This window comes from Ictalurus punctatus, chromosome 17, assembly GCF_001660625.3.
Source record: "Ictalurus punctatus breed USDA103 chromosome 17, Coco_2.0, whole genome shotgun sequence".
NCBI classification, from domain to species: Eukaryota; Metazoa; Chordata; class Actinopteri; order Siluriformes; family Ictaluridae; genus Ictalurus; species Ictalurus punctatus.
Window position 1 is genome coordinate 4,725,335 of NC_030432.2, and position 60,948 is coordinate 4,786,282.

Below are 60,948 nucleotides of genomic sequence, written 5' to 3' on the forward strand. Positions count from 1 at the left end.
AAATGAGAGACAGGGAAGATATTGAGGACTGAACAAGAGTAAGCACTTTGCTCTTGAGATTTAACTATTTCTGTTAGATAGAAACAGAAAGAAGAAAGAGAAAGAAATCTGTGTGTTTGTGTACATGCTTAATGAGATGTGTCACATTTTTTTCTTCTCTTTCTTTGATGGCTTTGGTGCTTTTGAAAGTCTGTGTGTGTGGGTGTGGGTGGATGGGTGGGTGGGTGGGTAGGTGTGTGTGTTGCATCATTTTATAACTAAACATTCATCGTTTATCAAATGTTTATATTTCTTACATTTTTGTACATTTTAGCCTGCATGCTAGATTCTTCTAGAAAGAAGTCTCATCCGACTACAAATAAGACATATTTTATAACATGGTTAATTAATGTTGTTTTTTTTAGTATAATTTTTAATTTTATAAATTAATTGGCCTGTCATTGAATATATATTTTTTTTTTACCTGACTGAAAATGAATCAAGGATGGAGAGCACAAAGTACACAGTGGGAAATGGAGCTGATAATCCTTGGTTGCACTACAAAGGCATGTTCATGCTGCCACATCTGCCTCCAACTTTAATGTTGTGAAATGCGGTACGGTGGAACAGTACAGCGGCTGTTCTTTGTAAGACAGACTAAAGGCGCTCAGGAATAAAATTCTGCCAGTCTAAACCTCAAAATTATTATTATTGAATACTCAAAAAAATATTGATCATTTCTTAAAGCCTCCTAAACCTACATACCCCCAAAACATGCCCAAAAACACACACTTATATAAATACTCATACATCACTATGGTGTCCTTTTGTTTGTCAAGGGAGTTCATAGGTACACTATGTAAAGGTAGACTCTATGTTTAAGCCTGCCTATTAGCACTGCACAATATGCACAACCTTACTGGGATTATATTGCTGTGCATTTTAATTATCATAATATGTTTTGCAATATATCAAAGCAATCAACTTGAATTAGTTAGGGCACCTATAGCGGACTTTTCCATTAGCTTTGAGATTGGTCAGAATGCACACAGAACCAATATATTTTTATTGGTCAAACTGGTCATTTGTATGTGGTGCTGTTCTGTGGTATCAGTATTGTGGTAAGAATTAACCTACAGTGTATTGAGCAGTCCTGAGAGGGCAGTGATGGCTCAATGGTTCAGGATCTGGGTTACTGCTCACAAGGTTGGGGGTTTGAGCCACAGCACCACCCAGCTGCCATTGTTGGGCCCTTGAGCAAGGCCCTTAACCCTGTCTGCTCCAGGTGTGCCATATCATGGCTGACTCTGTGTTCTGACTCCAAGATGGGAATTATTTATGCAAATAAATAATTTCACTCTGCTGTAATGTATATGTGACAAATAAAGATTTCTTTTGCTTCCACATGTATACACAAATGAAGCTGACAGAGAAGGATGGTTTACTACTATGCACAGTGCATGCTAAACCGAACATATGTTACCCTTCTAACATCTGTCAATCCGTCTTTCTCTCTGTCTCTTTTGCTCTCTTTTTTGTCTTTACTGACTCATTTGAGCCTCTTAACATTAAAGGCTAAGTCCAGCAAAGCTACAAACAGTTCTGCTCACTTTATACTTGAACGGCAAACAGACGTACAGTCTTAAAAAAAAAAAAAAAGAGCTTAAATCTATAAACCCTAAAGGTTTCTTTTTCTTGACCTTATGGGAATGAAGAACCGTGCAACAGAATGTTTCCCTTTCAGTGAGGGTAAATAGGACACTAGAATGTCTAAAACGATCCCAAGAGCAATCGATGAACCCGTCAAAAAGTCATATAATGCTTATGGGATGCTTATTTTTGCAAAAATAAATAAATAAATAAATAAAACAAAAAAACAAAAAACATTTTCTTGCTCTCTTAGACCCTGGACCTCCAGCAGGCATCAAAGCTGTCCCCTCCTCTGCCAGCAGTGTTGTGGTATCCTGGCTCCCTCCGAACAAACCAAATGGCATCATCAGGAAATACACCATTTACTGCTCCAGCCCCGGATCAGCCCAACCAGTAAGAAACAAAGGGTGTGAAGATGTGACAGCTGGATCGTTTATTTTGACAGATAAAAATCAGATGTGTATATATTCATGCATTGTTTTTTATTTTATGTGTGTGTGTGTGTGTGTGTGTGTGTGTGTGTGTGTTGTGGTGTATTGAGATGTTTAAAGTACCTTTTTCTTTCAGTATTATCTGTATCAATCTGTATTCTTAATGTGTCTGCGTTGATCTCTGTGTGTGTGTGTGTGTGTGTGTGTGTGTGTGTGTGTGTGTGTGTGTGTGTGTGTGTGTGTGTGTGTAAGAGACAGTGGTGCAATATCAGCAGGATATGTGTGCCTCATACTGCAGTGTGTGCATGCCAGCTCACTCTCCCCTTCTCATTTGCATATCTGTGTCTCATCACGTTGCCTAGACAACCTCATCTGTTCATCAGTGAGAGCAGGAAACAAGCTAACACACACAAACACAACACATGCACCCACACATACACACACACACACACACACACACACACTCCCCTGAGGCTCTATCACATTTATAACCACCTCATCTGCACACTATCATACCCACAGACACACACACATGCACAAGCATTATTTGTGTATTCTTACAACAAATTAATACCTGTGCAGGCTTACTGACACACTTTTTCTTCATTCACAAATCTCTCTCTCTCTCTCTCTCTCTCTCTCTCTCTCTATCTTTGTCTTTCTGTCTCTCCCTACATCTCTTTCTCTCTCTCTCTCTCTCTCTCTCTCTCTCTCTCTCTCTCTCTCTCTCTCTCTCTCTCTCACTCTCTCTATCTCTCCCTCCTTCCCTCCCTCCCTCCCTGGTTTCTTGCAGAGCATGGGGTGATTACTATGTAAATGAGTGTGAGAGGAGAAAGGGAGGGAGGGAGGGTCAGACACACCGTGCAGGGAGTACTTTTGTTCCTCTTTTCATTATCTCCCACTATCGCTCCCTGGATCACCCCTATCTACATGCCAGAGGAATATTTCAATATCCGTTACACCACTCCGCCTCCCTCACTCCGAACCTCCCTTTACTTGCTTTTTTTTTTTTTTTGCTATGGTGGCAGAAAAAATAGAAAGAGAAAGACATGAACTTGTCCAAAGAGCTGATCAAGAGAGACGAGAGAAATGTATTCACCCCAAAATAATTAAGCCTTCATAAGAATATGTAAAGTATACTCAGAAGAAAATAGAGCATAATGTAATATGACGAGTAAAGTGATGCATGAGTGTGTCAGTGTGTCAGTGGTATGGCTAGGGGTTGTTGTGAGTGTGGATGGAAGGGTACGCTTAAGCAGAAAGTATGCTTCGCTTTTTACACGTACGCTAGGAATAGCGTACAGTTTGTGTATGCTATTAGTACTGTACGCGCTCCGCCCGATTTTCATAACCCTAACCCTTAGGGGTAGACTCTAGGGAAAAGCAACTCTAGGTGTGTGTGTGTTTGCACGAAAGAAAATGTGCGAGATATCAAATGTCATCCTAAGAATCGCATGGATTGTGTGGAAAGTAAAGAATCTAAAAAAAAAAAAAAGTCTTCCTCTCTTTTATATGGTTCTGAAATCACAAACGCTTAATCACACAAAATCTTATTAATGTACGATGATGTCATCTGAGATATTTTGATCAGCATACATGGTTTTTCACACTCTTGGCATCATCAAGAATAAGCACAAGGTTCTTTGAATCATTGCAGGGTTTTTTTTTTTTTTTGATTTTTTTATTTTATTTTGTTGTGTTGCTCTCAGGCTCCCAGTGAATATGAGGCAAACCCAGAAGTGCTATTTTACCGCATCACCCACCTGAATCAAGGACAGCAGTACCTTATCTGGGCAGCAGCTGTTACCACTGCGGGTCGGGGGAACATCAGCGAAAAGGTCACTGTAGAACCTGCTTTAAAAGGTACATAATGAGAAATTTAAGTTGTGTAAGAACTAATATTAGGAGTAATTGACAAATTAAGTGATTTACTTTCATTCATCCAATGTTTGTGGGTTCACTCTGCCATCATTATCTCCTTATATCTCTCTTAGCCCTGTTCTCTGTCTGCTCTCTGTGGCCTGATAAAGGGATAATGTATTGTTAGTTCTGTGATGAAAATGAGCCTCAACAAAGGAAGACTCGATGGATAGAGAAATAGAAGCTGATGGTAGTGCAGTAATGAGGAAGAGGACAGGCAGTGTAATCAATATTTTTCATGAGCAAATAAAAGAGTGCGTCTACACTCACTGAACACTTTATTAGGAACACCTGTACACCTACTCAATCATGCAATTATTGAATCAGCCAATAGGCCAGTTTCACACTTCCGGGTTTGTTGCTTCTGGGAATGACCGCCGCCGTGTAATCTGACTTCCGGTAATAGCGATTGGCTGAGTCCAGAAACAAGTCTTTCTGTTGTGTGCTTCAGTGAAGTAATTCAAAACAAAAACAACCAGATTTAAGCTTTCACGATTTTCCATCAAATGAAAATCAAAGGAAGAAGTGTGTCTGTGCAATGAGGAGAGAAGAAGTGTCGGGATGTTCGGGATTCGCAGAGGCAGCACGTTTGTTTGTTTCAAGGAAGTTCTCATCTGAAAGTTGGTGCTGTTCCAAGTTATTTTCAATGGAACAATTTTTATCTACCGCCTCAAAAGCAGTCTGCGTTTGACAGATCTAGTACTTGACTAGGAATAGATGTGTGCTCCCTGAAGACCATGGGCTTAAAGGATGTCTCAACTAGTTTGGAAACTAGCATCAAGGACCATGACAATGCGGCACACGCCCCTGCAAGTAAGCGTTTATGTTTATGTGTGTGTCTTTACTCCTTACCATAAAGTGTAGATAAGCTGTGATGTGATATGCGATATTCAGAAGTAACATAGCTAATAGTTTTTTCATTAAAGCTGTGCAAAGCAATTAACAACTTAGCCGCTAGCATGTTACCACTATGTCTCCCTTATTTGACCCTCCCAGGTCAATGTATTTAACTAGAGAAAAAACTGCAATGACATTAACTAAAATGGAATTCTTATGGACTGTAACATCAGACGACCACATCGGGTTCCACTTCTGAGGCTGCAGTGGGTACAGGCTAACCAACACTGCACAGCTGAAGACTGGAAAAATGTCACCTGGTCTGATGTATCTCGATTTCTGCTGAGGCACACAGATGGTCAGGTCAGAATTTGGCTCCAACGGCATGAATCCATGGACCCAACCTGCCTTGTGTCCCCAGTCCAGGCTGGTGGAGGTAGTGTGATGGTGTGGGGAATGTGTTCTCGGCACACTATGGACTGTTAATACCAATCAATCATGGCTTGAATGCAGCAGCGTATTTGAGTATTGTTGCTGACCAGGTGCATCCCTTCATGGCCACGATTTAACATCTTCTAATGGCTTCTTCCAGGATGATAATGCACCATGTCACACAGCAAAAGTCGTCTCAAACTGGTTTCATGAACATGACGATGGGTTCGGTGTTCTTCAGCGGTCTTCCCAGTCACTACTGGGAATCTGCGTTACTGGATCTGAATCCAGTAGCGCAGATTTGGGATGTGGTAGAACAGGAGATTCACAGCACGAAACTGCACCTGAAACATCTGCTGGACATGCAGGATGCAATCATGTCAACATGGACCAGAATCTCAAAGGAATCTCAACATCTTGTGGAATCAGTGCCATGTAGAATTGAGGCTGTTTTATGAGCAAATCAAGGCCCTACCCAGTATTAGTATAGTGTTCCTAATAAAGTCTTCAGTGAGTGTATGTGTACAGTATATGTTTGTACATTGTATTCAGATTCTCTTGTTCTCTTTACCGATCATTGGCTTAAAAAAAGAAAGATTTGTCTAGAGTGAATACTGTGTGTGTTTGTGCATTTGTGTGTCACATATCATTTCTACGTTTTGTTTTTTTTTGTTTTTTTTAATAAAATGCATCTTGGTGAATATCTAACTGACATTTTTTTAAAAAAAAAATTTATAATGCATTCAAGTGTTCTCAAGGACCTTAAATTTTTGTCAACCAATTAAATTTTTTTTTTTTGAAAGGTACAAGACAGGTACAGTACAGTCCTTTTAAAATGAGTCGTCAGGTTATATGGTACAATCTGAGAAGAAAAAATGTCTTTCAAAGGTTTTTCAAAGGAAAACTGTCTTTGGATAATTAGCTTCCTGCATTAGTTCAAATTCTCTCCTATCTAAAGTTCTCTCTTAAAGAAACTCTCTGTTGTGGGGTCCTACATATAACCTTTATGGGTTACCACAGAGGGACAAACTGAAGAATCCGTGACGGTTAAAGATTTTTTCCTCTCTGGTTCTCCCTTTAGCTCCTGCTAAGATATTATCTTTCGGAGGTACAGTTACTACTCCGTGGATGAAGGAGGTACGGCTGCCATGTAGTTCAGTCGGGGAGCCAACTCCCACAATTAAATGGACCAAAGACAGGTGAGTTACCGTTTTAGGTCTAGTTTTCCATTAGCCATCCCGAATCTCTGCATTCATTTCAAAAGCTCTGTCCATATTACAGTATAAAATAAATTGTAGAATAAATATCACTCTGGATATTGTATATTTTGATTTTTTAAATAAAATACCAGCAATATCTCACACATTTCCCTATACCACTGTTTTGAATTGTTTTATAATTTTGAACAGTAATGATGTGCAAACTACAAGACCTCTTAAAATGGACAATGTTAACAGTGATATATATAAATATGTATATATAAAATATAATTTCGACTTTGACCTCCGCAGCGAGAACACTGCTATTCCCGTCTCTCAGGATGGCCAGCGGAACATTCTGGCAAACGGGACGCTGTTGTTGCGCTCTGTAAAAGCAGAGGATTCTGGGTACTATACGTGCACAGCCACCAACACACTAGGATTCGATACCATAATTGTGAACCTACTAGTGCAAGGTAAGGTGCAAAATATATATGTATACAGAAGGTGGACGATTATTAAAGACTATAATATTTGACTATATTTATGTGCGGGTGTGTCAGTTCCTCCAGATCAGCCGCGTTTAACAGTGTCCACCACTTCAACCTCCTCTATTACGCTAGCCTGGATCCCTGGAGACAACGGTGGGAGCTCCATCAGAGGTACAACTCCTTTTTTCTGTCGTTTACTCAATCAAATAATTTTTTTCTTATTCATTTTTACTCTTCTTTCTTAATCGCTACTCTCACACAAGCTCTCCCTTCCCTCTTTCAGTCTCAGCCTCTCAGTGTGCCATATTTGGTCCACTTGGTCCGACCGTCACTGTTCACCTAGTCTATTTACATGTTTATATGCTGCCTTCCCCACTTTCTTTTGTCTAAGCAACTGAGCATGTGTGTATATGCCCCACCTTTTCTATTCATCCTGTCAGGTTTCTGTAGCTTATGATGCTTATGTGTGCTTTTATGTGCTTGTGTACACTTAATAAGGACCTTTCTTTTGGCTCAGCCATGCTTTACACCTCTTTACAATTCCTTTGTATATTCATTTCTCTGAAGAATTGGATTTATCTCAGTTCTGGTTACAGTCTAGTCACTAATACAAATACATCTCTTGATGTCTAATTAAAAAAAAAAGTGTTCATTTAGATCATTTGTACAAAATTGTCATATCACATGTAAACACCAAATACAAACGAATGACTGTTGTGTCCCTGTTGGTGTAAGTGTCCCGACAGCAGCTTTTTTTCTCTCTCTCTCTCTTCCTGGAGATTTTCAGATTGAAACTCGTGATTTTTTAAATATTTGCACCCTCTAGTGGTGAGAAGGCAACTCTCCCACAACTTCTAAGCTTCATACACAGCTAAGAGTGAGGAAAACTCATTCCAGGGTGCAGGGTGCTAGTTAACATTACCTGGCCCATTGTCCTTGATTTTAGCATTACATGATCACCATATATTTTAAACATATAAAAGTTGTGTAAGTAAGTGGACTAGTCATAGTCATGAGTCATAAACTCACTCAGACTTTTACATTAGATTTGTGTGTGTTTGCAGGCTTTGTGCTGCAGTATTCTGTGGATAATACAGAAGAGTGGAGAGATGTGTTCATTAGCTCCACTGAGCGCTCTTTCAAGCTGGATAACCTCCGCTGTGGCACCTGGTATAAGGTCAAGCTAGCTGCCAAGAACAGCGTGGGAGCTGGTAGGATAAGTGAAATCATTGAGGCGAAGACTCATGGCAGAGGTAAGAAAGATTTTGATATATTGATTAATATAATCAAGAAACTCATGTAATGTCTAGAATGTGTAGGCTGTCTAGACAGAAGCATCTATGTAAGTTTCCTTCTCATGTAGATAGTTCCGCACAGTAGGGAGGACTTATTAAGCAATACAAAACCTTGAGGTCCAAATCCTTCCCTGTCGTCCCTACAGAGCCGCAGTTCAACAAGGACCAGCCCCTGTTCACCCACATCAACTCCACCCATGCTCGGCTCAATCTGCAGGGTTGGAGCAGCGGAGGTTGCCCCATCAATGCTGTGCTGCTTGACTTCCGGCCCAAAGGCACCTATGCATGGCAAAACGTACGCACCAATGGCACAACCGATGTCTTCCTGGCTGAGCTGCGTGAAGCCACTTGGTACGAGCTGAAGATGAAGGCCTGCAACAGTGCTGGTTGTGGCAACCAGACCTCCCAGTTTGCCACACTAGACTACGATGGCAGTGAGTTCGCCAATCAGAATCCATTTACAATTATGTGATCAATTCTGAGTACATTACTGCTTTTTAGGTGAGAATAAGTGTGTGTGTGTGTGTGTGTGTGTGTGTGTGTGTGTGCCCATGGACTCCTGTGATGGATTGGCATCTCATCCAGGGTGTATTCCCAGCCCCATTCCCAACAGCATTGAAATAAGGCTCGATTGATCAGAAAATAACACTAACAATATGTTAATAAGAGCTGCAATATCAAATCTCCTCGTGTTCTTTTATGAATTAGCAGATCTTCAAGATCATTTCATTTTTGTGCTGTTTCTGCCAAGGTACCATTCCTCCAATTAAGTCTGCACGTGGGGAAGGCGATGATGTAAAGAAGTTGTTCTCCATCGGCTGTCCTGTCATTCTAGTTACATTGGGCATGGCCCTCCTCTTCATCATTCGAAAGAAGCGCAAAGAGAAGAGGCTAAAGAGACTTCGAGGTGAGGAAGAGGGTGATGAAGGGAGTGAAGTATAGATATATGGAAGTATATGGAGAACAGCAGATAGAGAAACGTTTAAATAGGATTAAATTGGAAAGGTATTGGATACCCAGAATAAATATATTCACATTTTTTCTACTCTGCTTCTACAGATGCTAAGAGTTTGGCTGAAATGTTGATCAGGTAAGAATATACTGCTCCAGCATAATCATAATCTGGCCAAGAGCAGGATTAATACTTATTTGTCTTTGTGTGTATTTATTTATTTGTGTTTGTGTGCGTGTGTGTGCATGTGTGTGTGTGTGTGTGTGTGTGTGTGTGTGTACGTTTAACACCTGGAGCAGTAAGAACAATCGCAGTTTTGACACCCCAGTGAAGGGCCCACCCCAGGGCCCACGTCTGCACATAGATATACCACGTGTACAACTGCTTATTGAAGATAAGGAGGGCATCAAACAGATTGGTCTGTCATTTCACTGTTTAATCTGTGTGTGTATATTCTAGCAAGCCTTGTATGATTTTGGTTGAATTATCTCTGACTTTCTTCTATCATGTGTATTTAGGTGAAGACAAAGCCACCATTCCGGTGACAGACACAGAGTTCAGCCAATCAGTAAACCCCCAGAGTTTCTGTACAGGCGTGTCTGTGCACCATCCTGCCCTTATTCAGAACACTGGACCCTTAATTGACATGTCTGATATTAGACCAGGAACCAGTAAGTTCCTTGCTTTACCCAATATATTCTTGAAGCAATTTCCTAGTTATTTATTTCATGTATAAACATTTTCCCCATATACTCATTCTATTCCCAGATCCAGTGTCAAGGAAGAGTGTTAAGTCAGCTCACAGTACAAGGAACCGTTACTCAAGCCAGTGGACCCTGACAAAGTGCCAGGCATCCACACCTGCCCGCACCCTGACTTCTGACTGGCGTACCGTCGGCTCCCAGCACGGTATCACTGTAACAGAGAGTGACAGTTATAGTGCCAGTCTGTCCCAGGACACAGGTAAACAAACATTTACATCATCTAAATACAGCCACAGTATAAAAGAATGGCCCTTACCTTAAACTCTACCTTAAACTTAAAATCTTCACATGCTGTAATTGTCTCGAAGCTTTGATAAGTAGTGCAATTTTAAACCTACAGTAAATAGCTGAACAGGCTGGTGAATTGTTAAACCATATTAAACAGTTTAAAATGTCAGCAGTTTTTGTGTAAAAATAAATAAATAAATAAATAAATAGAATAAATAAATAAAAAAAACCTGTTCTTCATGCTCAGAAAACAGTATTTAAATGATGGAAGATTATTCAAAATTATTTAACAACTCTGTGTTTGGGGAAAAGGTGTGTGCTAAAATGGAATAACTATCAAAAGTATACTTAAATCCTACAAAAATACCATTAAATATACTTCAGTATACATATATAACACTGTAGTGTATATACAAATCTATTTTATATACAAGTACAGAACGTACAAACAACACCTTTACATGCATGAAAGTAACCGTGTATATATATATATATATATATATATATATATATATATATATATATATATATATATATATCTTTTTAAAAAGCGTATTAAACCACTTCCCATGGCACGTTACTATTAAGGCCATGTGCTTGGACCCAGAATAAGGCACATACTAGAAAGATAAACAAGAAAATGGCAGCGGTGGAGATTATTAATACTATAATATTCCACTAAGAAGAAAAATGACTTTTCCTTTAAAGAAAAGGACGTTAGGTCAGTGATAAATGTATGAAAATTCATTATTTCATCCCGAGGGTCATGGTGAATCCAGAGTCTGTCCTGGAAACACTGGGAGGATGGGGGTTGTTGGGCGGAGGGGAAGCACCGTGGAATCCCAGAGCACCATGCACACACACTTATTTACACCTAGGGGCAGTTTAGTGTTTTCACTTCACCTGCCAGTGTGTTTTTTGGAGGTGAGAGAAAAGCAGAGAGGCCAGAGGAACCCCATGAGAGCTTGCGGAGAATGTGGTCAATTCTGCACAGGAAGAAAATGTATGGAAGAATCAAATCTAAATAAAAGAAAAAGTTTTAATTTGAACTGTAATGAAATGAAATATTTTATAATATAGTACCTATAAGCATATTTTATAACTCGTATGTAATATTGTACATTTTAAAAGAACTCAACCATGCCACATGGATCTGTGGCCAGGAACCTAGGGAGCAAAACAGGTCATGCTCGCGGCATGGGAGGGATAGCATATAGCATACGCTTCCCTGTCAATCACTATCTGGTGTCTGTCTGTGAGCTCATGTACGTGGAAGATAGCTCTTTCGTCATGTTTTACACTGACCTGTAATGCAGCGTAAGCAGTAATGAAAAGATGTGCTTGACTGCCTTTACTTGTGTCAGAGGAAGCATGTGTTAGCCTTCACTCTGGTTGGTGGTTGTCGTATGATAGGGCAGAGCTGGCTAGTGGCTGGTAATTGACAAGTGAACAAACTGGGGAGAAAATGGTGGGAAAGTATTGTTAGATACTTAAATGCAAGTACCTAATGTATATAATGTATAAAAATTAAACTACATTTGAACTAAAAATATATTTTATAGGAAAGAATGAGTGGATTTATTCTTTCTAGGGTTTTTAGGCTTGTGTCTAATGACTTTAGTATACAGTTTTTTTTTTTATGCTAACTGGTAGTTATATGCTTCCATTACATTAATATGTGTATATTTGAATTTTTTGGATTCTGTTTATTCACCTCCAGCATCATTAAACCAGCTGTTAATCATTTTGTGTCTTCCCCCCGCAACCCTGCCTTATGTCTCAGACAAGGGCCGTAACAGCATGGTTTCGACCGAGAGTGCTTCTTCTACATATGAGGAACTGGCTCGAGCTTACGAGCACGCCAAGCTGGAAGAGCACCTGCAGCATGCTAAGTTTGAGATCACAGAGTGCTTCATTTCAGACAGTTCTTCGGACCAGATGACCACAGGTACTAATGAAAATGCTGACAGCATGACATCAATGAGCACGCCATCCGAGCCAGGCATCTGCCGCTTTACAGCATCTCCACCAAAACCACAAGACTATGACCGTGGCAAGAATGTAGCGGTGCCGATTCCACACCGTGCCAACAAGAGTGAGTTCCTATCAGAGTTGTGCTACTACATATTTCTTTGCATGTTCTATGTAAACATAACTAGTACCCAGATGAGCATGGGTTCCCTTCTGAGTCTGGTTCCTCTCAAGGTTTCTTCCTCATATCATCTTAGGGAGTTTTTCCTTACCACCGTCGCCACCGTCTCGCTCAATAGAGATCAATTCACACACTTAAAATCTGTAAGCTGTGTTTATATATTTCTGTAAAGTTGCTTTCAGACAATGTCCATTGTTAAAAGCGCTATACAAATAAAATCGAATTGAATTGAATTGAATAGTAGTGAAGGAAAACTAGAAATTAAGGACATAAGTATAGGATTGTTCAGGTAGTGTCCATGGGACCCTGGATCTTTAAACAATTGTGTTTTAGGTGAAGTATTCATTCAAGAGGTTTTGTGCATACATGTACATTTGGATTTACAGAACAAGAGCAAGGTTTCCACTGCAATGAGATGGGTTTTTGTTTTTTTAAAGGTATGCTATTCAGCTAATGATTTTTACTTCTGACTTCTTTTACCCTCTCTTCCCAGGTGAGTACTGTAATCTCCCACTTTATATGAAGACAGAGCCATTCTTCCGCAAACAAGCTGAGCTGCATGACCCATGCCCAGTGGTGCCGCCACGTGAAGCTTCTATTCGAAGTTTGGCAGCTCGTGCCTACCACACACAGGGCCGCCACATGACATTAGACCCATCCAAACAACAGGCCCTGACGCTCAGCCACGGTGGCTTAAGTAGCCTAACCAGCTCAGGAGCATCAGGCCCAGCCTCCAGCACCACCACAGGTGGCTCTAGCATCAGCTCGGGCACATCTACATTGCCCCAGAGGACTCTTACCATGCCCAGCTCCTCCTCCACCTCCTCAGCCGGCCAAAGCACTGGAGCTGCTGGAGCTGCAGCTGGCGCTGTGGCCAGTTCTGGCTCCACAGGGGGAGGTGGCGTGAGCAGCAGCTCCAAGGTCGGTGGTTCAAGAGACTCTCTGCTGGAGAGCAGCTCATCTGGATTGGGCAGACTGCAGAAGCAGAGTGCTGGGGCATATTCAAAATCCTACACACTGGTGTAGGTGCTGTTCTCCCTCCTCCACACACACAAAAACATATATAATTGCATACATTGAGATACATTTAGTGTCTGCCTGGCACAAGGTGATGAATGAACTGTGCACTGACTGGACTTATCCACCACAGGGGTCTCTTTCGTACTGTCCCTCTTGTTCTTTCTTTCTCTCCCTTGCTCCCATGTCCACCCTAACCTATTTTTCTCTATGTGTTCTTCCCACCCCCTCCTCCCCTCTTTTTCACATAATATATTCCTCCTTTGGCCATCTGTCTTCAATTTTACTATGCCAAACCTATATATTTTTTTCTCTTTTTCTTCTTTTTGTTCACGTTGATTTCTTTTTCCACTGAAGACACCTTGGACCTTATGCACAATTTACATTTGATGTGCACTTGTTAATTTGACTACCTGAGAGTAGGAAAATTCAACAGTTTTCAAATATATATTGTTTCACACTAATATGTCTAGATGTTTTTAAGGAGATAAATATGATTCTTTTTTTTTAATGTCTCTTGCAAAAGAATAAGCATATTGCGATGCGTTGCCTCGGAAAGTGCTTATGCATAAAAGAAAAGCAGGCTTGGTGTCTTTTTCCCTTCCTAGTCAGGCTGGTCTGGACGAGTCCGTGATCGTGGCGTATGCTGATAAAGTTAAGTATTTGGATTTTTTTTGTTGTTTTTCATACAGCTGATAAACACAGTACAAACTGTTAATGACTATTTTAAAAAACAAAACTGAAAAAGAAAAACTGGAGCCATTTCACGGAAGATGGATTCCACCCCCCACCCCACCGCCATTATTTATTTATTTATTTATTTATTTTTACATTTCTAGACTTTTCTCAGGCCTTTCGCATGTGGGTCTGTCTGAGTGTGCATGTGTGTTTATATATGTAAGTATATATGTACACATGTTATAGGCACACATCGTCAGAAGGCCCAAACATTTGGGTTGGATCTTTGGGGACAGAAGAAAAAACAAACAGGGGTGTAAAGCTTTTCCCCGTATTCTGCTCTGATTCAATATTGAGTTATAGCTCTTACTGTCAAGCGATAGAGAAAATGGAAAACCAATAAACTAAAAACAGTGAGTTGAAGAGGTGGACAGACCATACAGAAAATTAATTATAATATGTGTCCAGAGTTAATACTATATATATATATATATATATATATATATATATATATATATATATATGTTTTTTTCTCTGCCACCTGTCCCCCAACGCTCTAAAACCCTTAACTATGACTATGTAAGGATGGTTTCTGTACTGATGTCTGTTTTCTGTGCTTGATTCAACCCCCCACCCCACTGTAAACATCTCACAGCTTTTTATGGATGGACAGAGCATAAGTGTGTGGGGAATTGAAAGATGAGGGGTCAGAAACACAGAGAATGGCAAGTGTATGTAATGGCAAGATATCCGTTGATGCCATTTAGCATTTCCGTAGTTAGTACTGGTTTGTCCCTCCACCAGAGAGCTGTATTCACCCACGTCTGCAGACATGGACAGGGATGAATGCAGTGAAGGGTGGAGGCAAACTGCATGGGAAGAACTGATAATGCTTCTCTCTCTCTCTCTCGTGTCCTTTAAACGCCAACCAAACCTTGTACAAGGCACATTTCACACTGCACAAAATGAATTGAACCAAAAAGTAAAAAAAAAAAAGAAAGCAAAAAACAAAACAAAACAAAAAGCATTGGCTGATGGGCCTGTAGAGCTGAACATGTACTGGTCAATATTCTTTCATTCACTGGTCTGAAATACAGCAGTGGAATTGCCAAGTGCATGTAAAAACACATGGTGCAAGTGCTAAATAAATGATTAGATAATTATATAAAATAATTAGTTTTAAAACATTTTGTGTATCACATCCAGATCACATTTTTCTCTTTTTATTTATTTATTTTTTAAAATGTTTACATTGGATCAAACATCCAGAACTCATTATATTATTGCAGCTCTACAGCTCTGTCCTTTGGCTCAATTTGCACCTCACAGCTCAGTTTAGCAGCTCACATCTACAAAAAAAAACGTTGCCCCCAACCCAAAATACACGGCATGTCCAGTTCACTTCCTGCAGTTGGGTCGGTTCAGGGTCAAATCGCTCTCCCGCTGTAGTGGAACTGCATTTGTAAACGGCATCTCACAGACACGCGCTGACTTTTTGTTTTGGTACAATTGCGACTGCTGTGTTCTCAACTGCCTAAACGAACCACGCTGCGGGGGGGAAGGAACGTACCAGGGTTTATTTCACATGGACTAACACTCCATATGTGAAAGTACCCTTAATTATCTCTTTAATTAGATCATTACCTAATTATCTAATTAGGTAATTGTCTAATTAGATCATTAGATAATTACCTAATTAATTATCCCTCTCCTTTATCTACCTGAGTCCCAAAGCCACGCCCAACTTAACGTTCACAAATTCTATTCTAAAAAAAAAAAACTATTCACTGACTTCAATGGACAAAACACTACATCAGGGCTCCTGCAATACAGAAAAGAAAAAAGAAAATATATTACAATGTTTCTTCACAAAATATCTATCTATATATATATATAGACATATATATAGATATAGATATACATATAGATATATATTTCTATTTAAAGATAAAGTGAATATATAATTGATTAGAACAGAAATATGTCATATCTAATTGAATAAAGAAATGAATAAATATATATATGTATATATATAAAAAAAAGATTTGAAGACAATCGCTCAGTGGGAGGAGCAGCAGAACAAAAGGAGAGATAAACGGGTAACAAATGTTACACCAAACAGAAATACACGTGTGTTAAGGATAGCGAGGGGTCGACTTTGGAGTCACTTGTGATTAGAAGCTCCAGTGCTGCTCGGAAAGTTTGCTATTCAGGAATCGAAATGAAAGGGATCGGTGATTATCTAGAATGATTTAGAATCAAAATCAAATCTGCAGTCCAATATGTAGTCAGATGTTTAGGTGCATTAGTATATCCACATGTCATTTATTATCACAGAGGTGTCTTAAAGGCCAGTGGTAGTATCAATAACAGACATGATTGCACACAATTTAATATACTTAGAGCATGGATCAAAACTATGCCACTGAAACTAATCTGGTGAGGACTTTCACATCGTAGCCCCAGGATGAAAACATCTTCAGAGCTCTATTTACAAAATAAATCATTATTGCTGCCTTTCAACACTTGTTCAGTGTGTAGACTATTAGAAAAATTAACGGATATGTTAACTTATGTATTGACCAAATTCACCATGTTTCTGTCGTGGCACGCAGCCTTTTCCCTACACACCAAATTGTTTTAAAATTGTTATCATTATTGAAAAGTGGAATTCAGATAAGGGGAAATAATGTAATGTTTTAATTATGGCCAAGATTTACACTTCGATTAAGTCCTCGTTCATTTTATTAAGTCGTCAACAATAGTAAACTGATACCAAGGCTCAAGAGATAATGCTTGCAGTAAAAACAAACAAAACACACACACACACACACACACACACACACACACACACACACACATTATGTGGTCCACTCTGCAGCTGCTTTAAGGGATGTTAAGTAGGATTAGAGTATAAAATATACTTTGAAAGTATAAGATGAGGAAAATAGTAAGCTGTTGGAAGTGATGTAATCAGAACGTAATTTGATAACTCGCATAAGGATAACTCGTGAAGAAGTGATCACTTAAATTACAATCCAGACATTGTTGTTTGAGTGAAGCTGAACCTCGGGTTTGCTTAAAGGTGTGTACACTGTTTGTCTACTCCAATCCCACCACAGAATATATGTGTGGTGGCTGGGAAAACCCAACAACAAACAATTATGGAAAAAAAAAAATCTTGTTTTTCTCCCAATAACATGCTTTGACTTAAGAGAATATAGTTTACCAAAAATGACATGGAGGTCTTTTAATTTAGCATAATTTTGCCCTGGCTGTCTGTCTGCCTGTAAAGATCAGGCTGGTTGGATCTTGTTGGTTGGGGAGCCGGTTAAACAAACACAGTCAGTCTGTCTAAAACCTCGCTATAGTTAAGTGTGGTTCTCGCACAAAATGAATGTCAGACTTTGATCAGATTGGATAGTTATGTTCCAGAGCAAAACGGTCATTAGCTTAATCAGTTCTATTTATAATAAGATACTGGCTGTCAAACTGTCGTGCACTTGTGCCTTCATGTCATCATTAAAACAAAGAAGTGTGCTTACACACTATGTACAGATGACAAAAGACGAAGATTGCTCTAAAATGTTTAAATAAACTAATAAAAAGGTATTAATTAAAAAAAAAACATTTAAACCAACATAATAGAAGTGGTTGAATTTGCTCACTAATGTTAGTGTGAACAGAGATCAGTTGTGTGAAGTGAAGACAATGAGGCTTGTGTTAAAATGCTGAGTGACGTTTACCCCGGGTAAAGAGACAGAGACAGATGTGAATGATGCTGAGACAGATGTGAATTTCATATTGCAAACTAATGGGTTCTTTAAAATTCGGCTGTAGATAAGGTTATAAATGTAGACATGTTGGGCGTCATGCACTGGAATTTGGAATTATATGTTTAAATACAAAATGTTTCACTCGTGGGGGTAACCAAACTTATTTGTGGTCAAGATATGTGCAATACCATACCAATTTCAGTTCAGGTAATATTTTCACAACTTATTTTTCAAAAATGTCCCAATTTGACAATGCGAAGGGTTTTCCCAGGCTGCCACACAATTAATTCAATTCAGCTTAAAGTGTTCCTCTCATTGTTGCACAGAAAACCACAAAGGTATGTATATGAAGGTCTCATTAAGACTGTGCCAATCTCTCTGTGGACATACAGTATTCATACTTGTTCAGACATTTCATGCACTTTTTTTTTTTAATAATAACTGTCTAACCACTTTGGAAATACTCAAAATGGACTGATATGACTTCCAGCTTTTCATTTTAATATTTATGGTCTCCTGTTTGGTTTGTCTTATTTTCCTATATGTGATTGCTTCTGTTGAGAAATGCAGTTGTTATGCAGTGGGGCAGGCCTGTTTAGCCAGTTGAAATCAGGGATCCTGTAGTTCCCAGTAATCACAAAAAAAGCTGTGTTGATATTGGGTGGAGTCAGGAATCAATCCCCATCCACCCTGTTTGGCCAATTTCCTCAACCAATCAGATTTCCTGCTTTACCCAGGCCCCTCCTGTCAGTACAATTTCTGCAAATAATGACTCTTGTATATAAGAAAGTGTTTTGTATAAATAACGACTATTTTCGACATCTCCAGAAAAAAAAACAGGGCACAATTGAGAAAAAAAAAAAACAACTCTGTTTAAAGATCTAACTTTAAGTGTTAGGGGATTAAAAATAATAAAATATATAAAATGTAATAAAAAAAAATAGCTTACAATTATTTTATGTTTTAAGGGGTGTGTGTATATATATATATATATATATATATATATATATATATATATATATATATATATATATATATATAGACACACTGTCTTTTAACAAGGCTTTAATGGCTTTATTAATGGTTTAACTGTTAATTTAAGTAGGTTTTGTTTTGGGGGTTTTTTTGTTTTGTTTTTTTAAACGTTTGGCTATCTTGAAGAAAAATGGTATTGCATGCACTGAACAGTTTGCTGAATATAAAAAGATAAGGGAAAAGGAAGTGAAAATAATTAAAAGAAAATGTTTGGATTTTTTGTTTGTTTGTTTGTTTTTTAACTGCAGATAGAATTCCTAAAACTTTATGGGGAAAATGCTTCAATTTCCAATTGCTTGTGTTTAACTGTACAGTTTTTTTTTCTATAAATCAAAACAAAACAGAAAAGTACTCCAACACCTGGGCAATAAAACTATCTTTCTATGACTTGGTTTGTGGTTTGACCTTCTATTAATGTACACTGCAAGATGATGCTGGTTATGAATATATAAGGAATTGCTCAAACTTGGATAATGAATTGAGTAAAGATACCATATGCCCTCAGTCATTCTCAGTTTGTACGTTTACATGGACAACAATATTTCGATATTAACCCGATTAAGATGATACTCTGATTAAGAAACTAGCATATAAACAGCGATTACTGATGACCTTAATCCGGCTAAAGTCATACTCAAAGTAATCACAAATGGAATTAAGACATGTGGAGTACTCCTGTTTTAGTCACATTATCGATGTGCATTATAGACATGTACACACCTTAAATCACACTATTAACTACACACGTAACTATTTCTTCCATTAGCCATACCACAACAGCCATGGTCTCATATTGGGGTCTCAGAGACCCCAATTTAAATCTTGGGTACGGGGCAGTTTTATGGAGAAGCTGGGTGGTATCTGTCAGCCTCACATCTGGGTACCACTTCCAAGCCAACAATTAAGTCAAGAGGGCAAATCCTGCCATGAAACTGGGCCCGGTTCCTGCCATGAGCAGAATACACCCAGAATTCCTTATGTCATTCAGCCATGCAGCTAACCCCATTCCAGTGCAAACTAGGTCAACAACCTCCCCTGTTCCTTTAGAATGCCAGTCCCTCTGACTCCCCTGCCATCGACGACTGGTACAAGATTAGTGAACAAGACTACTGTGGGAGGTCGCACACCGGCACCTAAAACAAGCAACCCATATTAACACAGAATCCACGGACAGATGTTGAAATGCCATGCCTTAGTATGAACCCGGAGATAGAGTATGGCTGTCCACAAAAGATATCAAGGTCATTCATGGATGCAGGAAACTCACCTACTGCTACATTACATTGTCCATTCAAAATTCTACAACACACCAACAAAGTCACATACAAACTCAACCCACCCTAACTCCATCAACCCTAGCCAATAACATGCTCCCAGCTCCCAATGAGAATTTATTTTGCCTGAAAATACTGCATTATTGCGAGAAAATATCGTGTTTATGAGAAAATATCGTGTTATTACGGGAAACATATCTCGTTTTAAGGGGAAAATAACGAGTGGTTAAGTGGAAATATCGCGTTATTACGAGAAAAACATTACGTTAGTGAGAAATGAGAAGGTCCTGTAGTTACGATCTCGCGCCTGTAGATGGCGCTTGAATACAAACTGGTGAATAAAATTTCGTACACTTAACTCTTACTGTCTCCTACACCTTTATCTCCTCATTCTCAGAACTTCTAAGACATCTGAAATATGAAACGTACTATAATATACTATCAAAAAACTCTATGTTTTGAATAATGTGAGACGAATAGGCAAATTGCACCTGATGTTTCCTAACTATCTAATAAAAAATGATAGCTGAACACGAAATGACGTCTAACACTTTATCAAATTACTCAATATGGAGAAAAATGATTTTAAAGGTTAAATAATGGCTCTGTGAATTGACCTGAGAGAACTAGGCTATTATGTCTAGGAAAATTGCACTCTCATTATTTCCTATTATTTCCTTATTCTCAATAAAGGTATACAAATCTGGCAATTGCATACGAAACTATGTGTAATATCCCATCAAAACACTTTAAAAGAAGAAATTTGACATTAATGGACCTGTGAATTTCACATTTGAGACTTTTGGATGCAGGCAAAGTGCTTATTTACTATAAAGCTTATTTCCTATACCTTTAATTCCTCATATAAATACATCTGACAATTGCATTTCAAACCAAGTTCAAACATAAGATACCACCAAAAAAAAATTACATGACCATTTTTAAAAAGTTTTATTTTTTTAAATAGAATAATGGCACTGTGAACATGGAATGTGAGAATATCTGCCCTTTACCTATTTGCTATGGACTTTTCTCTGGGCTTTTAAGACATCTCAAGCTTCTGGTTATAAATAATATAGCAGACTATCAGAATCCATTAGTGTCAGATAATCCCCTGCCTATAATAAAGGTTAAATGTCAGTTTTAAGTTCTGAGACACTTTACATTTAAACTGGGAAGGTATTTAAAATATCACAAGGGGACCTACACAATAGTAGGCAGGTGGTTTTAATGTTATGGCTGATTTGGTGTAGGTTAATGTTATATACACAGAGACTTATACTTCGAACGCTGCACATAATCTAAGACTAATAATAAATGGATAAAACGTGTTGTTTAGCAAAGCAAAACATAAAGAAAAGAAAAATATGAAATCAAGTGGAAATCGTTATGGGATTGAGCAAATCAGAGGCAAACTGTATCCTTAAAGATTTAATGGAAAGGAAATGGCGAGAGGAACGGAGTGAGTAAATCATAGAGAGCAATTATTACAGAATAAACCCAACAGTGAGGAGAAAGGAAATAATAAAAATAAGCGTTTTGTTCATTTTAAAAAAGCGGTAATCGTGAAGAATGCAGAGAGAAAGAAACTGAAAACCGCATAATTAATGTATGTAATAAAGTACAATAATGAACGAGAAACACTGAACGTGAGGCTAAAGGAAACGGAGAAGAGTTTAACATAATCCTGAAGAAAAGAAAAGCGTAGAGTGCCTTAAAAACGGAACTGATTAAAATATTGTACTATTTATTTATTTATTTATTTCTCTCTCTCTCTCTCTCTCTCTCTCTCGTGCCTTTTCTTCTTTTTTTTTTGTTTTAACGGCGGTTGGCAACCAACTTAAGTTGCATTACCGCCACCTACTGGACTGGAGTGTAGGCAGCAGTTCGTGTTCGAAATCGCGTTCTCTCAAATTTATTCTAAGCGAAATTAGTACACACTCCAGATCAGTGGGTGGCGCTAATGAACAAAGTTGCGAACAGCCGTAGAAGAACAGAAGCATAAATAGCATTGTATTGCCAGCAGCACGGTTTGAACGTGTGAGACGCGGCGGCGGAGACGGCATTGTAGGACCAGCAGCGCGGTTTAGACCTGTGAGACGCGGCACTTGTATTAAGATCTGAAGGAATAATGGTGGACGAGAAGTTAACTATAGAAAGACAGATTTCTAACGGCGAAGCGCACTGCGATGAACTTTTCGTTTCTAGGCATGCGAAGAGTAAAGATGTTCCAGAAACACTCCTGGAGAAATTCAAGAGGATCGTCAAGGCAAATCTACTGGTGATATTGACTGTAGCTGCTGTAATAGCTGGCGTTTGTATTGGACTTGGAGTGCGACATGCGAACCTCACCCAAATCCAGATCATCTATTTTGGCTTTCCCGGGGAACTGTTGATTCGCCTGCTGAAAATGATCATCATTCCTCTGGTGGTGTGTAGCCTCGTGTCCGGGGCTGCCAGCATCGACCCGAAAGCTCTGGGGAAACTGGGAGGCTGGGCCATGCTGTTCTTCTTAGTGACCACGCTCATTGCATCAGCTATCGGTGTTATTATGGCGTTTATCATAAAGCCTGGTTCATCTGAAGGCGCCAAGCCGAAAATGATCACCACTGTTGAAACTCTACCTGAGTCCAAGGAGGTGATTGACTCGTTTTTAGACCTAATAAGGTAAGTCAGCTAGTTTGACGTGTTTCTAATTGCCCGTCTGTGTTAATGGGTTTAGACTCTTTAGAGAGAGGGAATGGGAAGGCAAGGTAACACCTTCTGTCTCCTCATTTATTAATCAGAGAACTCCAGCTAATAGTCTGTTTCAATTAAATTACGAAACAAAACGTCACTACAAAACATTATTTAATACATTATTTAATATTCGTCGTCGGTAGGGTCACACGTGTGTAAGATTCCAGTAGACGCGTCAGTGATGTTAATAGTGGCGCGTGGTTGCATCAGATACCTGACGTGTGAGGTTACTCGTGACGTCACGGAAGCCGGAACTCCGTGTGGCACGTACGTGCGTGGCCAAAAAAAAAAAGAAGGAAAAAAAAGACTGAGCGGTGGTACGAGTATAGAGAGTGAATTCCGCGAAAACAAGAAATAACGCGTCTGAAATGTTGTGATCGACTGTTAACACGTGTGTCCTCTCACATCCTCACTCCAGACATCAAACATCACTCCAAGTCCTGCCATACCTGTCCACTGACCTGTCCAAACTGTCCCTGTCTTCTCAGCAGCTATCCAAGGCTTCAATAGGGGGTCATTCATTCATTCATTCTCTTTTACCTTCTTATAGTTATGGTTCTTAAGTGGACGCAGTGTCGGCTGCAAATAGACTAGGACTAACTAGCTTATGGTTTACCAGATAAAATGATATAATAAAATAAAAATATTTGTACAGAAGTGTCCACATTCAACCAGAATGTTCGTTTATTGGTGTTCTTGTCACTTTAATTTCTCCAACAAATCCCCCCTTGAAGTTGGGAAAGGCGTCAAGGCTTTTATATACCTTCAGGCTTTGCTTAGTGTGTTTCCTTGGATTCGAAGTCGGGTACGTATAAATGTCGGGAAAACCGATGTCCATGGAGTTCAGGTTCCTGGGCAGGTTGTAAGGGTCAGTGCTGAGACCAACTGCCTTTAATTTAATCTGATGATAGTTAGTTATACTAGCGTTTTCGCAGCTTCATCTATTAAAACCAGCTGTTTTGCTGGGTGTTTTCCGGCTCAGTCTGGTCGAGGGGGCATGTTCCAACGAGAAAGTGACGTCAATGTGTACTCTCTATAGAGAGAACAGCCTGGAGGTATGAGGAGCTGCCTGCTTAAAATAAAGAAAAGTGGGTGTATCTCGGATTTAGGCAGTGAACACTTTGTTATAAAATGTTGTAACAGTATAATACAGCAGAAACCGGATTTGTTTTGAAGTAAGTGTATTAAAGAAAATACGAAAGCATTTGTTGCTGAGGATGAATAATAAACAAAAGATTTTAGCTTTGCTTTCAAGGAGTACCTTCCTTTTTCTAAACAAAAAAGAAAGAAACTACACTTTCCTACCTTCTGTCCTAACTATGAAAAACAGGAGAGAAGGTTTGTGTTCCCCAAAAGTAAGTCACTTACCCATATAGATCCCGTACAGCTGTAGAGCATACCGTCACCATTATTTACATTTGTTATTTAAGTGCAACATGACAATGTTTGGTATTAAGGTTCTACCAAAAAAAAAAAACCTCACGTAGAATATTTTCATATTCAATTCCGTTTTATTTGTACAGCGCTTTTAACAGTGCGCATTGTCCCAAAGCAGTTTTACAGAAATATATAAATTCATAAAATAGATTTTAAGTGTATGAATTTATCCTTAACAAGCAGCCAGAGGTGACGGTGCTGAGGGGAAAACTCCCTGAGATATGAGGAAGAAATCTTGAGAGGAGTCAAAAGGGAACCCGTCCTCATCTGGGTGACACCGGGTAGTGCGATTATAAATGAATGAATGAATGAATGAATAAATAGATGCATCCCTTCTATAAATGTGCTAATACTACATGCTGAAATAGTGCAGTTGTGTAACCAGGAACATTTCATTAGCTACTACATGAAGTCTGTTTTGTTGAACTTCATTGTTCACTGATTGAGACTTGAGTGCTAAACTGTTTGTGGTAATTGTTAAAAATAAAAAATAGTGAATCGCTGACGACTGGTGCTTTCAAACCATTGATTGCTTTTGGCTAATTCACGCCTGCACCCTAAGTGGCGCAACCCAGTATTCAGCTGATCAGCCTATCGTCTTTGACCGCCGGGAAGAGTCACTTAAATGTTGGCACAGAAGACCAGAACGCAAAACGTTAAGAAGCACAAACTTTTTCTTATTTCATGTGAATTCTACCCAGAAAGGGAGGCAGAAAGTTTGTGTGTTTTGAACAGCGCCATCAAGCTCTTTTAGTCTGACTGGAAAGTGGAATATAATGCAATGACAAAGTAGTGGGACAAAACCTGTTGTTGTGCAAGATAAATAAAAATAAGTTTGTTTTTTTTTTTAATCTAAAAATATAAGATGTGTGTGTATATTACTTTTAAGTTTTTCTAGTGGCTGTGAATTTTTTTTTTTTTTTTTTTTTTTTTTTTTTAATCAAAGTTCAGTTCTCAGACACCAATGTTAACAAGAACACAACATTTATTCTCTTCTCTCTTCCAGAATACTTGTCTTCTGTGTTTACACCGGTTTTTAAAACGGCTTTCTGCGTTGTGTAGTGACATATTTCTTACCTTGGCAATATTTCTGAGATGATAGAAGGCTGTCCTAGTAATATTATCTACATGAGCATCAAATGAAAGACTGGAGTCAATAATCACACCAAGGTCTTTTTACTGCTGCACATGATGAAACAGAAAATCCATCCAGAGTTACTGTGTAATCAGAAAGTTTACTTCTAGCTACACGTGGTCCTAGTACAAGTACTTCTGGTTTATCAGAAATAAGTAAGAGTAAGGTAATAAGCATCTTCCTGTTTGAAATGAACGTCTCATGTCAAATAAGACCTGAGCCAGGAGAGGGCCGTTTCCTTAATGTCAACAGCATTTTCTAGTCTATCAAGGTGACTAGTATGATCTATGGTATCAAAAGCTGCACTAAGGTCAAGTAACACAAGCAAGGAGACACAACCCTGATCAGAGGCCAGTAGGTCATTTACCGCTTTAAGCAGCGCTGTCTCTGTGCTATGATGAGGTCTAAATCCTGACTGGTACATTTCGTGAATGTTGTTCCTTTGTAGGTACGAGTATAGCTTATAGAGTATAGATTCACAAATTTCAATTTTGGGGTCTCGCACAATAAAAGTTATTCCCCTTGCATACTCAATGGCAAGCAAAATAAATTTAGGATCAGATTCTTGGTGTGACAAGCAGCAGATATTTATTTTGCCTTTATTTTGAGTGTCTCTTGTTGGAATGGAGCAAATCGGGCCTTGGAATGCAAATAAAGCCAAGTTAACACAACCCGAGGCAATACTTTGATCGGAGGCAACTCTGCGAGCAATTTTCAGTCGATCATCGTGACCTACTCAATGACTCATCAAAGAGGCTCGCCAACTCGTCACCAAGTCATCACTGGCAGATGTTTGGCATGCTAAATATCTTTTGTTCTGGTGACTCATGTCACGTGGTATGAAAAGTGTTGTTACTGGCAGTGACTGTGGCAACGAGCTACAGCCAATGAGAGATCAAGGCATGGGGCGAGGTCACGATGGGGAAGGGAAACGCTCTCTGTTGCGCACACACGCCCCAGCGTTAACAAATGAATAAATAGGTTAATAAACGAATAGATTAGGTGGATTATTTTGGACATCTACTAAAAATTTTAATATTCTTTCAGCTTTTTGATCAAGTACTATTAATATAGAACTATTAATTATGTTTGATTTAATATCAGGTTACTAACTGCATTGCAAGACTACTGGCAGATAAACATCATGGCATGAGAATAATATTATCGAGTGCTTCCACAACATTGCCCAAATTATCCATAATGTAATGTTGCCAAAATCTCGCGCGTGCTCTCTGGCTTTTCTGAGTATGTCAAAAGCATTTAACTGAACAGCAGGTGTTTGCATTCTTCGAAATGGAACAGGGAAGGACTGCAGAAGTTTAGTATTAAAAGAAGTGTTTAATTTGAAGGACATTGCAACAAATGCTGGTTTTGAACAGATTTAGGTTGTTTTCACACTTGTTTATTTCTGATTTGTGGCCTTTGCGGAAGGGTGAACACTGTTTTTTGAGCCCGGGAGCGGTCCAGAGAACCGATCTCTGGTCTTCTGAAATGGTGGTCTGGGGTTCACTTCAACCGAACCATGGCACGGTCCACGTCAGGTATGGAAGCTAATTGTGCTCGGGCCGCGTGCAGAATAATGTGATGGCTCAAATTTGTACATTCATATGACCTGCACTGTAATCATCTCCTGTCATCTCCTGTGTTTCAATATATTCCTGCATGAAGGCATGTTGTGCATCCAAAAAGTGCTTTGCTTTGGTCATTGCTGCTTGAGAAGTATTATCACTAGTATCACAGGACACAAAAACGTAAAAACGAAAAGGCAACTTGTACAGTATTGGTATGGTTTAATCTTAATTTGCCCCCGAGCCTTTCCATAAGAATTGCCAACAATGCAGGAAACACTTGACCATCAAAAAGCCCCTAGTAGTACATGGGCCTTTATATGCCCTTAGAAGGAAGCTGAAGGCACACTAAAGGGGTACATGGCAGCCATTCCGGGGCATCATAGCCGTTGAACGTGTCACTGGGGGCTCAAATGCACTATGGCCTTTATGAAAGGAGTGCCTTTAAGCAGAATGGTCATGCAGCTCCAACTGTGCTGTACCACTCTACTCCTCTTCATGGGCATTACTTGGAGGTATACACTTTCTCCACTGCCTGTTCCAATTGCTTGAGTGCAGAAGGTATCTACAAGATCTTGGTTAATTCCTTGGCAGTGAGGAACGGTGAAATAGATTATTGATTAATGATTAAGGATTAATCCTATAGACCCGTATGTTCTCGCGAATTCCAGGTCACTGCGAGAGCTCCATCGGTGAGCCGTTGAGAACCTGGTGGGCATGTCTAAGGAAAGATGGCTGTAGTTGGTTCTATGTACACTCCCCTATGATAAAACAAACATGTTCTGGGCAGGGTAGCAGTTTTACAGGATTATGCGTTTTATTTCATTCAACCAATGGTACTGTGTCTTTTTACATACCTCCTCAAATTCTGCCCCGAAGACACGTGTTCACTGTATGAACACAACTACCTTTTTTTTTTCTTTTTCCCCCCTTCTTTTTTTAATCATGCACTTGCCATGTGATACAAGTCATATGCACTTAACATCCAACCCATGCATAACACAGGCTATTCCTGTTAACTGTGTGTGGGTGAGTGTTACCAAAAATGCATCAGCATAGAGATTATGTAGAATTATGTGCCCATTATGATGATTAGAATCTCCAAAAGCAGTAGGAGCTCTTTTAATGAGGACTGTAAATGTCCTGAAAGGAATGTTGTTCTACCCCTGCAGTAATAAGTCAGGTTTCTGTGTACTCTGAGAACATTTTCTTTTAGTCTGTTGAATTGGTGAATTGGTACTTTGGACACGGTTGATTAATGGTTAGAGCAGAAACCTGTATAAACGTTAACCTGAGCAGCCACCTGAGGACACGCTGAATTCCAGACTCTAACCTCGTTGTATGTGATATTGTGGTGTTGTGTTTTTGCATGACCTCTATGCATAAATTGCTGCTTAGTATCCAATCATCATGTGCTTGTGTCCTAGCATGAACATGGCTTGTTGTTGTTGTTGTTGTTGTTGTTACCCATTGACGGCACGTTTATGTATCTTTACACTGGATGGGATATAAGCATGGCAAGGTGAGAGTGCTGAGTGCATGAAGGCGGGGTGGGATTGTTTAAGCTGGGGGTGTCGAATCCTGAAAGAACCGGTGTGGGTGCAGGCTTTCATTGCAATTACGCAGAAGGTTATTGAGCCTATTGAAAGCCAAGATCAGCTGATCAAACCGGTGGAATCAGAGGTCTCCTGCTTGATAGGAATGAAAACCTGCAACTATACCGGCCCTTTTTGCAGACGAGATTGGACACCCTGGTTTAACCAGATGATCAGGGCCTTTGCAGTTATTCTACGTCATAAGGTTTAGAACTTCAGAATGTTTCCTGTTAAACAAACAAAAAAATTTCTTCATGCAAATTCCCAGTAAGTAAATTTTATAACAAGACGTTCTTATTCTTAACTTGCAAAGAAAATTCAGTGTTTACTACTGTATGTTGGCTGTAAATTAGTTTGTATTCAGTTTTTGAAACCTTTTGCGCCTGTACATGCACTAAAGCTTCCAAAACTACTCCAAAGTTGAGTTGGGGTAAGATACACAAGAGTTTTCATCCATATGAGCTGCTGTTAGATGAATATCTGGAGAATCCCGTCCTTTTCATTGGTCTAACCTCTGTTGTTGTTCCTTTTTGGTTCTTACACAGGCCTTACAATTAATTAGTGTATAACTTTACTTTGTCCTTTCTAGAAACATCTTCCCCTCCAACCTGGTGGCTGCTGCTTTTCAATCGGTGAGTCTCTCACTCACACACTCATTCATGCATACACATCCACTCGGTCTTGCACACTCGATTAAAAGTCACATGCGCTCACTCGCACACTCATTCAGAATAATAAAGACTGGAAACGCTGTTTTTTTTGCATCAGTTAGATGTTCTGATGGTTTGATGTCCCCTCTTTTTCACAGTATGCGACTGGTTATAAGTTCATAAACATGAATTCCACCAACATTACTTTGGAAAAGGTAGTCTCTTTTTTAAAATTTATTTTTAAACTATAAACATGTAAGCTGTTTGTGCAGGCTATGCAGCCCACATGTGTGCTTGTGTCTAGGTTCCAGTGGGTAACAATGTGGACGGTATGAACATTCTGGGCCTAATTGTGTTTGCTATGGCGTTTGGTGTGGCCTTGAGGAAATTGGGAGCAGAAGGGGAGATTCTCATAAAGTTTTTTAACTCCTTCAATGAGGCTACCATGGTGCTCGTGTCCTGGATCATGTGGTAAATAAAACCAACCTGCTTTTTGTTGCTTATTGCTTGAAAATGCATGCCTATACTATATTTTTATCGCTTTGTATCAGTTCATGTAATGTGTTTTTTTTTTTTTTTTTAAATTCTCTCCAATGTTCTTTGCATTCTCACTGTGGGTGTAGTTATTTGTTTGCTAAATTTAGGTGATGTTCTGTAGGTATGCCCCGCTGGGTATCATGTTCTTGGTGGCTGCTAAAATTGTTGCGATGGAGGATGTAAAGGTCCTGTTTGCCAGCCTGGGGAAGTATATTGCCTGCTGTTTGGTTGGTCATGCAGTGCATGGCCTGCTCATCCTGCCATTAATTTACTTTGTGTTCACTCGGAAGAACCCCTACTCTTTTCTCATGGGACTGATCACTGCTTTGGCGACTGCTTTCGGAACCTCGTCCAGGTAAGAAATCAGAACCATTTGGCTTTTTTTTTTTATTTTATTTTTATTTGACTTGGGTGGTGGTGTTGGGTTTTTTCATTCTAGGTAAAATATGATGCTCCAATCAACACTAAATTTTCGGACTACTCCCCGTTATTTAACGTTTTACATTCTATGAATGTGGCTTTTACGATAGCGTTTCAGTTTACTGTGGAGCTCTTTTCGAAATGTCCTCGTTGGTTTTTGAGCTTTGTTTATATCAGTTAAAGCCTATTTTATTTTATGTTTAGTAGTTTCATTTGTATTTCGTTTTATTGATATGTATGTCAATTTTATAGCGGGTTAAATGAGTGTAATTGTTTAAAGTGATTGAATTTCGGAGTGTAAGATCCCGTCTTCTAAAGTGGGTAGTGCCTCACCTCAGTTATGTGGTTTTAGTTCTGCAACACTGCCTTTGATGATGAAATGCGTGGAGGAGAACAATGGCATATCCAAGCAGATCAGTCGCTTCATCCTTCCGATTGGTGCCACGGTCAACATGGACGGAGCCGCTTGCTTCCAGTGTGTGGCTGCTGTCTTTATTGCACAGTTAAATAACATTCCACTCAACTTTGTCCAGGTTATCACTATACTGTGAGTACAGACGTCCATCTTCTAATCAGTCTAAATGGGGAATACAAGCTATGAATCAGCATAAGCTTCTTTTATTCCATATTGTCCCTTTTCTTGTTTCAGGGTGACAGCCACAGCATCAAGTGTGGGGGCTGCAGGGATCCCTGCTGGAGGTGTGCTGACACTGGCGATCATCCTGGAGGCAGTGGGATTGCCCACTAATGACCTCTCTCTCATCTTGGCTGTAGACTGGCTTGTGTGAGTAAAATATGTGAAATTAGGGGGAGTCTGAAAAGGTGTCGGGAGAACTTATTAAATTAGAGTGAGCTTGTGATTTACAAGAAAGAGATGAAATAGGATTGGGTTATGTAAAAGGATGTGTGGAATAATAACCCCCCCCCCAATATGTTACTGCTTTTAGAGATCGCACTTGCACAATCGTCAATGTGGAGGGTGATGCTTTCGGGGCCGGGCTGCTGCAGCACTTTGTTGATCGCACTCACAAGAAAGAGGAGGTGGAGCTGAGTGAAGTACGTTTGGAAGAAGCTGAGCGTCCAATGAAACCAGAGCACTACTCTCTCATTGAGAATGGTGCTGAATTAGAAATCGCTGGTCCTCGGACCGCTGGAAGAGAGTCTGTAATGTAGACTAACACACAATTTGATTCATTCTTGCATCTGGTTCATTGTGAATCAACCTGTACTATATGGAATGGTCTGTAGTCTTATCCACGACGACTGTAGGATTTCGTTCCAGCCAACCAGGAGGCTTCATCTTCGTCTCCAATCAACTATCACGTGTACTTCCTATTTAGCTGGAATGAAGCCTGCAGCCATATCAGCCCTTCGTGGATAAGATTAAAGACCCCTCCTCTAAAAGAAAAGGGTAGGATTTGATTTTAAAAAAAATCTAAATATTTAATGTGTGCATTTCTCCATTCCTAGAGAAATATTTAGGATAGTAGTCTAAAATGTACTGTATATGAAAATATGCCAAAAGAGGACTTTTGTTAGGATATTATTTCAAAAAGGATTTTCATTATTAGATTACGCTGTAGTCCAAACTATTTATTTTTCTTTTTGGTGGTGGATTTTTTTTCAGACTTTACTCTTTAAATGGCTGGTCCTAGGTTTTAAAACCTTTTTCAATCTTCAGTCCGATGCCTTTTGTTATTTCCACAGTTAAACTATCAAGAGGTAACATTTAAATCTGTAGATCTTATAAAACCATAAATTATTTCATTTCGTTTTTTTCAGACACAGTTTGAATGTGTGTAATCTAGTCAAAACCTCGAACCTGATCTGTCTGGACAATTAGTTTGTCATTTTTATTTATATATTTATCACTCCTGAGTCAGTCCTGCTGCTTGAACACTTGTATGACAATCTTCTGGAATAAGGTATTTTCAGGTCTCCATTGGCTTTCAGTATGTTGCATAACAATGTGCTGGTTCTTATAATCTGTCAAATTACGATCGTGTTCCGTTTATCGTATCTTATTTTTAAGAATTAGAATTTAAAAATGTTAAAGAATTAGGGTCTATAAGAACTGAGGAGAGTTACTGATTTTATATAAATATTTGCCTGAAGTATTCGTTCACCTCGTTTCTCTTATTGGTTGTTGGGTTATTTTCCTACATGTTGATTTTTCAATAGATACTAGCCTTTTCCAAATACTGTGTGTAAAAAAAAAAAATAAAATAAATAAATAAATAAATAAATAAATAAATAAATAAATAAATAAAAATAAAAATAAAAAATAATAATAATTAGGTTAAATTCTAGGTTTTGTTTTTGTTTTTTTGCTTGCTTGGTATTTTAGTATGTGTGTCTAAATTATTTTTTCCCTCCCAGTGTCATAAATGGTCACTGCATTTTAATGTTTTAGTCAAAAATGAAATGCTGTCAACACACAAGTATATCAGCATCCATGTGTGCAATGAAAGACTTGAAAGATGCATCATTCCAACAGGCTGCTACTCTGTGCAATAGAGGTGTGTGAGAATAGCGGTGCTGATTATCCAGAATGTACTCCGACCAGTCTTTATTAAAAAAGTGTTTTTTGTAATGAGATTCTGGTTATCACTTGTCATTCTTTACATGTAAAAATTCAATTTAGTGCATCTTACACTAAATATTTTCATATGCACTAGTATGTGACAGTCCATATCCTTGAGTAAACAAATTAAAACATTTAAGGCCATGGACTTTCACATACTGATTATTAATTCAATGTTTTGTCGGTGAAAAAGACCATCTGTGCAATGTCTGGATAAGGAGACTGAACGTGGTATTGTGCTAAAGGGAATGTCAGAAGCCTAAAATTTACAAAATGCATGAATTTTGACACCAAGTGGAGAAATTGCAAGGTTTCAGTTAGATGCCAAAGGACCTCCTGTTTTTCCATAGACTTTAATCTATCTCCTTAAACCTAGAACAGACAGGTGAAGATCTTGCCAGGCATTTTAAAACAATACATGTGTTTATTGAGGTGTAATTTTAATACATGGACATTTGGTTTGTGGCAGGTGTTGATCAGACTATTCTACCCATTACAATGTACTGTAATTATTAACATTAATATCTGATTGTAGACATCACAATCAGGTACACAATTGCCCTGTCATGGCTGGTGATCTGATTTCTAATTAGACCAAATCTGTGTCCAGTAATTTCCAGTAATAACCTCATTCTATCTCTCTCTTAACATGTGACACACCCTGGAACGTAGTCCTTTTAAACATCATAAATATCACTAAATAAATTATCAAAAATTCATACTCTATCAAACTTATGAAATAATTGCAGACTGGACAACATCGTATAACGTTAAGATGAGAGCCACCACAAAATATAAAGCATTTTAAAAACCATACCTTAATTCCTTCAGATTCAATAGTTATCTGTTGCTATCAAACGTATTATGGTGTTTTTCCATCACGTGAGTTGTGCAGTTAGTCCAGTAAGCAAATGCAAAAAAAAGGACTCTACAATTCGGCTCTGTTTATTGGAAACGCAAAACAATTGGACCCCAAAGCTAATTCAGAATATGAAACTGGTTCTTAAGGACCAGACGTCATATGAACAATACTTGCATTGGATCTGCCCAAAATCCTTGGTGGAAATCATCGACAAACAAAAGTACATTCATTTATTTACATTTCGGCATGAGCTTATTCAGGGTGTAAGACGTTAAGCTATTCTTCTGTCATTAGTAATTAGTGTTAGTAATATTTTAGTAATAGTTTTACTTGTGTGAAATATAAATGAGTTAGCACTCTGACAGCAAAGATTGTAGAATTAGATGTGCACATCCAGATGTTAGAGAGGATTAGCAATGGAGAGACCAGAATAATTTCGTTACAGGAAAGTCTTGGTACCTTGGGCAGAGATAGTGAGCCCCTAACTCCAGCATTAGAGCCCTCACAAAGGAGTGAATAGGTAACAATTTTGTGCCTAAGCCCACAGGAGCACTACTCCTCTCCAATTCAGTAACTAGTCTTATAAAGAACAAAATAATCAACTTTATCTTATAACTTATTTATAAAATTTACAAATATACAAGACATACTAGTGTGTAAAACTGTCTTGGAGTTGGCGACTCGTGTGAAAAATGGACTCTGACATCGAGCCGGGCCCTATAAGCAAGAAAATGCATACATTTTTGCTTTTTTTAAATTACATTTAGCACTTTTTGTAATTCACAAATGTAATATAAATATGCACAAGTAATTTAACTCAAAGTTTTTAAGGCCAAAATATCTTCTTTGATTTAAGACGTTGATGATTAACATGCAGTGCACAAACCTGTACACATTCATTTGAAAAAAGATGAACATGAGATGATAGATCAGAATTTCAGCTTTCATTTCCTCATTTGTATCTAGACGTTTTAAATAATTCCGAACATGCACGTTTTGTTTTGAACCCACCCATTTTTCCAAGTTATCAAAATACACTAGAACCTGACTGACCAGTGTTTCTTGTTGCTCATGTGTGCCCTTTTAGATCTATTTATTTTCACAATTAATGTCTCTGAATGTCTACTCTTGGATTTAATCCTGGGGTTCACCTGTGAAGACCAGATTTGTTGTTAAAAAGGATCAAACAATATGAAGCAATTTAGAAGCTGAGAAAAGAGGGAAAAAATCGATCAGAGCCATTGCATAAGCATTGGGCCTATGCCAATACAACAATTCAGAATGTCCTGAAAAATAAAGAACACTCTGGTGTATGAACAACTAAACATTGAATGAGTCAGCCATGGAAACCAACAGCAGTTAATGTCCAACACTGTGAGAGCTGTGAAGAAAAACCAAAAAACAACTGTCGGTGACCTCACTAAGAACAGGAATATCAGGAAATGAAAGCCAAAAATCCGATCTTCTGATCTCAAACCCAAATGTTTTCAGTGTAAATGAAAAACAAAAGAACTGGCATTCCAGTACTTTCATAGGGTGTTGTATATAACCTTACAATCGACTCCCATTAACTAGTCAGACTTTTCTTGATAGGATTAGGATACTGAGGGTTCTCAATTACCCCTTCCCCAAATTTGAGCTCCAGGAAGGCACGGTGGTTGTTGGGTCCATAAGCAGTGATGCCAGCAAATGGCATGGGCACCAGTGGCTGCAGGAAGTGCTCGGGAAACTCCACATCCTGCTTGTGATCAGTCCATGTGTCCTTGGTCATAACTCCGTTTCGAGGGTAGAAAGGCCATAGATCCACATGCAGATGATTGGCCTCACTGTACTGAATACGGTAGAAGTCTCCCTCTACTGCCCGCTCCCATACATAACCATTGGCATCCACCAGTGACCCTGAATCTAGGTTTTTAAGGTATTCACAATTGGGCACATCCTCCAGGTAGATACCCAAATCAACATCATAGTCCCAAGGTATAATGTCTTTATGTCTGGCTGCTCCTAAAAGACTACCCCCTTCCAACCAGTAGCGCACACCAGAACTCTCCAGAATATTGACGACATGCTTTGTAGTTTCACGCAGGGCATGTAAGCAGCAGGGTGGAGTCCATCGCTCCAAATAGAGGTACTCTGGTGTGTCATCATGCACTGTGCCGAAGCATCGCGATGTCTCCTTGCTGCAGCCAAACCACTGGTCCTTTCCATCAGGCCATACCAATCGCTTAATGCCAAAGCTTCTCATTAGTTGGCTGGTAGCCTCCTTGAGACGATAGTCTGCCTTCCACTGGTTGTGCGCAGAGCTAAAGAGGGGCCTGTGGTTGGCAGTAAATGAAAATCCCTCCAGAAGTTTAACCTTCCAGCCTCTAAGCGCAGTCTGAATAAACAGAGCAGACAGCAGGGGGCGTGCAAGTGGGACTGATAGGTTGAAAAGGTCCTTAGTTCGAATGAGAACTACAGCATCACCATGCAAAGCAGTGCACATACCACTCTCAGATGCCCCAAGGGAGTATGTAGCTGTCCATTCCTTGAGGTTCACTTGCAAGTGCAGGCACTGGACAGCGGCACGGGTCAGCACTGGAGCTGCAACCAGGCGCACTGGGCCATCTCCCTCAGCCTTCAACTCTTTAACAAGCCTCTCAAGTTGCCGCCAGTGCTCTAACTCAACACCATCAGGCACAAGCAGTACAAACTCAGATTGCACATGGTTTTCTGGACGATGTGTTTGAGGAGGCTTTTCTGGGCTCGGAGACAGCACCAGTAAATGGGCGTTCTCAGGGAGTGCCAGAGGAGGGTAAGGCAGGGTGTCTGCTACTACCAGGAAACATAGTTCTGGCATGCGGTGCAGGAAGGACTGAGCCACGCCTCCTACATAGTTCTCAAAGTCTTCAAATTCACGTAGGATAACAGTCAAATGAGGATTTTTCAAACTACCCTCTAGACCTCTTACTTTGTTGTCCCTTGTCATGCCTCTTGCCCCTACGCTCCCTAAACTTCCCAGGCCCGACACTGATTGGCCTTTCCCCTGCATGCGGCGTTTCTCCTTCATCTGTTGCTGGGCTTGGGATATATAATACAGGATCACCAAGTTCAGCACAATGGCTCCTGTTAGCAGGGCCTGGCAGAAACTGATTCGCATAATTACTACAAAGGCTCAATATACATATATGTAATCTATCAAATCAGAAACATTCTGAGGATTATGTAGTTGGCATTGCTACTGTTTGAATGGCTACAACTGCAGAGAAGAAATTTATTTTTTTGAGTACGAGCAGTGGGATAGCCTATTGTTTTTTTGTGCAAACTTGTCTCCCTGCTCTGGTGACAGCTTATACACTACAATGGAGGAAGACCACATTAGAGCCTTGCAGACAACGAAGCTGAATCCGAACGGGCCAAAGATAGTGCTTGTCACAGTGAGTGCAGCTGGGATAATTCTCCCAACCACAAGAATAACAGGACAACATCTGGTAAGACACCACCTGTTATCCGACAACTTTTTCAAGCAGCAAAATATTGAGGGGACGCTGAACAAGATACTGCGCCTGCAAAACCGGGCCCAGGAAAACTGTGCTTTAGTGAGCACAGTGAAGCATCTTCGGCTCTACTGAAGTCCTTCTGAAGAGGTGATTTGTGGTTTCTGATTCCCTTTAGCCTCAGCTCATCCTGAGATGTCTAATGCATTCACTGGAAAACATAGTGGAAGCCATATTAATGCTTTTAAAGACATCATTACTGTAATGAATGAGTTAAATCACATAAAAATCCAAACATTTACAAGTACCGTACACCAAGAGCTTTGTAAAAATAGTAACATACTATAATCTAGTATTAATTGTCTAGTCAGTGCAACATTTAGGATGTATATACAACAAAGTATGCACTGTATAACATACAATGCCTTACCAAAACAAAACAAAAAAAAATGCAAGGGAGAAAACTAATTTTATACCTAAAATGAGTAAGCAACAACAGTTTAAGTATTATAGAAATTCAACACACACCATACGGCCAAAAGTATGTGAACATCTGACCATTACACCCACAGGTGCTTATTAAATGTCACATTCCAGAGTGGGACCCCACTTCGCTGTTATAAAATCCTACACTCTTCAGGGAAGGCTTTCCACGGTTTTTCCATGGAACACGGCTGTGGGGATTTGTCTGCATTCAGCTACAAGAGCATTGGTGAGGTTGGACGGTGAGGTTGGGCAAGAAGGCCTGCTTTTCAGTCCTCATGTTCAAACACCATGTAATGTCATGGGTCCCCTTTAATAAACCACACAAAAGAAACTCAACTTACCAGCTGCTAAAGACCAGCTTGACCCGCCTATGTTCTGGGAGCTGGTCAGATGGAGCTGTATTTTTCAGTATGTAATATAAATCCCTGCCACAGCTGCCACCTAAACAACAGTAAAGTGTGTAAGATTTTAGACGTTCAGTAGAAATAGTATTCTACTCTGTTGGCTGCATTCAAAATAAAATGAGTATAAATCAGTTAAACTGACTATGGGACATTTCAGGACAAATCTGATCAAGGAAACCATGGCGATATTTAGATATTACGGTATTAAGATATCGACTTTCAGTCACAACAAAGCAGTAAATACATTTCTAGTCTCTAACCTACGTGCTTTATTCCAGCATGCAGCTGTTATTATAAACCCGGTGTAATGTCTGTTTACATTCAGACAAGGGGAAAACACGCACACTCCAAAATCCAATATAAAGACTGATTCCCTTCTTTTCAGCCCCTATATTTAAGTTTGAAAGAATATAACACATGCACGGACTAATATATGGTCGGTTAAACACTAATGGTAAACTACCACTACGAATACACCGGTAAACGTAACGGAGTATTACATGTCCCTGTCATTAAACTACTAAATGATTATATCCGTTTGTTGATCAGCAGCGGAATCTCAGCGGATATCACAATTTGGCAGGAAGCAGCTTGACTGCGTGCGTTGTCCTGTCTGATGTCCGTTCTGAAGTGACCGGGTTTCTGCTCTTCTCCCACGGAAGGTTCCGTCCAAATTCGGAGCGCTGAAGAGTTTCCTCTGACATTTAAACAAGAACAAGTATATATAAATATAACAACGAACAAAGGGGCAACGTAGTGTTCATTTAGTCTGATTTTGTAAGTTTGCAGAGATTATATTAGCAATAAAACCGATTTTAAAAATAATTGCATGTTTTAATATGACTTAATGTTACGTTTATTACTTTGGACTCTGGTATTAATTCGCCACCCCAATTCAGCATAAGAAAACCAGCGTAAAAGTCTAAATCAAATGTGTTTGAAGAACCCTTTGAGGTAAACACCTCTGCTGTATAAGTGTTCGGGTTCGGTTTCACTACACGATCATGGACTACATTGTTCCCGCATAATTCCCGGAACGGACGCAGTAGAGGAACATGCCGAGGATCACTATTTCGCAAGGCCACTGTTTGAGAAAGAATGGAGACTGCTTTGGACGAGTGTTAGTGACTGGGTACATCTGCCCTTTGTTTTCCTTTGATATTTCTATCTATTTGCTTTGGGGACGGTGTGCACACTATAATGGACGCGGAGATATCCGGTGGGGTTGGCGGCGGAGCGAATCAGAGCCATGTGGGCAGCGGTACCGGCCGAAATCCGAACGGGCCGAGCGTGTCTGTAGCACCGAGCGCAGCCGGGGCGATGCCTGCATCCTTCCATCCACGGGAACAGCAGGACGGGGAGGCAGTGGGCCTGTCCCTGCCCGGGATTTTACATTTTATCCAGTTTGAATGGGGTCGATTTCAGGCAGAAAAATGTCGATGGGAAGCCGAGAGAGATGAACTTCGGGTAACTGGAGATTTCATGTTCTCTTCTATTGGTGTCTGATGGTTTACGGGGTTTCTAGTGGGGACGTCTGACAGGGTTTATGTTTACATGTCTTGCATTTGGTCAATCCGAATTGTTCTGATTACAAAACTGAATAAACTATTTATATAAAGGGTTATTATCCTGAATGGATGCCTTTTTGCCCTAGTGGTGAAAACACTGTCCCGTCCCAGGCACCTATATACTCTACATTACATTACATTACATTACATTATATTACATTACATTACATTACATTACATTATATTATTCCTCACATAAACACTGGAAGTCAACTAATATTACAGTCTTGAATATTAAGCACCACTCATTACTATTTTCATTCATTAATCTTAAGTAATCACTTTATTCTGTCAGTGTAGAGCGGATCCAGAGCCTATACTGGGAATACTGGAAGTGATGTGGGAATAAACCCTGGATGTCCCGGGGTACCCGCCCATGAAAGATTTATTGCAATATCATAAATAAAAATTCATCATAATTATATGTACTTTAATATGTACTTTTACGCACATCACTTTAAACCATCGCTGTCCTTTTTATGACCGTATAATTTTAACAGTTTCCTTATAGTTTGAGGGTTGTTATGGTGTGAAAAGGTCAGTTTTCCGAATATCATGATCTCTCAACATGTATTGACCATTTAAAAGCATGAAGGAAATATTTATTATAAAATCTTTGTAGAAAAGTCTCCTTGCACGTCCTTGTATGTGTACAGTAGTGTGCAAACGTCTTAAGAATCTGTAGAGCAAAGATGCCTTCGAAAATAAATTTTCTGTGTTGAAAAAATTACTCTGAACAGTAATAAACAAAGGCAATATTTGGTGTGATGACCCTTTGCTTCAAGGAAAAAAAAAGTAGTCTCAAGTAGAATAAGTGCAGTTTTAAGTTTCTCAGGTAGAATAAGTGCAGTTTTAACCAGCCACGGTTCTTCTAAATATATATATATATATATATATATATATATATATAAAATAAATAACAAATCACAATAAAACAAAAAGGTAAAATCCCCTAATTGTTCTTCTTTATGTGGGATAAGATTTCCAGATGTTTGTAATGTTTCAGGAGGATGTTTAAGTACAGTATTTGACCTTTATGATATATGCTTGTTATGTATGTGGCTTAGCAATAGTAGGTCACATGACCATAACATGTGCAAAGAGCTCAATAACTTATCTATAACACCCAAAAGACTCGTTTCCCTGATGCAATCTTTTTAACTGTTGTCATAATCATAAACCATGTTTTTAAATAATATCAATTCCAAAAATCCTTTCCAAACGCACCATCGGCATATTCTTCTACTGTATGAAGAGACGGTGGAATAAGTGAAACTGACTACATATTACGATGTTCAAGTAAATGACATTCTGTAATTCATTTCTTAATGGAATGACAAAAATAACAGGGTGTAGAAAGTATACTGAGAGAGTTTTCTTAAATTCAGCATGATTAAGTAATGATCACAGCAGAAAACTAGAAGGAAAGCAAGATTTTATAATCTCGCAGTAGCAGCAAAGCGCTTGATTTTTAAAAGAAATAAACATCAACTGTGACGTCATTCTTTAAAATGATATGCATCCTAAGTAATAAAGACTAATTTATGTGGGGCAGTGGAAGCTCAGTTGTTAAGACCTTCTGACTACCGGTCAAAAGGTCATGAGTTCAAATCTCAGAGGTCAGGTCCTTAGCAAGGCCCTTAACCCTCAACTGCTCCATCGTATAAATGAGATCAATGTAAGTTGCTTTGGATAAGGGCATCTGCCAAAGTGCTGTAAATGTAATGTACTATTTTTCCCAGTCAGTTTTGTTCCCCTGCTTAAGATGCTTCACTATATAATGTACTTAAAATCCATCAAAGCACCAATTAACCACCGTAGTGTTTCATGCTTCCATTATAACCCTATATATATATATATATATATATATAGAGAGAGAGAGAGAGAGAGAGAGAGAGATGTATATCTATATATATGTGAGTGTGTATGTAATGTTTTACATTTAATATTTCAAAATAACTCTTTTACAGCATTTTGTGTGAATGAGAAGAGGGGGAAACAGAAAGCACAACAAAATAGTGAATATTTATTACACCTGTCTTATTCTAAATCACATTTCCTAATCATATTCTCATTACAAATACACTTCCCTGCTACAGTAGGTGTATAGCAGTAATAATAACGTTAACAATTACAATAACAAATACACAGTTGACTTTCATGTCACAAATAATGTGACGCCCCTAGTAGCCTCATGTATTGTATGATATAATCGAATTGTGTCCGTCTTCCTCTGCGTTTGTTTTCAGGCAGAAATATCCAACAATCCTATCTCCTGTACCTGTACGGGCTGTTTCAAATGTTTTGATTGCGTGGTATGGTAGCGTAACTTATAAATGACTGAGAGATGAAACAACAAAAGAAGCTATGATGAGCAGCTGCGTTCATCTCTGATGTTATAGCATCAACTTCATGCATTAACCAAGCAGAGGACTACTCTACTGTTCAGTGCAGTCTCACAGTGATGAGCTATTTTCCAGCTAGGGCAATGGTGCAGTCGATTAACTGGTCCTTCCGTGTTGTCCAGGATGCATTGGACATGTTTGCTTTCACACTATAAATGTTGTGTGGTTATATGCGTCCCAGACACAATGCGTCAAACAGCAGGGGTTTGCACACAACTACCCCCCAGGGGATCTCACTGTGGTGCGCTGTGAGATTAATGTGACCGGGTAGAGGCAAAAACACATCAGAAAACTCTCTAACTTGTCGACTTCGGTCCTTTGTGGTGGGGAGAGGTGGTCTCCACAAGGGACTGGGGTAGATTGAGCCGCACGTTTTAGATTCACCTCTGGTCCCAAATCCTCCCCCTTGTGAACCACCATCACCAAAGACACAGGGACCACCTCTCTCCATGGTTTTAGCAGACTGAGGTGGTGTATTTGGAATGCCCCACCTCTATCTGTTTGCTTTACTTCATAGTTTAAGTCACTGTGACTTCAAACGGCCTTTCTCACTTAGTGAGTAATTTAGAGCCGTTACGTGGGTAATAATATGAGCGCTTTACCTGCCTATTAAAACTCGTGTTGTCGAGCACAGCTGACATATAGCCGGGATTGCTGTTCTTGAGCCTAGAGCAGATTCTCCTGTGTTAATTGCCGAATGTGTGGAGCTTTGCTTTCAGGTCAAGATCGTATTGAGTTTCATTCACTATCTGTGAAGGTTCCGCTTCAAAATTTTCCCACATGATATCTAAGACACTGTGTGGCCTTTGGCCTCACGGTAATTCAAGCGGGGAGAATCTCATGGTGGCTTGCAGGATCTCTCGTACTGGAAACAACAGGGGTCTGAGCCACTTATCGCACTTATAAGCATCATCAGGAACAAACCTATAAATTATTTTTTTTAAGGTTTGATGAAACTGTTCGATCAGACCATCCATTTGCATATGGTAGTTGCTGGTATAAAAACAATTTGGTCCCCAATAATTCATGCAGTTTGTGAAGTGTGTGTATGACACGAAGTGCCCTAATCAGTCAGAATCTGCGGTATCAACAATTGGGTCAACTTTTCCTTGGTTTGAGTGTCCTCCTTTGCTGTCCATCAATTATTTATACTTGGTTGAAGAAGCCTCAAGGTTTCGTCTGGAGACTGCTCCAAGGGGAAATCCCTGAGGGAAATCCCGACAAAGGGTTGGTGGGTTGGTGGGTGGGAGCCCTCCCCACCCTCCCCACCCTCCCCACCCTCCATGTCTCCGTGATGCGCAGCTGATGTCATCGTCCCTAGCACCCCAAGCCCCCAAGCAATTCATCCCAAGAATTAGTGGATGGGTGCGACGAGGATTAACCATCGACTTTATTCTATGCTTTTGTCCCTGAAATTGAGTAACAACTGGCACAAGTGAATATTCATGAACATCCCCGGGCACACACCTCACCTTCACCATCATGCATTTCCCAATGCCCTACATTGCTCCAGGCTTTGCTGGTTTGAAGTCTGGTTACAACCGGAGTCCACCAATGCCCTATCTTGGGGCCTTGGTCCTGGAAGTGTTGGGCCGTCTCATAGTGACAGCACACCTGCCGAGCTGAGCTTCCCCTGACAATAGGGGTAGCAACTGGACCAGAGTCTCTGTTCTCCGCCGTGGCTGCTGTAGGACCAAGCTCAGAAGCACCTGTCAGTCCTTGGTCTGCACCTGGTAGAGAGCCTTGAAGTGCTCCTGTTGCTCATCCTCTGCAGCTCAAGGATGGCTTTACGTGGTCGTTATGTTGGATTCTGCCGAGGGTCTTGATAATGTCGCCAAGGGGCAAGGACTCCATAGCAGCTTCTTCCTAAGTTCCCTGGGTTCGGCACCAGTGTAGCACTCTCTTTGGTTCAGAGGGAAATAAGGACATGGAGGCAGGCTTCTGATAGCTCAAACTGGGCTCTTTATCCCCCCCCAGCGTGCTTTCCAGTACTATTGTATCTCTCCAGTGACACACACACAGTTCACCTAAGCTCTTGCTGCTCGAGTTTCGAACCACTCTGCTCACCTTTGCACTCCTCCTTTATCATCTCATAACCGCTCACTGAAACACAAAACAATGTCCACTCCTTCCTTACAATGCATTCTCCCAACTCCACCCTCCATTCACAAACCAGCTTGCTTTTCATCAGCTAAAAAGGGGATCACCGACTGAGTGACTGGGTTAATGAACACAGCGTGAACGCGCATGCAAAGATAGCGGGAGCAAACAGAGACGGTAGATTCACGGTAGATCCCTGTGTTGATTTTAAGAAAACAGTTTGCAGCTTAAATTACTCCACACTTTAAAGAAGCAATCGTAAACACTGTCTCCTCTTGTCCAGATGTACAATCTTACGCGGAGTTGCACAGTTTGTAGTAAGCATGACGAATGTGACTTGAGCCTTTGAAGCTTGTTTTGTGTGCTCTGAATAAACGCTGATGCAACCCTTAGAAGACTTGCCTTTGTGTGTGACGTTTTTAACTTTGAGCAATGGTGATTCCACTGATTGTTATTATTATTATTGTTATTGTTAAAATACTGTCATGGTAATCAAGAAAATGTGTTATTTTAATATCACACAGTATTGTGTGGACTAGGTATGTGAGACCTAAGAATGTGTGAGTTTCTTTTCATATTCTTATTCTATTTCTTTTACACTGATTTCCAGGCACAGGTGGCATTTCTGCAGGGAGAGAGGAAAGGGCAGGAGAGCATGAAGCAAGATCTGGTGAGGCGGATCAAAATGCTAGAGTATGCCCTTAAACAAGAAAGGTGAGCTCAGGTTAACATCATTCATACGGTTGCATGAAAGGCTCACCTTCACAGAGGTGTTCATGGGCAGATTTGGGCGCAGAGCTCCAGAATTGTTGTCCCTTCATAAAGATGGACAAATATGAATATATACTGTAATAAGGATTCACTGAACATTTGCAGAGAGGAAACATTTAAGCTTAAACAAATAGTTTATTTATTATTTTTTTTTTGTGGTCAGTGCCATGTCCAACCTATTACCTAGTTCTTCTCTATTACATGATGCCTACCAACTAACACATGCGTCCTCCATTGTGCAGCTCTTCCACTGCCTCTTTATTAATCTGCTGGTCATGTGACACCACTGGGCAGTCAAGCACACATGGAGGGTCGTTACTGCTATTGTGTGTGTGTGTGTGTGTGTGTGTGTGTATGAGCTCAAAGGCACAAAGTCACGATTATCTAGTGTCGTAGTATTCATTAGGGAAGAGAGTAATGTAATCCTTTTTTGCATATCCATTACCTGATTTGCAGATCAACAAGCATAGAGGGGCTTTTACATGCAGGCAACAATAGAGTTTCCAGAGACTGAGAGCTAGTACAATCCCTAGGCTTGCAGTTTGTTGCATTCATTGTAAATATGATTTATTTGCTAGCAGTTCTGCAATACGTATCTGAGAAAGTACAGGTTTGTGTTTACAAGAAGGATCTTTTTTCTATAGTAAAGGCAAGTATTTTTTTAATGCAGTTGGTTGAGCGTGTAATGTCTATTTACACGATTCTCAAAATGGTGTCCCAGCTCTGCTAGGGATATGGGAACCATAGCTCAGGGAATCTCTAATATTTTTTTTTTTTACATTGCAATGGTGAGATTCATGATTCTCCTCTACAGACTTCTTATGTTTATTAATAATCTCATTGTACAGATTAGTGTCATGTGCCTGATATGTGAATACTTGGATTAAATTGAATAAAATACATACTATGTGCTGTGGTTATTTTTGTAATAACAGTAGTATTTGTGGTGATGATGATGGAGCATTGTGATTATAACGAGGTTTCATTTCCATATTGATTTTGTATCCTTAGGGCCAAATATCAGAAATTGAAGACCGGCACTGATCAGAGTCCAGAGAAGAAGCCAGAGACTAAGAATGAACCAAGTAAAACGTCTCTCTTAAAACTATACACAATCTCTAATATATCCAGCTTCTACCAGTGATATAACTGTGAGATATATATATATATGTGTGTGTGTGTGTGTGTGTGTGTGTGTATATATATATATATATATATATATATATATATATATATATATATATATATATATATATATATATACATATATTAATAGTATTTAAAATTTTAATAGTAGTGTTGCACTCTGTTATTGCTTATTATTTCTTACTCGTATGTTGGATTATAATAACCTGTGGGATTGACATTATCCTTGCGCAGTACCCAATGGTCAAGGAGAATTTGACAAGGAGACAACCAGTCAAACGGCATGGAAGGAGGGCCGTCAGTTGTTGCGCAAGTCAGTACTCTCTCTATCTCTCTCTCTCTCTCTCTATCTCTCTCTCTCTCTCTCTCTCTGTCTCTCCACAATAACAATAAGAGGCAATGCAAGTTTTATATTTTTTATTTTTTGGAGCAGCTAAGCATGTGAGTGTAATATGCAGGTACCTGGAAGAGGTGGGTTATTCTGACACGATACTGAACATGCGCTCTAAACGAGTCAAGTCTCTGTTGGGTCGTTGTAGCCCGGAGGTAAATGGGCCTCTGCCGAATGATCCTTCCCCAGAACCCAAGCCCCATGGTGGAGGAGATTCCCTGCTTGTACGCCAGATAGAGGAGCAGATCAAAAGGTGAGAGAAAGAGAACTATTATAACATTTGCATAGTGAGCAATTTACATGTTTGTCCCCAAGGGCAATTTACTAGATCCAAGACAAGCCTAGACTCTATTCTTTGAAGGATTTTTCTACAGAAAGTCCTATTTTAATCCAAAAATAGCTGTATGATACCAGCAGATAAAGTTTCCTTTACATTGATAGACACAGGATTTAAATTGGACTGAGCCTTTTCGCATTATTGGCATGGTTATGTCTATCGTCCAGTGCAGAAATAGCAATCGAGTACTACTTTGTTGTGTAAATTGCAGAAATGCTGGAAAAGAAGGTTCTACAGAGCACACTGGCAGGTCAGTACTGGATAAAATTCCTTTCCTGCGTAGCTGTGATGATGAAGATGACAGTGACGAAGATGATGATTTCCAGGGAATAGCCACAGATTGCATTGATGGACCACATAAAAACAAGAAATCCAGAGGCAAGGTTAGAAGTGATGCGAACACACACCATGATAATATATATAATATAATAGCACCATATTTTTACACTTTATAATGCACAAAGTACATTACAAGCACCCAATGAAAACTCCTTTTAGCCATAATTAGATGTTTTGGTTTTGATTTGTTCAGATTTTTGGAGAACCCATGACTACAGGTGTAGATCCTGAGGATGAAGAAGATGAGGATGATTCAGAAGACGCCCTCAGCGAATTTGATTTCCTGGGTTCGGGAGAAGAGGGCGAGGGGGCTGGGGAGGCATGCATTTCGGGAGATGGCCGAGAGCTAGGTATGGAAACTGTGATACAAAGTTCTTGTTGTAAACCATGCAGTAATCAGATTCAGGATCCAGGAAACCAGCCAAGTACCATAAAGTAATCATACCTAACTTTCAATCTGGAATTTATCTCCCTACCAGTAGTTTTCTGTGCCATTAAGCTCTGGCTTCCATCAGCATTAGCTGGTAAGGCACCTAACAAACAAATCAAACTGCCCATCCACAAATAGCCCCTCTAATGGTTATAAATCATCTAAATGTACTTTCTTCTCCAAGTATTATTCAATTCAATGACATTTTATTTCTATAGTGCTTTTAATAATGGACATTACAGAAATCAGAATATGGATTTAGATTTAGATCCCAATGAGGAAGCCAGAGGGGATGATTCCAAGGAAAATCTCCTTGAAACAACATGAGGAAGAAACCTTGAGAGGAACCAGATTCAAAAGGAAACCCATCCTCTTCTAGTTGATGGCAGATTATGCTATTATGAGTCGTTACTGTACACTATAGAGTCAAGCAGTGGCAAGAGCAATCATTAGGCTATCTAAGTGAGACCATCCACAGCCATCTCACTGCAAACTTTAGCCTCGCCATGCAAGACTCTCCTCAGTAACAGCAAGTCATTCTCACAGGAAGGAGGCTCCAAGGAGAAGTAGAGCATGAGAATGGGCCAGGCAGATCCGTAGGGCAGAAAAGTCAGGGTCACCAGCCTCTCATCAGGCAGCAGGAGTAACATTGTGTGTGTGTGTGAGAGAGAGAGAGAGAGAGAAACTGCACACATTGTACTCGAGACTGAATCTTTCTTTTAAAGCAAAGGGTCATCACACCAAATATTGCCTTTGTTTAATTTATTACTGTTTACTGCTCCTTTATAATACTTGTTTTAATGCAGAAACTCATTATTCATTATTTTTTAAGACATCTTTGCTCACGACATTTCTTTGCATGTGCATAAGACTTTTGCACAGTACTGTATATTACAGCATCCGAACAGTCCTGTTTACCAAAGCTCTATGACCATGTACTTGACAGATCCGTGCCTTTATCTAAGAGAAAAATATCTGCCCCCTGCTGTAGTATTCATTATTCTAGGTACCAACAAAGAGCCAGCACTTTTTGATTGAAGCAGGCATGGCAGATCATAAAAGACCAAATATTACCAAACGTTATTGTGGCATGAGTCTGTTTAGTGCTTTATATGTCATTGGTAGTATTTTATAATCGGAATTTTACTGGGAACCAATTCAGTGTGGATAAGAAAGGTGTTCATATGGTCAAATCTTCTGGTTCTCGTATGGACTGTGGCTGCTACATTCTTATTTGTTCACCTTCTGGAACATCCATACAGCAATGCATTACAATAGTTCAACCTAGAGGTAACAAACGCATGGGCTAGTTTTTCTTATCTTAGAAATATTTCTGATTAAAAAAGATGGAAAAAATGCTTTCTTGGTAATATTATCTTCAACTGTGAGACTGGAGTCAATAATCACACCAAGGACTTTTACTGTGTGATCTTTATACCAGGGTGCTAGTTTGTTTTTTCCTCTCTAATTTGTTTTCTTTTAAGTGGGGCTATATTATTGAGTGCATGATCACTCAAGGTTTGGGATTTAAACCGTATTCAACTCTAAATCTGAGGTGAACACATCATAACAGTTATGTCTGAGTGGAAAGCGGGTTCAACAGCACAAAATCTTAAACTGTTCTGACCTGCTTATTTTATACCATCACAAACAGCACAACATTCCAAAGTGTTCTTTGTTATTTCTGTTTTTTGTTGTTGTTGTAATTTTCCTTTTGTTTACACTGCAGGATGCACTCTAGGCTTTTCATCTGATGTCTTCATACTGGATACAGTTGGAGGAGGGGATATAAATCTGGGCGAGTTGGCTGACCTTACTGTTGCTAATGACTTCACCATTGATGTGAGTGTCTATTTGTTTTTGTTTGTTGAAGTTGCACTTACCCATTTTTAAACACATTATATGCTGTATTCACCTTTCAATATTCATTGTCTAAAGTTTTATTGTTTTGAAGTAAAATTGTATTATTTTGCATTTACATGAAAAACCTCTGTTAGCATTATTTTATACATATATATCCTCAGTAGTCACTTTATTAAGTACACCTGTATGGAAGTATAACAGTGCCAACTGTCCTCAAGGCAAAATGGCATGTTGAATTACATAAATTTAATAAAAACATATCGCAATAACAATACTTGAATTATTCTGGAACTGTTTTTTTGGAAGGTGAATATATGTGCATTGAATTTGTAATGCTGGAATTTTGTTTTCAATCAAAATATACAAACCCAATGAATTGCAGAGGAAAGATTTTATTCAATTTATGTAATTCAAAATGCCATTTTGCCTTGAGGACATTTGGCACTATTATACTTCCATACACCTGCATGTTTATACAGTTATCCAATCAGCCAATCAGGTGGCAACAGCACAATGCATATACAAATCCTGCAGATACAGGTCAAGAGCTTCAGTTAATGTTACATCAAACATCAGAATTGGGACAAAGCGGCCAAATCTCTCTGACTTTAACTGGTACCAGACGGGCTGGTTTGAGTATTTCAGAAACTGGGATACTCCTGGGATTTTCACACACAACAGTCTCTAGAGCTTACACAATGGTATTACACAAAGGTTAAGTTTTTAGGGGTTTTTTTCCCCTCACCTAAAACTTTTCTGTTTGGTTTTTCAACTGAAATTCGTTGGTTGCTAAATCCCATTAAAGATCTGACAGGACTTTTCATTTATTACATCGCGAAAACCTGTATTTTAACAGGGGTGTGTAGACTTTTTATATCCGCCGTATATCTTTCTTAGCAACAGGACAGTCAGGAGGAGTTTAAGAAGACATGGAATCCACGCTTTACGCTCCGGAGCCACTTTGATGCGATCCGAGCCCTGACCTTTCACCCTTCTCAGCCTGTGCTGTTGACAGCTTCTGAGGATGGAACACTAAAGCTCTGGAACCTGAACAAGACAATGCATTCGAAAAAGTGAGCTCTGACTTCTAACTTCTATTGTCTTTCAAAAAAATTAGTATATAAATAATGGTGTGTGGCAAAGGGGGCGTGGTCAAGCATCGAGTGTGGACGGAGCGAGGAGGCGGGTTTAACCGACAGGAAGAAAAATGATTCTCACCTGTGTGTTATTACCGGAAACCTACTTGCACAGAGCGTGAACTTGAATTCGAACATGGCAAAAGCCGTGAAGTTAAGACGGCATTTTGTTTATTTTTCCGTTGAGCTTATGAAAAGCATGCTGAAAAGCGTTGGCGAATTAATAAAGTGACCCAACAGCAAAGTGAGGGCTGCAGCATCTTCTGGAGCACCCTTTGGTCCTCAGCCTGCTCCTGAGCGAGGGCTTCAAAGCACAGCTGTTGCTTATTTAGCATGTAGACTAGGGTTTGGTGTTGGGTTTGGGGGAGGCTTCCATGGTGGCATCCGAGTCCTCCTCTCAGGTTTCAACATAACTGTAGAACCTGATGTGTGTGCATCAAGGACTCAGGAGACAGGTGGGGGGTTTTTGGTCAGAGTTTTGAGACTCACTTTATTTGTTTGCTAGAACTTTTCATAAACTCAACAGAAAACTAAACAAAATGCCGTCTCGATACTTCACAGCTTTGGCTTCCGTCGTTGTTTACATTCAAGTTCAAGCACGCACTGTGAGCGTGTGTGTGTGTGTGTGTGCGTGTGTGTGTTGTGAGCAAACTCTGCCAGCTCACACAGAGGCCTGCTATTATAGCGTTGCATAAATGGCTTGAAATTCAATACACAAGGGAATCCACCAGTAAAGTCCTTATTTAATACGTGTGATTATTCCACTGATGAAAGAGTAGATTCGGTTAGTTTTGTGCGCAAAGAAACAAATAAAAAACATAATATAAAGCAGATATGGCACACTTTAGAAAAACCTGGTGCGGTTGTTAATATGTACTGATCTTTTATCTTTCCTTATTATTGTCAGGAGTGCAGCACTGGACGTTGAACCTATTTACACTTTCCGAGGTCACAGGTGAGTTTTAGATTCAGGTGTAGGTATCAGGTCAAGGTTTTATTAGTATTACAATAAGACAGATTGAAATACAATAAATATGAGGTCTTTAGATTTAGAGTAAAAGGTGCGTGTGTGTGTGTGTGTGTGTGTGTGTGTGTGTGTGTGTGTGTGTGTGTGTGTGTGTAGTGGAGCAGTCCTCTCTCTAGCCATGGGCGAGGAAGAAAAATACTGCTACAGTGGAGGTGTGGATGGAAGCATACGTTGTTGGAAATGTCCAGACCTTAATGTGGATCCTTATGACAACTATGGCAAGTCTACATCATGCTTACTAACATGTAGATCCTTTTACATTGACGCTTTTAGCAGTGTAGGGTTCGCTCAGCAGGGCTGAAATTTAAGCTCTCAACATCCCAACCAATAAAAGCTGAGACATTGCTCTTTAAAATTATTATTAATTCTTTTTTAAGCGTTATTGTTTAATTTTTATTTCAATTACAGGGACTCGTACCCTACAGAGCCTGTCATTTCAGGACATTATACACCCAAATGTTCCTCTGACCTCTGATCAGTCTCAGGACAAGTCTGTATACATATAGATACTACAATTTTATACTGCTCATGTACATTAAGCAGCTAGCTGAATATTTAGAAGCCTCATATGTATGTGTTATGTGTGTGTGTGTATATATATATATATATAACACACACACACACTATTATAGCGTTATCATGACATTTCTGCACTGTTGTGGGTTTAAGCATTGGGTGTGTTGGGGAGTGATGATGTAAAAAAAAAAAAAAAAAACTGTAAAAAAAAAATTCATAAGACATAATATACACTATGGCCAAAAGTATGTGGACATCTGACCATCACGACCAGATGATCTTGTTGAACATCTCTTTCGAATTCTAATTCATCCCAAAGGTGTTCGCTGGGGTTGAGGTCAGTGCACTGTGCAGGTCAGTTATGTTCTTCCACACCAACACCAAGTGTAGCTTTCGCATTCGGAGTCGGTTGCTGTTAACCGTCAATATGAAGTCCATAGTGCTGTCACTCCCAGTGAAGCAAGCCATCATTATGCTGAGAAATCAAAACCAACCCATCACAGAGATAGCAAAAACATTACATGTGGGCAAATGAACTGTTTGGTACTTTCTTAAAAAGATAGAATACAGTGGTGAGCTCAGGAACACCAAAAACCCTGAAGACTATTGTAGGGCTAAAATATTAAGGGTTTATTACTTAGCCCACTGCGTCCTATGACCAAAGATGGAAATAGGTGCAGTCGAGGGTTGATTTAAAGATGTATATATCTGACTCCATTTAATTAATTATCTGACTGCAAAAGATAATCTTCTAGTTGGTGCTAGAAGTATAATATCTCTGTGCTGATCATAAAGCACTTTCATGCTAAACTTTCATTAAAATCACGTTCCTACGTCAGAGGTTTTTATATAGACGATAATAAACATTTATTTTTGTTAGCTCAGAGGCTTACGTTGACGTGCAAGCTTACTTGTCAGAGGTTGCAAGTATTAGCCTTTTATATTAGCTTGTCAGAGGTCGAGTTGTCTAATGTACTACGACTTTAGCTTAGGAAACTATTTGTAATAACCATATAAATACGGTCATGCACTTTTAATGCAACGTCCTTTCTTACGGAAGAACCACTGAATATTTAAAGACAGAAATAACAAGTTAATTTACAAATGAAGGTATACATAAAACAGAGACAGATGTGACTCACAAGAATGTTTATCTGAGTCGCGGACATAGGATGCGTCATGGTAAAGCATTAATGGCAAAAAGGCAAGTCTCTGATGTTACGAGCCCATTCCTTGAAGTTACAAGCCCACTCCTTGGGTTATACCAAGTATATCCTCTTATACCCCTGATCCTCTTTGAAATATAAGTGACCAAAATACCAAATGGGAATAATAATAATTTGTCATTGACAAAGTATTTAAATACCTGACTGTATGTGTACAAGACATTCCAAATGCTTCAACAATTGTTAAATAAATACTTAATTTTTTATATTTTGAAATTTATCAGTGACTCATTACTGCATAGATTAATCATGTAAAAGATGCCTTTAATTAGTGTTTGTCTAACCAAAGAAATTCCATCGATTGGATAAGATTTTGAACTTTGTTTTGATGTCTGTTTTTTTCTTTCCCCATCCTTACCTGTATATATACAGACCAAGGTGTTGAGAGTGCTGTGTTATTAGGACATGAGGATTCAGTGTGGGATCTGGCATATTCATCCAACCTAAAGCGCCTGGCCTCCTGCTCAGCAGATGGGACTGTGCGTATCTGGGATACTCAGAGCTCCACACCCTGTATAGCTGTTTTCAACAAAGAGAAAGGTGGGTGTGTAATCCCTGCTCCCTAGCTCCCTAGCTATATCACATATACATTATGTGATAGAATAGAAGATGATAATGAATGTGAAATTGTTCAAATGACTTGAATGTCTTACTGTTTCATGCCTAGCCACTCCTATTCTAGGTAGTCTGCAAGTATTCCATAAGTAAACTTTTTATTTTCTTTTAATATGAAAATCAATATATAATATATTTCTATCATTAACATGTATAAATAATAAATATATTTCCAACATCCCACAAACGGTAGCTAGCTTCAAATCTTCATCTAGAAATATACATGTATGCATGTATACATAAATTAATTCTCATGCTAGGAACAAATGCTGTACGTCATATACGAATTCTAGTTTCAGGGTAAACATTGTGCTTTTTTGTTTTTGTTCTTGTTGTTTTCTCTTCCACAGAGCACGGAACTCCTACTTCCATTGCCTTTGGGAATGTAGACCTGTCCCAGGCTGTTGTGTCCTTTGATGCTGGTGAGACAGTCCTCTACGACCTCAACACAGAGCAAAGCATCATGGTCCTAGAGCCCCAGACAAAGGATGGTGAGCAACATGAATTAAATATAATGGCTAACGCTGTCTAACCCTGGGAAAGAGACAGATTTTTAATAAAAGGAACATTCATTTGGGACTAGAGATAGTCTCATAAGATGGCTGGTGAACAATTGATCAGCTAACAGTTGGTGCAGTGTGTTTTGTTCTGAAGATAATCACAATATATTTTTAAAATATCATCTCATTCCACATCCTGAATAGCCAACGTTATAGGATTTATAGAGCTGCACATTAGCCGTACGTAATCTATGGGTTTTATTTCTATTCTACTCTAGGCAATCAGCTGATTAACTGTGTGGTCAGCCACCCATCCCAACCAATCTCAATCACTGCCCACGAGAACCGTACCATCCGCTTCATGGACAACAAGACAGGTGTGTTTATGTCCGTGGGTATGTAAATGAGTATTGTGGTCGGTATTGCATTTTTGTGCGGCAGCTACCATTAATAACACAGACACAAACATTTTCCAGTTGTGTTTGGGTATGGACTAGAGAAGCCATTTAATTAACTGTGTAAGTGTAGAATGAGCTGCATACTTTTTTATTTTTTTAATCCAAAACAGCAAGATGGGTTTTTAAATAATCCTTATTAACCCTCCAATTATGTTGGGGGGGGGGGGGGGGGGGGGGGGGGGGGGTTACATCCATTATGTTATGGGTCAAAATGACTTCCACAGTTTAAATACACACAAAAACGGCAAAGAAGACAGCTTAAAACGGTAAACCGTCATTTAAATGTTTTTTTTTATAGAAATATTCGCATATAATCCTAAATTCATGATCGTAAATGAGAAGGAGGGTACTTCAGATCTTTCAAATGTGGAAATGGGTCAAATCGATCCGTAACATAACCGAAGGGTTAAATGTCTACACCACATCAAAGAACCACAAGAGGAATCAAATCTATTCAACTGTATAGAAATTCTTTCTTTTCTTCCTCCTTCCATTTCTTTCCTTCTATCTTCTGTCATCCCCCCCCCCCCCTTCCTTTTTACCTACAGGGAAAGTGATTCACTCGATGGTGGCTCATCTAGATGCAGTCACCTGCCTTACCACTGACCCTAAAGGCAGTTACCTCATCTCTGGCAGTGAGTATAAAAAATTTATATACTTCCTTCTCTTAGTCTGGATCTTTAAAACATATAGCATAATGCGTTATAATGTTTAATGACCCCATGCTGATTACACGTTATACTGCTAGTATGACCGACAACTTGACGTAGCAATTTAAATGAAAACATAAAATGCAAAATAGAAACTGTTTTTAAAAAACTACATATAATCACACAAAACCTCAATAACGAACCTCTTCTAAATGAGTCCTGACGTATTTTCTTCACTTGGTAATTAGAGCCCAAGCACTAAGGGTGTGAAGGATCTTATTGCTTTTGGCATGACAAGTATTATTATTATTAGTAGTATTATTGCCATGGTGAGAAGAACAATTAAATTTCACGTCATGTAGGCAGGGAATGTGTTTGCATATTTCCAAAGTACATCACGAACTGTGCCATAAACTGTATGGCTCTAGGGTAGAGTCAAATTGGCATGAATATAGTAAGTCATAGCTCCTGTAACAGGCAACAGAAAGTGAGGCCAATAAACAATTTTTTTAGTACTTCTCTTAGAGGTGGATCAGTGACATTGCACCTGTAAGTCACACTGATGTCTGTATATTCAGGACATTAAATTGGGAAGGAACTGATAAAATCTGGAACCATGTTGAGGAGGTCAATTAAAATGTCATCTGTGATATTGCCTTGCAATGTTTGAGTCCTCAAACAGCGTTGGCATACCACACAAACAGGAAGTGAGTCATATTTCCACTGTACATTGTGTGATGTGCCCAAAATTTACATGTACTATGTGCAGTGATGAGGCATAATCACATGTACATGCAAATAGGGATTCATTTTCCTAGCATCACCAAATGGAAAGAGGAAGCGGGTCTTATAGACTAAACTTTTAATTTGTAAATCCTCCTCCTACAGGGTTCATCAGATTCATACATAATTTAGGCAGCATGATAAGAACATATGCAAAAAGACGTGAAGCATTACTCTACTGTATATTGTGTGATGTGGCCCAAAATTCACATGTACTGAATGTTCAACAATGAGGCATAAGCAAAGGAACAAGCCAATAGTATTTCAGAGTCATAGTGACTCCCACTGGCAACAGGAAGTATGGCTTATGAAACTCTCTCGTAATGCAACATTTGGTCAGAATGATGCGACTTAATGTTAAAAGGAATTTTTGTTAGCTTAAACGGTGTTGGCTTGGCAATGTGTCATGCCACAAATATAGGAAGTGTGGCGTAATTCCACTGTACGTTGTGCGATGTGGTTGAAAGTTCACACGTATGCTAAATTATGGAGAATAATCAAATACACGTGAAAACCAATTCAATCCAGTGAGGCCTATAAAGCTTTTATTTTATTTTATTTTCAATAGTCCTCATTGATGTTTCATCAAAGCATTTCCGTGTATGTTCAATAAAGGTCCATAGTTACATACGCATGAAATTAGTGATTCATTGTCATAATGCCACCACCTGCCTAGAGGAAGTGGGGCTTATAAACCTATAAAGTCTTTTCAACCAGTCTTGTAGATCAGATTCAGATCACATTTGGTCTCCTTTAAAAAGAATAATAAAATGAGTGCAAACTGACAATATTAAAAATGCAAAGTTTTTATGTTATTGATTTTCTGTATTAAATAGCAAAGCCGTGGCAACACAATTAATTAACGGTGACACAATAGGAAGTCTTTCTTCGATGTTACACGACGCATCATGCAAAAGTTTCTCTTACCTTTTGTATCATCATCAAAAATACTCTGTCATCTCTAACAAAAATACTCTCCCTGTCTTTACCTCAGGTCATGATTGCTCAGTTCGCTTGTGGATGCTGGATAATCACACATGTGTACAGGAGATCACAGCCCATAGGAAAAAGCATGACGAGGCCATCCACGATGTGGCTTTCCACCCTTCACAGCCCCTCATTGCTAGTGCAGGAGCTGATTCCCTCGCCAAGATCTTCATTTGACCTTCTTGTCATCACGACTAATTCTCAACCATCATTGGTTAGTGTAAATAGGGTTTTCCCAAACCTAAACATTTAACACTGAGGTTGATCAACAGGCCCAGGCAAGCGTAGAAAGCAGTACACTAATCGCACACTCTAAACGTTCTTCCTGTCTCCGTAGCAACAGTAATGCAATGAAAATCGCAGGCCGATACAGGTAGCTCGATCGCTCTGATTCAATCATTTCTGTCCATAATCTTACACCGTATGTGCACACACACACACACACACACACACACACCCATAAAGGTTAAACATTTACTTATTGTGTGAAATGTCCTCACATGTCTGCAAATGAAAGATATTACTGTGAAGGGAACATTTTTTATCCTGAGTTTAGGTAAACTGATTACAGTATTAAATTCTGATTGATTACAGTTCTTAAATTCAGTATTCTTAAAAAAAGAAAGTGACTGTTGTCTGAGCTTGTAATTTTATACTTCTACAGACAAAGCATACAATTCCACAGTTCACCTCAAATAAACCATAAAAGGTGAAAATTGTGCAAACCAGCCATTTCTGAACAATTAGGCAGGGGAAACAACTCGTTTCTAATCCACACTTCGATTTGGTGCGTATTTTACATGTATACCGCCACCTAGTGTATGGATATGTGCCATACGTTAGTCACTTTTCACCTGAACGACACGTGTTGTGAGTGCATACAGCTATCTGATTTATCGGAGACCCTTCGCACACTACTGATTTATACGCCATGACTGACACCTGTTAAAATCTTAAAACAGATCAAAAATGATCTATTAAACACTAAGACTATCATGAATTCGGTAAGGTTCGGATCTAGTTTGCGTCGTTTATATGACCGAGTGGGATATCGTATAACCTTTGTTGGTTGTTAGAACACTATTGCGTCTCTGTGTTTTCCCTTCCTCGCCTTCACTCGTACATCTACACTAACATTACCTGCACACACAGAAAACCCAATGGCCTGAGTAATAGACACTGGACTCTATATCCATAATGCCAATGCTTCCATTTGTTTTGGAAAATCTGTACAGAATGGAGATGGTAGGTCTCATTCGTTTCCAGTCTGTTTAGTGTATTGAAATCATACCATCATGAGAACACTGACTGTTGTACATACATTATACCCAAACCATCTTGTTTGTGTGTGCGCATGTGCGTTTATTTGAATTCACCACCATATGCATTCGTATCGATCGTGGTCAAATTTTCATTAATAATTTGCGTGCTAAAGACTTTTACTGTTATATCTGTAATGATAGAAGGTTGGCTGGGCAGCTACAAGAAATCATTTTCATATGCACAATGATTGATTATGGTGTGTGTGGTGTATGTGCTGTTCACAGCCCACTGTCTCACAAATTTTGGTGCTAAATTCTTCAGTATCAGGGAAGTGTTGGACGTATTATTTCTCCCTTGCTTACATCTGGTACAGGCCTGCTATTGCTTTGCTGTTTCAGAAGAAACAGCCTAGTGAACTTCAAATTTTCACTGGTGTGCTTTGTTCTGTTTCTGCACCGGGGTACGAGTGAGTGACTGAAGGAATGAAAGAAAGTAAAGAACGTGAATACTTTGCTAGTAGGATTTCCCCCTGCTATTGCTTTAAAACTACCATGATCTGAGAATACTGCTTTTCTGTCGTGGTTAAAATATTATACAGACTTTTAAACACTATCAATAGACATAGAGTCATTTATCAGCCGGATAAGAGCTTTGGTTTTCTGTAGCAGCATTTTGTGTGCCCTGTCACTTGGGGAACACCGATTGAGACGTCTGGCTAACTTAAGATGCGCATTTGCTTCCCATTAGTCCAGAAAAGTTGAGAAATCGTGGAGAAAAGCTCTCCAAGAGCCATGGAAAAGAAAAGAACAGAGGGTTGTGAGGAACGCGAAGTACAACACATGTAGTTAGCTCGTCTTCATAGACAACAGCATGATGGAGCAAACCAGACGATGGAAGGGACTGAAAATTCAATATCATCCTTATTAATTGCTTTGTTTAGTTATCTCCTTTAACTGTCCTTTAAGCGAAATTCCTGGAGGCACGGTTGGTAAGCTGTGCACAGATGAAAGACCGAATGCAGTAACTCTCTCTCATTTACACCAACTGTAACAGAGATGTATTGCATTTATTCAGATTTCTGTCCATCCTAGAGTTCAGACATACTCCCGTCCAAGCTTTGTGCAGGTTCGTCTCCATTGGGACGGTTACAGTGAAGTATGACGATAATCCCTTTAGCGACTATAGAGCAAGCTAATTGTCCAGTCATTGCTTAATTAAGCACACAACTTTAGATTCATTCATTTTACATATTAATTCTTAAGGGCTAACTTAAGAATTCACACTAATTAATGGATATCTTTAGGCCACATTGCATTCGTAACTGAGATTGTTTTATCATGACATTTTATCCTATAGATTATAGACTGTGTGTCTGCATATAAAGTTTTCCTAAACCCCCTCTTTCTGCAGGTTTGAAGCGGTTGATTTTATTATAATTGAGTAGGTTTATTAGGATATATTAATCAGAATATATATATATTTTAAAAGCAGCTGCACAAACCTCTGCTTTTGCAAACTTTTATAAGTTCCTTCTCTTCACCTGAATGACCATCTTTAATATAATTGATAAGAGTGTCATAAGAGAACACATCGTTTTCACTAGGCTTAAAAACTGGAGTTATTTAAAAGCAGGTCAGTCCAATGCCAAGATCAAAGGACTTTCTGTCTAATGTATATTGTTTATGGCAATTTATCACTGTGTGATATTTTGTACATCATATTAAGCTGCATTCAAACATTATCCTTTAACACCACAGGATCAAAGCCTGCATTTTATTTATTTTTATTTTTTTTTTGTTATACATATTTTCAAACTGCATTATAGCGTCTATCAAATTAAACTATTACATGTTTCCTGTCGTTCCAATTTTGTTTTCGTTTGCAGTTATTTTTTTTGTTGTTATTTGAAAAGTAAAAAAATAAAGAAAGAAAGAAAATAAAGTTGGTTTTGTACATAGAGTGCAATACAGCAATATTGTATTTGTGTTTTCTTGAATTTCTCTTGAGCATGTGAACAAGGAATATATATATATATATATATATATATATATATATATATATATATATATATATATATATATATATATATATATATATATATTAAATATGACTTTGCAGTAGACTACATGGACACATTAGATCAATGCTAATCCATCTGTGTGTGAAATATCTACAAACCTGGAGATTTTTAGAGCCAGGATACTGGAAATCCTATTAAAGCTGAACAAAATGTTGTTGTTTTTTTTCCCCCTTACCCAGTAACGAATTTCTTTTAATTGTAAAACAGTTATCAGTTCTGTCCAGTGCATGCTTTATGTTAAACAGCAGTGACATAAATAAATACATTCAAATGTCACTTGCAGTAAATTCATTGATCAGTTCGAGCTATTTGTTTTAAAGAGAAATCTACAGCGGATAGAAAAGTCTACACGCC

General features: G+C 39.1%; 4 protein-coding genes across 7 annotated transcripts in view; 3 read left to right on the forward strand and 1 right to left on the reverse strand.

The window, feature by feature from the left end:
- Positions 1-14,478, forward strand: part of LOC108277517 (cell adhesion molecule DSCAML1) — a 101,730-nt gene extending 87,252 nt beyond the window's left edge. The window contains exons 20-33 of the mRNA XM_017490341.3: positions 1,883-2,022; positions 3,770-3,923; positions 6,331-6,448; positions 6,761-6,924; positions 7,012-7,110; positions 8,004-8,192; positions 8,381-8,668; positions 8,986-9,141; positions 9,294-9,324; positions 9,486-9,604; positions 9,705-9,857; positions 9,955-10,149; positions 11,962-12,273; positions 12,824-14,478. Of these exons, the coding sequence (XP_017345830.2) occupies positions 1,883-2,022; positions 3,770-3,923; positions 6,331-6,448; positions 6,761-6,924; positions 7,012-7,110; positions 8,004-8,192; positions 8,381-8,668; positions 8,986-9,141; positions 9,294-9,324; positions 9,486-9,604; positions 9,705-9,857; positions 9,955-10,149; positions 11,962-12,273; positions 12,824-13,356 (2,651 nt within the window). The 3' untranslated portion in view covers positions 13,357-14,478. The remainder of the gene's footprint in view (positions 1-1,882; positions 2,023-3,769; positions 3,924-6,330; positions 6,449-6,760; positions 6,925-7,011; positions 7,111-8,003; positions 8,193-8,380; positions 8,669-8,985; positions 9,142-9,293; positions 9,325-9,485; positions 9,605-9,704; positions 9,858-9,954; positions 10,150-11,961; positions 12,274-12,823) is intronic.
- Positions 14,479-22,124: 7,646 nt separating this feature from the next.
- Positions 22,125-32,789, forward strand: slc1a5 (solute carrier family 1 member 5). 2 transcript variants are annotated; one of them, XM_017490748.3, is made up of 8 exons: positions 22,125-22,777; positions 29,174-29,216; positions 29,393-29,449; positions 29,539-29,705; positions 29,893-30,126; positions 30,544-30,738; positions 30,841-30,975; positions 31,139-32,789. In XM_017490748.3, exons 1-8 carry the CDS (start codon positions 22,242-22,244, stop codon positions 31,362-31,364), a joined length of 1,593 nt encoding a protein of 530 aa, XP_017346237.1. In that variant the 5' UTR covers positions 22,125-22,241; the 3' UTR covers positions 31,365-32,789. The 2 variants fall into 2 exon arrangements, with proteins under 2 accessions (XP_017346237.1, XP_053543156.1); XM_053687181.1 differs by lacking the exon at positions 22,125-22,777 and adding an exon at positions 25,407-26,962.
- Positions 32,790-33,704: 915 nt separating this feature from the next.
- Positions 33,705-38,805, reverse strand: fkrp (fukutin related protein). Of its 2 annotated transcripts, none has more exons than XM_017490750.3 (3): positions 38,268-38,805; positions 37,941-38,040; positions 33,705-37,324 (listed from the first exon to the last, which is right to left on the reverse strand). In XM_017490750.3, the coding sequence occupies exon 3, from the start codon at positions 36,774-36,776 to the stop codon at positions 35,205-35,207; it is 1,572 nt and encodes a 523-aa protein (XP_017346239.1). In that variant the 5' UTR covers positions 36,777-37,324; positions 37,941-38,040; positions 38,268-38,805; the 3' UTR covers positions 33,705-35,204. The 2 variants fall into 2 exon arrangements, with proteins under 2 accessions (XP_017346239.1, XP_017346238.1); XM_017490749.3 differs by having other exon boundaries at positions 38,264-38,805.
- A 233-nt stretch (positions 38,806-39,038) lies between these two features.
- On the forward strand, positions 39,039-60,473 carry strn4 (striatin, calmodulin binding protein 4). Of its 2 annotated transcripts, none has more exons than XM_017490746.3 (16): positions 39,039-39,470; positions 44,687-44,790; positions 45,859-45,932; positions 46,228-46,306; positions 46,452-46,637; positions 46,933-47,104; positions 47,254-47,410; positions 49,220-49,332; positions 50,251-50,426; positions 51,397-51,444; positions 51,613-51,734; positions 53,631-53,798; positions 54,224-54,364; positions 54,652-54,750; positions 55,380-55,466; positions 57,259-60,473. In XM_017490746.3, exons 1-16 carry the CDS (start codon positions 39,204-39,206, stop codon positions 57,426-57,428), a joined length of 2,163 nt encoding a protein of 720 aa, XP_017346235.1. In that variant the 5' UTR covers positions 39,039-39,203; the 3' UTR covers positions 57,429-60,473. The 2 variants fall into 2 exon arrangements, with proteins under 2 accessions (XP_017346235.1, XP_017346236.1); XM_017490747.3 differs by having other exon boundaries at positions 50,257-50,426.
- The last annotated feature ends 475 nt before the right edge of the window (positions 60,474-60,948 follow it).

Excerpts from the sequence above, each read along its gene's own strand:
- slc1a5 (XM_017490748.3), top strand. The coding sequence starts at position 22,242 with ATGGTGGACGAGAAGTTAACTATAGAAAGACAGATTTCTAACGGCGAA. Across the intron at positions 29,706-29,892 it reads CTCGTGTCCTGGATCATGTG|GTATGCCCCGCTGGGTATCA; the intron begins GTAAATAAAACC and ends GATGTTCTGTAG. Across the intron at positions 30,976-31,138 it reads TTGGCTGTAGACTGGCTTGT|AGATCGCACTTGCACAATCG; the intron begins GTGAGTAAAATA and ends TACTGCTTTTAG.
- fkrp (XM_017490750.3), bottom strand. The coding sequence starts at position 36,776 with ATGCGAATCAGTTTCTGCCAGGCCCTGCTAACAGGAGCCATTGTGCTG.
- strn4 (XM_017490746.3), top strand. The coding sequence starts at position 39,204 with ATGGACGCGGAGATATCCGGTGGGGTTGGCGGCGGAGCGAATCAGAGC. Across the intron at positions 51,445-51,612 it reads TACACTTTCCGAGGTCACAG|TGGAGCAGTCCTCTCTCTAG; the intron begins GTGAGTTTTAGA and ends GTGTGTGTGTAG. Across the intron at positions 54,751-55,379 it reads CTTCATGGACAACAAGACAG|GGAAAGTGATTCACTCGATG; the intron begins GTGTGTTTATGT and ends TTTTACCTACAG.